Source organism: Chamaea fasciata, unplaced genomic scaffold (genome assembly GCF_029207755.1).
Source record: "Chamaea fasciata isolate MVZ Bird 193981 ecotype frontalis unplaced genomic scaffold, bChaFas1.0.hap1 SCAF_61, whole genome shotgun sequence".
In the NCBI taxonomy this organism is placed as follows: domain Eukaryota; kingdom Metazoa; phylum Chordata; class Aves; order Passeriformes; family Sylviidae; genus Chamaea; species Chamaea fasciata.
In genome coordinates this window covers 187,174-257,868 of record NW_027094146.1, presented here as the reverse complement: position 1 = coordinate 257,868, position 70,695 = coordinate 187,174, and the positions used below count along the sequence as shown (strand labels likewise).

Genomic DNA, 70,695 nt, shown 5'->3' with positions numbered 1-70,695 from the left:
CCTTGCCGGGGCTGTGCCAGGAGGCCCCAGGGCCTCAGGACAAGGTGACTCCTCACGGCCCTTGGTGGCACAGAGGCTGCTGTGGCCCAGGGCACCAAGACTTGGCTTCTCTTTGTCCCCACGTGTCATCACTGCCTGCAGTTCTCTGCTCTGGCTGGGGCCTGGGGACACTTTCTCTGTCGTGTCCCTCAGCGGCACCCAGTAAAACTTCAAGAAACTTTGGAGCTGGATTCTGACTTTGAATTCTTGAGAGGTTTCTCCAGCTCCCTCTCAGGGACTGATGTTCAGGGCCCCAGCACAAGCCTGGAGAGGGTCACTCAAGCCCTTGTGCTGTGTCTGTGCTGCTGAGCTGGGCCGGGCTCCTGGCACAGAGGCAGCTCCTGGCAAGGGCAGCGCTGCAGAGAGACAGCTCTGCCCAGGAGCAGCTCCTGTGCCCAGCCCAGCAGGGCTGGGGCACTGCCTGCAGCCACCCCGGGCACAGCACACAGGCACAGAGGGCTTCAACTCAGCCTGGGCTGGCAGCACAGAGCAGAGCTCACTGAGGGCTCACTGGGGGACAAATCCTCGCAGCGTTAGGAAGAGTCACTCCCAGGCTGGGGGAAGAGAAGCTGCAGCTCCTGCAGGGATCTCCTGAAGCTGGCACATCCCACAGCTTTAAGGCCCTTCCAGGAGGACTCTCAGCGTGGCTGCAGAGCAGGCATGTGGCCCCAGGGCAGGGCTGGGTGTCCCTGCTGCAGCACCCGAGGCACAGCACAGGGCAGCTCCCTGTTGCCGGGCTCTGCTGCAGGGCTGAGCAGCCGGGGCTGCAGCCAGGGGTGCCCAGGGCTGTCGTGCAGAGCAGGGTCCTGCAGCCCAGGGCGCTGCGCTGGGCCAGGGACTCTGCTGCCTGCCAGGGACAGCTCTCAGCTGGCCCGGGGAGCTGCTGCCAGCGCTGGGGAGAAGCTGTGGGGGGAAGGAGCCGCCCTGAGCAGGGCAGGTGCTGCTGCTGAGAGGGGCTGTGTGGGGCAGGGCTGCTCCCAGCTCCAGACCAGCCTGGGCACAGCTCCGGAGGACACTTGCCAAAGGAAGGTAAGCCTGGTATTGCTGCAAAGACCAGGAGCTTTCCTGAGAGTGTTTTCAATTTCCTGCTTGGAGAAGGATGGGAAAGTTGGGGTGATGACAAAAACATTATTGCTTTTTATGCATTTTTCATTTATTCGTAGCTCTGTTAACTACTATTATGTAGTTATAAAACTATTATCTTTAATCAACTCTATTCAACTACTATGACTCTATTCAACTACTTTTATATACTTGTATTACTATAATCTTTAATTAACTCTACAACATTTCCTACCCTTTATCTTAGATTTTAGAACAAGAAGCTTCAAAATATATTCCTGAAATACTGCGCAGTCTTATTGTCAGGAAGTGGACCTACAAGATGAACATTTTGTTTTTAAACCAGAGTGTGAGCAGTCAGAAAAAAAAGTGGCACAAAGAAGCCCTTGGACCTACTCCAATGGGTTGACCCAGGGGTTTGTAGCTGTGGATACTGAATTTCCTATTCGATGTTTCTGTTAAATATCCTAATTAATCAACCTCTAATCAATTGTTGAAATCAGGGGCTGGGTGTTCCTCATTCCCACTGAGACACCTGGAAGTTTCCAATAAAGGTCTGGTTTTTACTTCACTGTTGTAACGCTGTTGCAAGGGGTTTTTTTCTCTTCTGATTATAGGCAAAAGAGGATGAGTGAAGCAGAACAGGAATTGTAATCACAGAACCACAGAACATTCTGAGTTGAAAGGGACACCTAGGATCATCAGAGTCATGTTTAATCATTTACAGAGACTCCTGATTTGTAACTTTGGGTGGTCAGTCTCTCTGCTGGGAGCCTCCTAAAGGGCCTTCAGCCACTCCTCAGCCCTCAGCAGCAGCAGCAGCATCCCCTTTGCAGGGCCCAGCAGGGCTCTCCTGAGCTGCCCTTGCCCAGCGCAGACAGACCCTGCCCCAGGCCGGGCCCTGCAGACAGGCAGGTTTCTGTAGGGCTGGGCCCAGGGCGCAGAGGGTGGCATGGGCTCTGTGAGCACTGGCAGGGACAAGGCTCCTCTCAGGAGGGAAATGTCCAGGCCCAGGGAGAGGCTCAGGGAAGGAGAGGGGGCTGAACAGAGCAGTGCTGGGGGCAGGAGGGCACTGTGGGTGTGTGGGAGGTGCTGTGCACAGCTGGGCACGGGAACACTGTCCTGAGTGCCTGGCTGTGTCTGCCCTGCCCTCCCAGGCACAGCCCCACAACATCTTCTCTTGGTTCTGCCCTCCCCTGATACTGTCACTGTCATCTGGTGCTCTCAGGGAGGCTCTGGCATTTGCAGCAGCTGAGCCAGGCACTGCCCTTGGGATTCTTGCCAGGCAGCTGTGTCCATGGGAATGGGGTGTCCGAGCTTCCCTGTGACCTGTGTGGCTGTGGGCAAAGCAGTCCATGGGAAAGGGGAATGAGCTGAGCCCCCTCCCTGAGATCCCATCATGGGCACACCCGGGGATCTCCTTGCTGCGTCCTTCCAAGCTCTGAGCTGCCCTCCTGCCTGCAGATCTGTGCCAGAGCCTCTGGCAGTTCCCTGAATGTGCCACGGGGAAGTGCAGAGATGCCACAGCTGAGGAAATGCTGTTGGATTTGCCAAGGGAGCTGTGAGTGTCCTTGGCAGAAGGGGGTGCTGAGGACCTTGCCCAGAGACCTTTGGAGAGGGTGAGACATTCAGGGACCCCTCTGCTCTGGGCAAGGTCTGGTGCAGCAGAAATGCTGGGGATTTCTGACCTCAGAGAACCAGGAATGATGTGTGGGCAGGAAAATAATGCCTATAATTCCTTCCTGTTCTCCATGCCCTTTAGAAGTGGGAGTGAAGATGGCAACAAGCCTTTCTGCATTAGGAGTGATTCCACTGACAAATCCTGAATATCCAGGCTTGTCCCTCTGCCACATGGCCAAAAACCCAGGGCAGCGGGGCAGGGACGGCTCCTGGAGAGCCCCCATGCACAGGCCTGGCTGCTCCTGGCACACTCAGACAGCACAACTGGAGCTCAGGCAGGGACCTGGGTGAAGGTTTTCCCAGAGCAGGAACAAGGGTGGGTGAATCACAGTGGGACAGTCCACAGGGAATGACCCATGTTTGGCTCAAAGCAGCCTGTCCTGACTTGTCACTGTCCTTTATCCGTGAACACGTCCCCATGTGCAGCCACAGCAAATGTCCAACAGCAGCTCCATCAGCCGCTTCCCTCCTGCTGGCATTGGCAGACACGCGGCAGCTGCAGCTCCTGCACTTCTGCCTCTTCCTGGGCATCTCCCTGGCTGCCCTCCTGGGCAACGGCCTCGTCATCAGCGCCATAGCTTGCGACCACCACCTGCACAGCCCCATGTTCTTCTTCCTGCTCAACCTGGCCCTCAGCGGCCTGCACCACTGTCCCCAAAGCCATGCACAATTCCCTCTGGGACACCAGGACCATCTCCTACAAGGGAGGTGCTGCACAGCTCTTTTTCTTTCTGTTCTTCATGTCAGCAGAGTATTTGCTCCTGACCATCATGTGCTATGACCGCTCTGTGTCCATCTGCACACCCCTGCACTACGGGACCCTCCTGGGCAGCAGAGCTTGTGCCCACATGGCAGCAGCTGCCGGGGCCAGTGCCTTTCTCAATGCTCTCATGCACACGGCCAATGCATTTTCCCTGCCCCTGTGCCATGGCAATGCGCTGGGCCAGTTCTTCCACAAGGTTCACCAGATCCTCAAGCTCTCCTAGTCCAACTACTGCTTCAGGGAGTTTGGGTTCATTGGTTTTCCCATCTCTTTAGGATTACGTTGTTTTGTGTTCATTGTTTTCTCCTCTGTGCAGATCATCAGGGCTGTGCTGAGGATCCCCTCTGAGCAGGGACGGCACAAAGCCTTCTCCACCTGCCGCCATCACCTGGCCGTGGTCTCCCTGTTCCTCAGCACTGTCATGTTTGCTCACCTGAAGCCCCCCCCAATCTCCTCCCCATCCCCGGATCTGGCCCTGTCAGTTCTGTTCTCGCTGGTGCCTCCAGCCGTGAACCCCCTCCTCTGCAGCCTGAGGAAGCAGGAGCTCGAGGCTGCAGTGTGGAAGACTGATGGCTGGATGGTTTCACAAACATTAAACTGCTGGCCAGTTTCTCAAAATCACTTGTCATAAAAGTCATTTTTGATACCTCTTGTTGCTTTACTTTGGAGGTTCTTTTCCTTTGTTTTACTTTTGTAATATTGTCCACAAAGCAGTGTCACTGTTTGTGCCATTTCTCATTTTGTTTGTCTCCACCTTCCCTGTGGCCACAGACTGTGTCAATGAGGGGCTGCACTCCTGGTGGCTTTAAAGGAACCCAAGGATCTGGCAGGCAAGTTTTCTGCAGAGATCCCCCTTTGGTTCTCTTCTCTGGATGAGAGCTGGGGGCAGATCAGTGCTGGCACAGCAGCTGTGCCCAGGAGCAGCAGCCCTTGGTGTTGGCAGCGCTGCTCCCGTGGCCCTGCCCCGCTGCCCTCCTGGCCCTGGTGTTGCTGTAGGGCCGGAGTGCTCTCGGCGCCGGGCACAGGGCTGGGGCTGGCAGTGCCGGGGCTGCAGCAGGGACAGGCCATGGGCTCCGCTGGGGCAGCGCTGACGCCTCAGGGCAGGGCCTCGCTGCTCCAGGCTCCTTGCCCAGGCTCTCTCCAGAACACGCCCAGGCCCAATGCTGTGCACGGAAAAGCCCCGTGAGCAGCCCCAGGGTGGCCGTGGGCAGGCTGGGGGCAAACAGCCCGGCTGGGGCTCTGCAGGGTCCCTGGGGGAGACGGGAAGGAGCAGCAGAGCAGGGGCTGATCCATCCCCACTGTGCTGGACACCCCCGGGCAGCGTCCCAGAGCGTCCTCATGCACCTGCCAACAACATCCCCCCTCTGCAGCCCTGGCCTCTCTCCCAGCTCACACGGGGGCCGCATCCTTGCAGGCACAGACACGGCATCTCTGGCTCAGGAGCCCCTGTTTGCAGTGCCCAGAGCAGGCCTGAGCACCCCCATGGTGTTGGTGTGGGGAGATGAACCTGAGGGAGCACAAATGCCATCAGCCCCTGGGGCCAGGAAGGGTTGGGGGACAGGAGGGAAACCACTCAGTTCTGTCGTGGCCTCTGAAGTCAGCCAGAAAGTTTGTTCCCATCAGCTGGGAGTTTCCTGTGCCACTGCAGATGTTGTTGCTCAGAGCCAAGCGCTGCCTGGCAGCCATCCCCAAATTGCCCCGAGCATTTCCTTTGCTTCACCCTGGCTTTCTTTTCCTGGTACAAATTTCTCCCTATTGCCCATCCCTGCTCTCTCCCCAGCAAACAGCCCATCCCTGGTTGCCCTTTCCTCTCTGGGCCCACTCCCCATTTCACTTCCTGAGTTGGCATCATGGGAACATCCCTTGGGGTGCAGGATCATCCTCCAAGTGCTTCAGGAATTGTCTGCAGGCTCCTGCAGTGCCTTGTGCTGCTCCCTTGCCAGAGGCACCACAGGCCAGGGGGGCACGTGTGGGCTGGTGTGTCTGGCTGTGGGGCTCCCTGTTCTGGGCCATGAGGAGGAGCTGCAGAGGCTCTGCAGGACTGACAGGATGGGCTTTGGGGCTGTGAGGAGAAGCTGAGGGACCTGGGCTGCTGCACCTTCTGGAGAGGAGGCCCAGGCCTCATCCTGCAACTGCTGCAAGGCTGGTTTCAGAGAATCACGGAATCAGCAAGGTTGGAAAAGACCTTGGACATCATCAAGTCCAACCTGTGCCCTGACACCACCTTGTCTCCCCTGAGCCTCGTCTTCTCCAGGATGAACAGCCCCAGATCCCTCAGCTGCTCCTCACAGGACTTGTGCTCCAGACCCCTCAGCACCCTTGTTGCCCTTCTCTGGACACGCTCCAGCCCCTCCATGTCCTTCCTAAATTGGGGGGCCCAGAACTGGGCGCAGCACTCGAGGTGCTGCCCAACCAGTGCCGAGCACAGGGGAAGAATCACTGCCCTGCTCCTGCTGGCCACACCATTCCTGATCCGTAGGAGTGCCAGGGGCTGGGTGAGGGAAATGGTGGGGAGGGGGTGGGACAAAGTCGGATTGATTGTGAGCCATGAAGGGTCTTGATTTTTCATATCTATTCAGACTGCATTAGAATGTGTTGGGGGTCAATATCATTTGGCCATTGCTGATATCAGTCTACAAACAGGATCATGAAACAGGTCAAAACAGTTCTCTCTGCCTTGTTTTCTATACATTATATTCACTTTGAATACACTTCTGAAATCTCTATAATTGACCACAGAAGAATTGAAAGCTTAAAATATTTCCAGGGGCTTTTCTTGTTTGAGCGTTTTGAACAAATATTGATGAGCCTTTCTCACTGAATTCCTGAACTGAAGAGCTCACGAAAGAAGAGGCCCCTGCAGTAGTAAAATTCATCATCAGCCTGCAAGGGGCTGAAGATCCATCCTCATCAGAGCAGGAATGAACAGAAATGGGCACAGCTTTCTGGCTGCCCCAGCTTGGGGATGGGCCCTGGGCCTGGAGCAGGAGCAGCTCTGCAGGGCCCCAAGGCTGGCGCTGTTGTGCTGGCCTGGGCAGATGGGATGGCAGCAGGGGCTGCAGAGCTCTCAGGACCTCAGGGACAGGGGAGCAGGGCACACAGGAAGCCTCTTCTGCCTTGGCCCAGCACCTTCCCCATGGCTGGGGCTGAGTCCTCTCTGAGCTGCAGCTGCTGCTGTGCCCTTGCGAGGGGCTGAGGCCGTGGGGCCCTGCCCAGAGCCGCCTGCCCTGAGCAGAGCTGTGGGGCCAGAGGTGGCTGGGCTGTGCTGGGGAGAGACCCCTGGTGCTGCAGAGAGCTCAGGGCAGCTGGCAGAGCTTGCAGGGAGCTGGGCTGGGCTGAGAGAGCCTGACCCAGAAACCATCAGTGTCCATCTCAGCCTGTGTGAGCGTGCAGGGGCAGGACTCAGGCCAGCCCTTGTGGGGCAGGGCCAGCGCCTGTGGAAGGCATTGAAAACAGGCAAGTGCCCCACAGAGGAGGCTGCTCTGTGCCCTTGGTGGCACGGACAGAGCAGGGAGGGGGCCAGGACATTTGTCACCCATGCCAGCCTCTGTCCCCAGGCATTGCCAGCCCCGGCTGCTCAGCCCAGGTTTGCGGGGCAGTTTGGCTCTGGCCCAGCTCCATCCTCCCGTGGGGCTCAGGGCCTGTTCCTGGCCACGGCCAGCCCTGCCCGGCCTCTCTGCTGGCCCAGAGCCCGGCAGAGCCTGGGGCAGGGCTGTCTGTGCGGGCCCACAGGGGCCACGGGCTGTGCAGGAGCTGGCAGAGGCTGCCCAGCAGGGAGGCCATGGGGCACAGAGCCCCAAGGCTGCTGTGGGCACCACGGCACAGGGGCCGTTCCCCCCCGCAGTGCTCCTGTCCCGCGCGGGGGCTGTGGCACCGTGGCTGGCCCAGGGCGGCACAAAGGGGCCACGCGGCCGCTGCCGGGGCTGACAGCAAGGCCAGGCACACGCGAGGAATTGCTGGGCATCGCCTGCGCTGGGCAGGGCTGACTGTGCCAAAGGCACAGCTCAGCTGCCCTTGGTGGCTGCAGGAAAAGTCCAGAGCCCAAAGAGCCTCCATGGCTGTGCTGGAGACCAGGGCTTGGGGAGGGAAAGGCAGGGCTGCTGCGGGATGGGCAGGGGATTGAATTCCAGCACTCATCCTGTTCTCTGATGATCCTGGCACCATGCTGGTCCCTGTTTCAGCCTGGAGCAGAGCAGATGTTTATGGGACAGGAGCCCTCTGGGGCTCTCCGGGACATGCACCTTGCAAGGTGCGCTGCTCCTCCTACAGCTGTTCTCTGAGAGATGCCAATCCCAGCTCGGCACCTCGGGGCACAAGTGGCACCGCCTGTTCATGCACACACAGCTGATGTCTGCCTGGAAAGGGGCACAGGTTTTCGTACTTGTGCATTTCATAATATACAAGCATATTTTTATTATCTGGGTCGTTTGAGTAGTTGAGGAAATGGCAAAGTTTTCCCACCAGAAATTTCCTGGATCTACTATATTCTTCTACTGATGGCATAACAAGAAATACTGCTCTTCTCTAGTTGTGTCCAAAAGATTCCGTTTATTATTTTCTTCACCTATTCCTTCTGGTGTTTCTAGCTGTCCTGTTTAAATTGCCATGACTAAGGACATTTCTTTACTAGACCAGCTGGATCTATGTCCTTCCCGAGTCTCCCTGATTTCCTCCTCCAGACACTCTCTGGTCATTCAAGTGCCTCTCAACTGACTGGTTTCATGCTTTGATCTTCAGGGAGTTGCCCAATCTCTCTGAAGTTCACAGAAGTATCGTATCAGTCAACATCTTAAGTGTGTTTGTATCTATCACAGAATTTCCTTTTCGTATGTCTTTGTCGAAAACTCTTCCTGCATGGAAAGCCCTTGGGGATGGTGGACATGTCAGATGCTGCTGGGACATCACAGAGAGCTGAGGGAAGAGCTGGGATGCTTATTAAACTGTATGGTGTTCAACTTCTGTTTGTTGGCAAGAAACCTTTCTGTGCCTCTGAGTCTCACCAGTCCCGGAGCCCCAAAGGACACAAACCTGGTGAGTTGTGGTTCCCACTCCGGTGGCACTTGCACCTTGGCTCTGCACAGGAGAGCTCTTCATCCACTTGTTCTCTTTTCCTTCCTCTAGGCATGGAGGGAGCTCCTGTCTTCAGCGTGTGCAAAAAACAAATCTGGCCAGAATCGGGGCAGGGAGGCTTTGGGGAGACCTTGGGATCTGTGCTGGGCACAGGAGGTCTTTTCCATTGGTCTGAGAGTGTCTGCTGTGGAAAGTGGATGTTAATACCCAGCAGAGAAATGACTTTTGCATTTTACGCAGCTGTGCCTTCCCCTGGGTTTGTGTGCTGACAAGAAATGAACATCCCTCTGTGTCTCAGGCAGCTCCTCCAAGGAAAGCAGGTGGGAATTGGAGCCAAGGAGCTGAAAGCTGCAGGTGCAGCCTGGGGTGGAAGGAGCTCAGATTTGCACAAGGCTGCTCTGAGTCCCAGGGCTTGGATGGGGGAAATGGTGGGGTGGGGGTAGGGACAGAGTCTGATTGATTGTCAGTCAGGAAGGGCCTTGATTTTCATAGCTATTCAACGTGAATTAGAAGGTACTTGTGATTTATTAAAAAAATATGAATATCGAGCTAATACTGACATCCAAGTGAGGGGGACAAAAACTTTCTAACAGTTTAAAGTTAGAAAGTGTATGTCTGTTGCAGCACCGGGCGGCATGCGGGGTGGCTCCCAAACACACACCGCAATTTACAGACAATCGTAGAGTCCTTTTATTTACAAAGATGTTGAATACCCAAAACACAAATGCGTACTCAGAGCCCCCCCCCCCCCCCATCCCATTCTCCGCTTAGTATGGTAACTAGCCAAAAAACAATTAAGCATGCTAGTTTGGCCTTTGAAATGGGTCGGTGCTCCTTTTCAAGGGGAGGGGGGCTTAAAATAAGAAAGTAAGATGAGTCGTCCTTGCTCTGGTCTTTCTACCTTTTCAATGCAAATGTGACAAATGAGCTCTGGTAGGACTCCCATTTCTCCAGGTGCATGACTTTCAATGGGTTTCTGAATAGGGAGTTTCTGTAATCATCTTGTGCTCCTAAATCAGGTTCTCTGTTCTTCATTACAAACCCAGCTAAGCAAAACATAAAGTTGACAAGCAATCAGTTATTGAGGCCTGGGAAAGTTAATTCAAATCTGGTTTCCCTTAACTAACCACAAACTTTTAATTTTTAGCAAACTTTAATTAATTCCTACAAAGCTTATCTCTAACTAAAATCTTAACCTCTCTAAAATCCTTAATTCTTTAAAGTCTATGTCTCACTTGGATTCAATGCCAATTGGAGATTGCACATATCAGTGTATTAATAGGGAATAAAACCTCTAAACAGGACCATAAAAATCTTTTCTCAGTGTCCTTTAAAATATTATACATTCACTTGGAGGACAGTTCTAAAATCTGTCCAATTAACCAGAAAAATTTGAAAACTTAAATCAAATTATTCCCCGAGGCTTGGCCTGTTAACGTGTTCTGAATGTTGATGGAGCCCTGGGCCACTGAATTCCTGAACTGAAGAGCTGAAGGCTGAACAAGCCTCTGGAGAAGTCCAACCCAGCAGCAGCCTCCAAGTGTCTGAGGGAGGGTGTCACAGCTCCCACTGAGGCCACCCCTGCCCAGAGACCGTGGGGGAATGGGCAGACAAGGAGAGCGTCCCTGGGGCTGGGCAAGCAGAACTCAGAGGCACCAGCGGGTCCAGGTGGGAAACGGAGTGTGGGATGTGGCTGTGAAAGCCCTGCCTGGGCTGTGCCAAGCAGGACAGAGAAGCCCTGAGCCCCAACCCCCAAACAACTCTCTCCGTGAGACATTGCAAAGGAATTACAATTGTTTGTGTACTCTGAGTTGGAAACAATGGAGAAGTACCGACAAGAGATTCTCAGAAGCTTAAAACAACAAAACAGCCTTTACTGGCAACTTTAGAAAATCAGAGAAACTTGAGCAAAAGCTTTACTATGACATTCAGTCAACAAAAAAACACTGCTCAAAGCGTTAACTTGGCCCATTCAGCTTCACAAACTGGAAGCCTGCTCAATTTTAAGTTAAGCAAAATTTGCAAGAAGAGGGAATTAGAAGAGGAAGACACAGAAAGAGAGAAAGACAAACTATAGAGAGATAGAGAGAGAGATAGAGAGAAGAACACACCCTGCTACCAGCTCCTGGATTCCAGCAGTGTTCAGACAGAAATTCCAAGAGGAGCTAGGGTCAACGTGTGTGCTTGCCTTGTGGTCAGCCTAAAATACCCCTTGGTCTTCCTGGGCCCCTCCCCCAGATGGGACTTTGGGTCATCTGGTCACTCAGGAGCTGGGCTGGGGGCTGCAGAGGTGGGTGTGGAGCATTGCCTTTGGTGTGCCAGGGATTGGCAGACGCTGCTGGGCTGGGATAGAGGCTCTGGGGGATTTGGGTTACAGGGTCAAGTCAATGCTTTGAGAAGTGCTGGGGTTCAGGGCAGGGTAAGGCTGCCTCTGCCCCTTCCTCCCCCTCGCACGAAATGTTTCCAGCCAACAATCTCCTCCAGTCTCTCACAAGAGGCAATGTTGGAGGTGGAATCCCAATTCTGGCCATGGGCACCTGGACAAGAAGGACAGTTCTTTTCCGTAGGAAGGAAAGTACAGAGCCCCAGGGTTTGGAAGGCAGGTGAGAGACTCACCAGGCCAAGGTCACCCAGACTTGTCATTAATGGCAGATTTTGTCTGGGAGCAGGCTTTGGATAGAGGGAATTTTTGGAGGTGGAATCCCAATCTCAGCCATGGGCACCTGGAGAAGCAGGACAGGGGTTTTTTCCCATTGGAAGGAAAGCACAAAGCCTTCCCTAGAGTTTTGGGGACAGATGGGAAGTGACCCTTGTGAAACCACTGCCAGCCAGACTTGTCCTGACAATATTCCCATGGGAACTATCCCTGGATATAAGGAAGTTTAGCAGTGAAATCTGAATTCTGGCCGTGGCTGGTGCATTTGCCAGCATTGCCATGGGTTAGCACAGGAGGGGGAGATTTCCCCTTCGAGAGAAGCTCGTATTTCAGTTTTTGCATTCAGGCAGCTCCAGATCCCTCAGCTTTGGTTGCACGGCAGCTGGAAATGCAAGCGCAGGAGCTCTCTTTGGGGCCAGCCACAGCAGGTGACAGCAAGGACAGGGCCCTGGCAGTGTGACATGTGCAGAGAGCGCCTTCAGCAAACGCTGGGGGCTGGAACTCTGTGCAGAAAAGGCCCTGGGGGGTCTCTGCACCCAGGCTAAAGGAACAAAGTTCCATTTCTGGCCTGGCTGGGGAGCACCACAATGGTGCCTTTTCAGGGCAAGCTTCCATTGCCGGCTGTTCTCTGAGCCCCAGAGGGGATTCCGGGGGGCCAAGGGACTGAGAGAGGGACTGTGCAGGAGCCGGGAACAGTGAGAGAGCCCAGGCTCTGGATTTGTGTTTATTTTAGAACTTCCCGTGTGTCTAAAACATTCCTTGCGTGGTTCTGCCTTGGGAAAGGGGAACTTCCTTGGTGGCACCTTGGGCTTGGCACACACCTGAGGATGTTATAAATGATCAGAGCCAATTTCCAAAATCAAAGATTTATTTAACAAATTTGAAAAGCAATTTCGGGAAACGCCACGATAAATCAGGACAACATCGATCGAATGTTGGGTGGACAACCCGGGAGCAGCAAAGGGTGCTTCTCCGGAGTACTGCCCACAAATTCGGGGTCTCAGGGGAGGTGTTTTAGACCATTTTTCTACCCTGAGGCGAAAACAAGACGGTAACAAAGAACCCGAAGAACATGACATCATGTACATAACATAATCATTGAAATGTCTGGTGTCCGCAAGGGATATCTGAAAGAGTTTCCTGAGAAATTGAGAAGACGTCTGAATGAAAAGTCTCCGAATCTTCTATCAGAAGGTTTCTGCCCAGATTGGTATCGGATCTCCTGATGAGCTGTGAAGATGTGGCCAGCCCATGCTTAATGGGCCGTTTCCCGGTTACCTCTCTGGCAGATGTCGAGGTAACACCTTTGGACTGTGAAAAGACTGTGGTATGCGAAGAGATGCCCTGGAACTCTTTCCAGGAATTCAGGGGTTTTTTACATTCCACTGCAAAGTTTTAATACACACAATTTTAATCCACGAATTTAATACTATGTATCTATTACAAGGAGATTGTCTGTTTTCCATGGGGAAGCTCAGGGGTTTTGGATTGCTAAAATAAAAGAAAGGAAACCCCTCGTTGCCTGAGTGCACCCAGTTCTCCGAGCAAAGCAGGTCCCAGGTGAGCGAGGAGAGGCAGGATGGAGTTGGGGAATGTGGAGCAAGGTTGTCCACTGGGTCAGAGCTCAAGGCACAGCTTCTCTGAGCAGGCCAGACCTGCCTGCTTAGGAGAGTCCCTGGGTCAATATGAGTCACTGAATGCTGCAATCACCTCTGCTCTCAAGAGAAAAATACACCCTTGAAAACAGGAATGTGCGTTTATTAGAAGCCCTTTGAAATATTTCTCCGTAACTCTAGGAAAAAAGATCTCCCAATGAATTGCAACAGACCACGGGGAAATCAAGGGAGAGCTGAGAGATGAATTTCAAAGGAGGTAAGGATTTGAGAAAAGTTAGTGTTTTAGCTAAAGATAAGCTTTGCCAGAATTAGTTAAAGTAGGTAGATAGATAAGCTGTGCTGGAAAGAATTAGAAGTTAATGGTTAGATGAAAGGATTGCGATCAAGGATAACGATCCTGGATCTAAATAACTAATTGCTTGTCATTTTTGTGTTTGTTTAGCTGTGTTTATAATGAGAAGCAGAAGAAACTGATAAATAGATTTAGGAACACAGACAATTGTAAATCCTCGAGCATCCTAAAACCCATTCAACAGTCACGGAGAAAGGAAACAGGAGTGTGACCAGTTATCATTTATCTTGATATCCATTGAAAAGGTTGAAAGTTTACAATGAGGAAGACTCCACTTACTTCCTTTTTTTACGCCCGCTCCCCATATAAAGGACCACTGACCCAATTCAAAGAACAAACTACACATGCTTAATAGCTTTTTAGCTAATTATAATATGAAGCAGAGAATGGGAGGTTTTAGTGCTATAAATATGTATTAGTATTTTGGATATTCAACACTTTTGAAAAGAAAGAGATTTTGTAACTTGGCAGTGCATTTTAGGGAGTGATCGCACACAACTGCCTGGCGTTGCATTAAACATATACTTTCTAACTCTAAACTGTTAGAGAGTCTTCTGTCTGTCACAGTTGGGTATCGATAGTAGATCAATATCCATATTTTAATAAGTCAGCAGTGGCACAGGAAACTCCCAGCTGATGGGAACAAACTTTCTGGCTGACTTCAGAGGCCTCAACAAAGTTGAGTGGTTTTCTCTCCTGTCCCCCAGCCCTTCCTGGCCCCAGGGGCTGATGGCATTTGTGCTCCCTCAGGTTCATCTCCCCACACCAACACCATGGGGGTGCTCAGGCCTGCTCTGGGCGCTGCAAACAGGGGCTCCTGAGCCAGAGCTGCCGTGTCTGTGCCTGCAAGGATGCGGCCCCCGTGTGAGCTGGGAGAGAGGCCAGGGCTGCAGAGGGGGGATGCTGTTGGCAGGTGCATGAGGACGCTCTGGGACGCTGCCCGGGGGTGTCCAGCACAGTGGGGATGGATCAGCCCCTGCTCTGCTGCTCCTTCCCGTCTCCCCCAGGGACCCTGCAGAGCCCCAGCCGGGCTGTTTGCCCCCAGCCTGCCCACGGCCACCCTGGGGCTGCTCACGGGGCTTTTCCGTGCACAGCATTGGGCCTGGGCGTGTTCTGGAGAGAGCCTGGGCAAGGAGCCTGGAGCAGCGAGGCCCTGCCCTGAGGCGTCAGCGCTGCCCCAGCGGAGCCCATGGCCTGTCCCTGCTGCAGCCCCGGCACTGCCAGCCCCAGCCCTGTGCCCGGCGCCGAGAGCACTCCGGCCCTACAGCAACACCAGGGCCAGGAGGGCAGCGGGGCAGGGCCACGGGAGCAGCGCTGCCAACACCAAGGGCTGCTGCTCCTGGGCACAGCTGCTGTGCCAGCACTGATCTGCCCCCAGCTCTCATCCAGAGAAGAGAACCAAAGGGGGATCTCTGCAGAAAACTTGCCTGCCAGATCCTTGGGTTCCTTTAAAGCCACCAGGAGTGCAGCCCCTCATTGACACAGTCTGTGGCCACAGGGAAGGTGGAGAGAAACAAAATGAGAAATGGCACAAACAGTGACACTGCTTTGTGGACAATATTATAAAAGTAAAACAAAGGAAAAGAACCTCCAAAGTAAAGCAACAAGAGGTATCAAAAATGACTTTTATGACAAGTGATTTTGAGAAACTGGCCAGCAGTTTAATGTTTGTGAAAGCATCCAGCCATCAGTCTTCCACACTGCAGCCTCGAGCTCCTGCTTCCTCAGGCTGTAGATGAGGGGGTTCACGGCTGGAGGCACCAGCGAGAACAGAACTGACAGGGCCAGATCCAGGGATGGGGAGGAGATGGAGGGGGGCTTCAGGTGAGCAAACATGAAGGTGCTGAGGAACAGGGAGACCACGGCCAGGTGATGGCGGCAGGTGGAAAAGGCTTTGTGACGTCATCCCTGTTTAGACGGGATCCTCAGCACGGCCCTGAAGATCTGCACAGAGGAGAAAACAATGAAAACAAAACAACCAAATACTAAAGAGGCACTAACAGCCAAAAGTTCTTTTCTTACCTGGCGGGTTGGAGGCTGGGGGCTGCTGCTCCCTGGGGAGCTGCTGGAAGCTGCAGGGCTGGATCCTGAGCACCTCCCGGTCGAGCGGGGGCAGCTGCCCCCCGTAGAGCTCCAGGAAGCGGCTGGGGGCCCCCTCCTGTCCGAGCAGCCACAGCCGCTCCCCGTGGAAGCCGAGGAAGTGGCAGGGCGGGATCCGCAGCACCTCCCGCGGGGCGGGCAGTGGCCGCTGCCCATAGAGCTCCTGGAAGCGGCTCGGCCCCTCCCGCCGGGCCGGCCCCGGCCGCTCCCTGGGCAGCAGGTGGAAGCCGCAGGGCGGGCGCCAGGCGAGCGGCGGCCGTTCCCTGGGCGGCTGCTGGAAGCGGCCGGGCCGGGGACAGCGCAGCTCCCGGCCGTCCGGCAGCACCCGCTCCCTGTGCAGCAGGTGGAAGCCGCGGGGCGGGCGCCCGGGCGGCAGCGGCGGCCGCTCCCTGGGCAGCGGCTTGAAGCCGCAGGGCGGGCGCCTGCGCCCCTCCCGCCCCGCCGCCGGCCGCTGCCTGTTGGCCGCGCTCCGGCGCCTGATGCGGAGCAGGAGGTCGGGGCGGTCGCGGCGAAACCAGGGGTTCCTGTAGTGGAGCCAGGCGCCGGCATCGCCCGGCGCGGCTGCGCCAACCCAGCCCGGCCCCTTGCGGAAGCCGTAGCGGTTCAGCTGGTGCAGGAAGCTGCGAAACTGCGTGGCCCGGAAGGTGTGCGGGGCCGGCCCCTGGGAGCCGCCCGGGCCGAGCAGCTCCCGCTCCAAGAGGGAGCGGTCGATGAGCAGCCCCCGCGCCTGGCTGTCCCAGCGCACGGAGCGGGCGCGGGGGCTGTTTGCCAGGCGCCACAGCTTGGCGGGGAAGGTGCCGGCGCTGAGCCCGGCGGGCAGCGGCAGCTCCGGCATGGCGTCCATCGCTGACTGTGGCCACAACGACCGGAGACCAACGGCCGCGGCTCGGCTCGGCTCGGCTCGGCTCGGCTCGGCTCGGCTCGGCTCGGCTCGGCTCGGCTCGGCTCGGCTCGGTTTGTCTCGGCTCGGTTTGTCTCGGCTCGGCTCGGCTCGGCTCGGCTCGGCTCGGCTCGGCTCGGCTCGGTTCGGCTCGGCTCGGTTCGGCTCGGCTTGGCTCGGCTCGGCTCGGCTCGGCTCGGCTCGGCTCGGCTCGGTTTGTCTCGGCTCGGTTCGGCTCGGCTCGGTTCGGCTCGGCTCGGCTCGGCTCGGCTCGGCTCGGCTCGGCTCGGCTCGGTTTGTCTCGGCTCGGTTCGGCTCGGCTTGGCTCGGCTCGGCTCGGTTCGGCTCGGTTCGGCTCGGTTCGGCTCGGTTCGGCTCGGCACGGGAAGCCCCTGGGCAGGGTGGGCTCTGGGAGCTGTGGTGGACTCTGTCCCCACGCTGCATCCTGTGCCTGGGTCACCGTCGGTGACGGAGGAAAAGGCCATTGCTTTGTCTTGGCTGGGGAAAGGATGAAAAGGGGACATTAGAAAGCATTCTTTTGGTCACCTTTTCAGCAGACTAACTGTTTTTTTCTCGCCATCTCTGCCTGTTTTTTGCAGAGTTGGAACATTTCTCATGATTCGCTGTCAGCAACAGCAGCAGGAAGGGGCAGTGATTTTGTTAGCATTGTCATCAAAACGCTAGTGCTGCCCCATGGATGGATGTTGCTTTATGCCAGGGATGAAAGGCCTTCACTTGTAGGGAGCTCATGCCGGTGTTTTCCCAAATGACGTTGCCATTTTCTTTCCTCAGGAATCGCTTCTTCTGTTTTTCCCCCCATCTGGGGAGATTTCCAATGCAAACGCCTCCTGCAGCCAGCTCTTGCCAATGCAGACTGACCAAGGAGATCTTGCAATGGACAGAGACTCCCTAGAGCTGGTGTGGAGAGGTGAGGGGGGAAGGTTTGTCCTTTAGTCTTGAAGTCTTGTTGGGGAGCTGATTGTGCTTGGGGGCACTGACAAAAATGATGTGTCCTGAAAAACCACAGAGACTTTGGGGTTGTCATGTTGGGGCAGAAATTTCTGTCTGAGAACTTTTTGAAAAGTTTCAATTAACCTTTTTTTTTTTTTTTTTTTTTTTTTCTTTTTTTTTTCCCTGCAGAGATCCTTTTCCATACCTTTTGGGGAACTTCCCTCTGCTGGTCTCCCAGGTCAGGCCATTTCCCAAGGTTCCTTCCCAAAGTGAGGAGTAGCCCATGGCCTCCACTCTCCACTGGAACCAAAGGAAGCACAGAGCTTGCTGTTGTGGGAGAAGAGCTTCTCTTTCCTTTCCCTTTGGGGCAGGTTGGTATGTTCTCATTTGATAAAGGGAGGTTTAAACTCTGGAGGTGTTGCATTTCAAACTGCTCCAGCCTCGAGCTCTGGTGTGGGTATCCTTGGACAAAAGGCCTCCCTGTGTGAGCTCCCAGTGGGCTGGTTCAGTAAGGAAGTTGATATTTCAGGCTTGTGACTGCTGAAAGCAGTTGGTGTCTGGAGGTGTCCGGAGCTGGGAGCGACTACTTTTCTCACCTGGCTGCAGAAAAGGTAGTGGGAAAGTGGGGATTGCACTTGCAGAGATGGCAATCAGGGGTGTTTTCCGAGAAATGGGCTGGCAGAGAGGCAGGTCTTGTGCTCAACTGGCTGTGTGTTTGTTTTGGTGGTGGGGAGATATTGTAATGAATCAGCCGAGACTCCATAGCCTTCATGCAGGAAAAGCCAATTCTTTATTCACATCGCTTCTTTTGTCCAGTTTTCAGGGACCTCATGCACCACACCCATTGGCGGGTAGTTTTCTTACTGCCTCATTTATTGGTCAGAAGGTCATTTGTGTGTATATGCTAAGTTTCAGGTTGTTTCCATTTTTCCTTGGTGGGTTCTGATGGAACAGAGCTAATATTTATGCAGATGCACTTGTTTTTCTCCCTAGGAACGGGCTGTTTTGTGAACAAACTTCTCTTTCTCTAAACAGTTTTCAACTGGGAACTTGCAAGCTATTGCTGGCTGCTTAGCTAAAGTAGCATGGCCTCATCCATATTCCATAAGACCTTTCTTTAATAACATTTTTTACCTGTCTGCAGCAGGGAGAGTCACAGACACAGACACAGACACCAGCTGAAGCAACAGTGTCATTTACTATCATGCAGAAGTGCAAAGACAAATCAGAAAAGAAGAAGGTAAGCAATGCACCTTATCACTGGTACAAAAGGTTGCCTCTAGTGATTAAGAAAGATACATCACCAGACACCCTTCTGCTTTATCCTTCATCCAGATCCACTCATCAGCTGGGGAAATCTGTCCCAGCAAAGCTCTGGAAAGTCCCTGCCAGGAACCAGGAAATCCTACACTGCCTGCCCCTTTCTTGGCCACCAGGCTTCTGACTGCACTGTGAGAGTAGCCCAGCTTTGACAGTGGTGAACGAGCAATCTGACAGACCTTCTGGGGCAGGAGATCTGATTTCCTTCTCCTCTTGGTTTTCTCCCTGAGCCTGTCCAGGGCTCAAAGAGGAACCAAGGCCAGATGTGGCCTTGTCTGGTTTCTTCATGCTGAAAGGTAAAGATGTGTTTCACCAAGTAGTGAATGCATAGATCCTATTGATAGTAACACTTGGTTAAGGAGCAGATCCATCGAACGTTTGGTTGGAAGGGTCATCCAGAGGGCAGATTTAGCTCAGGACCTGTTGTTCAGGCCTTAGTCCTTCAGTATTTTGTGGTGCAAATCAATGCCCTGGAAAGCTGGAAACAAACAAATCCCGCCTGAGCACGTTTCAGAGCGGGAGCAGGATTAGCCCTGCAAGGCTGGGCTAGGGCCAAGAGCAGAGGGCCAGCAGGCTGCATTTGCCCAGAGGCAGCCGTCCAGACCAAGAAGGCCACTGGTGCCCAGGGCCTGAGGTGCCCGAGGCTGCCTCCCCGCTGTGCAGCTCTGCAGAGCCCGTGGAGCGCAGGGTCCCGGGCAGCCAGGGCGGCCTGGCTGCCTTGGAGCACGAGGAGTGTCCCAGAATGCTGCGGCCCTTTGCTTTTTAACTGTTGCTCAGAGTCTTGTCATTAGTCCACAGTGTCTGACATGTTTTCCTTTCCTCTGGCATATTGAAGAGAGCTTTTTGAGAAAAGTGGCTGATGTAGCTTCTGCTGGTGCTTTTGTCTGCAGGTCAGGGCAGGTGGTTTGAACCAAGGACGGAGTCCACAGTTAACACTGCAGTTTTGCTAAGCCACGAAAACCATTCACAACTGGGTGACCGATGCTGAGCAGCTTTGCTAGGTTTTGGAAAGTTATGACCTTAAAAAACCCAACAAATGTTCCTCCATGAGGGTACCAGCAGTGTCCCAAAGATCCCAACTTTTTCCACCTCTTTTCTGTGTCTTTGGTGTTTCTAAGTTCCCCATTCCCCAGCAGGAATGAAAGCATGTATGATAATGTGAGTGATTTGAGAGCTCTGTGTTGTGCCCTGCCACATCAGCGTTGATGACAGGCTGGACATGGACAGGTGTGTCGAGTTCAGTTCATCCCAGTTCTGTGCCAACAGCAGCCCCAAGATGCCGAGAAGAACAAGGACGGTGGGTGGGTGTGCACGCACAGCCCTGTGGGCTGGCTGCTGTGTGGGCAGAAGGTTCTCAACAGCAGTACATCTTCACTCCCCCAAGTGGGAAGAATATATCAAATCTATATGAAATGAAAATATTTATGAAATTGCACTCAACGGTACATATTTATATGTATCATACATGTAATTTATAACATATAATGCTGCATATTATATATTTTTATATGCTATAATCAATAGAATATATCAAATATAGAGTTGATCTTTTCCTAAGCTATTGCCTGTGGGTCCTAGAGGCCATCTCCTAGTGTTACTACATTTGTGCCTTCTGGTACTAGTTCTTATAGCAGCAACTCCCCTGGGAGTTCCTCCAGGGAACTTCACACCGAGGGCTTCCATCACTGTCGTGGCTGTGGGAACTTGTTGCTTGCCAGTTCTCCCCCAGAATCCTTGTGGATTCTGGGTCATGTCAGCACAAGTGTCCATGTGCTGGATTCTTGGAATCACTTGGTCCCTGTAGTGAGGGAACTCTGCTTGGAGCTGTTGGGCCAAAAGGAAAAGCATCACTAAAGCAAGGACTTGCTGACTGTTCGGGGGGAAAGGGAGGGGTAATGACTGAGGCAGGTTTGTCTTGGATGCTACCCAAGTTTTCTGCTTCTTGTACTGCCGGTTTTTTCACAGCTCCTTCAGTTATTGAGAAGATGTTACAATAATGTTCAATCTGAGCATGCCACTTTCTTACTGAGGCCATCTGGGCCACTCCGTCAGGTGGGGGAGTCCCAGTAGTGACTGACTTAAAAACTTGGAAATGCTCTCTCCAAACAACTGGTTGTTGTTGTACAATCTTCTCTACTTGTATGAGAGCTAGGCTAACCACAAACAAGCCTTTTTCCCAGGCAATATACCTCTTTTCAGCATCTCTGAAACCACGGGAATAAAAACCAACAGGCCATGTTGGACCACCAGGACCCCACTGCCATATGTGTACGGACAACCCTGAGGAAGCAAATCCCCATTCCCCCTGGAAAGGATCTATAGGATGAATAGGGCCAAGGGCTTGGTGAGCAGTTGCTTCAAAAATCAGTAATTGCATTGCTTCTTCTTGAGAAGCAGTCCGTTCCCATTTTACCCCTTTTCTCAGGAAGTTATTAAGAGGTCTGGCAATTATAGAAAAATCTGGAATGGGTTTTCTCCAAAACACTAATAATCCCAAGGCATGCTGTAAATCTTTCCTGGACTCAGGCACTTTAATTTGATCTAAGGAGGTTAGGGTGCCAGGTGGGCTGCATGTCATACCTCCTTTCCACCAGATACCCAAACATTTTACTTCTTGAGAAGGTTTTTGTCTTTTCTCTGAGGGGATCTGCAAACCAAGGCTTTCTAAGTGGGAAATTATTTTCTGTTGAACGCCCCCCACTTGCTGTGTCTTATTGTTTAAAACTTTTGCTAGGGAGTGCTGTGGCTTGTTGCCCAAGGTTTGTGGAAGAGGAGGTGCACTGGGTTATCGCTTGGATGATTCCAACACAATAGGTTTGGGACAGGGCCAATTAGAAATTATTTTAGCCAATTTATCATAAGGCAAGTTATCCATTGCTTCTGGTGGCACTCCCCTTTTCAGCCCTAGCAACCACAGTTGCTGCTGGTTGGAAATTTGTTTTCCCTTTTCTGGTTTTTCATTAGGAGAGGCAATGTGCCTGACTCCTCTGGGTTTTTCTGGTTTGTCCTCTGGGTACTTCACTGGTCCATATTTTCTACTGTAATTTACTAACTCCTCTGCTACCTCACTCCATGTCCAAAGTTTATAACTGCTGTTAGATTGTGTGCTAGGAGTTGTAAAAGGTGAGGAGTCAGTGGAGTCAGTGGAACCAGTTTGATCTCTTGTGTGTCCGAGAAATCTTTCAAGTCTATCTACTGAAGCGATAGATGCTATTGTTTTTGGAAGAAAAATTGCTGTTGGTTTAAGAGACTCGGGCAAACCTCGAATGAGGGGGGTCATAATCTCAGGTTTGACAGGCTGTTGCATTGGTGACTCACAGCCAGAGATTCATTTTCTTTCCTGTATCATTTGCAAGCATGCAGCTTTGTGTATGTTTTCTAGGAGTTGGTCTGAGGTGCCGACTATTGCCAGAGGGTCGCCCGTCTCTAGGGGGTTTAACCCCCCTGCCCAGTGAGCTGCACACTGTGTCAGGGAGCATGGAGCATGTGTTCCTTTAAAGCCACCAGGAGTGCAGCCCCTCATTGACACAGTCTGTGGCCACAGGGAAGGTGGAGACAAACAAAATGAGAAATGGCACAAACAGTGACACTGCTTTGTGGACAATATTATAAAAGTAAAACAAAGGAAAAGAACCTCCAAAGTAAAGCAACAAGAGGTATCAAAAATGACTTTTATGACAAGTGATTTTGAGAAACTGGCCAGTAGTTTAATGTTTGTGAAACCATCCAGCCATCAGTCTTCCACATTGCAGCCTCGAGCTCCTGCTTCCTCAGGCTGCAGATGAGGGGGTTCACGGCTGGAGGCACCAGCGAGAACAGAACTGACAGGGCCAGATCCAGGGATGGGGAGGAGATTGGGGGGGCTTCAGATAGGCAAACATGGCAGTGCTGAGGAATAGGGAGACCACGGCCAGGTGATGGTGGCAGGTGGAGAAGGCTTTGTGCCGTCCCTGCTCAGAGGGGATCCTCAGCACAGCCCTGATGATCTGCACATAGGAGAAAACAATTAACACAAAACAACGTAATCCTAAAGAGATGGGAAAACCAATGAACCCAAACTCCCTGAAGCAGTAGTTGGACTAGGAGAGCTTGAGGATCTGGTGAACCTCGTGGAAGAACTGGCCCAGCGCATTGCCATGGCACAGGGGCAGGGAAAATGTATTGGCCGTGTGCATGAGAGCATTGAGAAAGGCACTGGCCCCGGCAGCTGCTGCCATGTGGGCACAAGCTCTGCTGCCCAGGAGGGTCCCGTAGTGCAGGGGTCTGCAGATGGACACAGAGCGGTCATAGCACATGATGGTCAGGAGCAAATACTCTGCTGACATGAAGAACAGAAAGAAAAAGAGCCGTGCAGCACCTCCCGTATAGGAGATGGTCCTGGTGTCCCAGAGGGAATTGTGCATGGCTTTGGGGACAGTGGTGCAGGCCGCTGAGGGCCAGGTTGAGCAGGAAGAAGAACATGGGGCTGTGCAGGTGGTGGCCGCAAGCTATGGCACTGATGACGAGGCCATTGCCCAGGAGGGCAGCCAGGGAGATGCCCAGGAAGAGGCAGAAGTGCAGGAGCTGCAGCTGCCGCGTGTCTGCCAACGCCAGCGGGAGGAAGTGGCTGATGGAGCTGCTGTTGGACATTTGCTGTGGCTGCACATGGGGACATGTTCACGGGTAAAGGACAGTGACAAGTCAGGACAGGCTGCTTTGAGCCAAACATGGGTCATTCCCTGTGGACTGTCCCACTGTGATTCACCCACCCTTGTTCCTGCTCTGGGAAAACCTTCACCCAGGTCCCTGCCTGAGATCTAGTTGTGCTGCCTGAGTGTGCCAGGAGTAGCCAGGCCTGTGTATGGGGGCTCTCCAGGAGCCGTCCCTGCCCCGCTGCCCTGGGTTTTTGGCCATGTGGCAGAGGGACAAGCCTGGATATTCAGGATTTGTCAGTGGAATCACTCCTAATGCAGAAAGGCTTGTTGCCATCTTCACTCCCACTTCTAAAGGGCATGGAGAACAGGAAGGAATTATAGGCATTATTTTCCTGCCCACACATCATTCCTGGTATACTGAGGTCAGAAATCCCCAGCATTTCTGCTGCACCAGACCTTGCCCAGAGCAGAGGGATCCCTGAATGTCTCACCCTCTCCAAAGGTCTCTGGGCAAGGTCCTCAGCACCCCCTTCTGCCAAGGACACTCACAGCTCCCTTGGCAAACCCAACAGCATTTCCTCAGCTGCGGCATCTCTGCACTTCCCCGTGGCACATTCAGGGAACTGCCAGAGGCTCTGGCACAGATCTGCAGGCAGGAGGGCAGCTCAGAGCTTGGAAGGACGCAGCAAGGAGATCCCCGGGTGTGCCCATGATGGGATCTCAGGGAGGGGGCTCAGCTCATTCCCCTTTCCCATGGACTGCTTTGCCCACAGCCACACAGGTCACAGGGAAGCTCGGACACCCCATTCCCATGGACACAGCTGCCTGGCAAGAATCCCAAGGGCAGTGCCTGGCTCAGCTGCTGCAAATGCCAGAGCCTCCCTGAGAGCACCAGATGACAGTGACAGTATCAGGGGAGGGCAGAACCAAGAGAAGATGTTGTGGGGCTGTGCCTGGGAGGGCAGGGCAGACACAGCCAGGCACTCAGGACAGTGTTCCCGTGCCCAGCTGTGCACAGCACCTCCCACACACCCACAGTGCCCTCCTGCCCCCAGCACTGCTCTGTTCAGCCCCCTCTCCTTCCCTGAGCCTCTCCCTGGGCCTGGACATTTCCCTCCTGAGAGGAGCCTTGTCCCTGCCAGTGCTCACAGAGCCCATGCCACCCTCTGCGCCCTGGGCCCAGCCCTACAGAAACCTGCCTGTCTGCAGGGCCCGGCCTGGGGCAGGGTCTGTCTGCAGCTGGGCAAGGGCAGCTCAGGAGAGCCCTGCTGGGCCCTGCAAAGGGGATGCTGCTGCTGCTGCTGCTGAGGGCTGAGGAGTGGCTGAAGGCCCTTTAGGAGGCTCCCAGCAGAGAGACTGACCACCCAAAGTTACAAACCAGGAGTCTCTGTAAATGATTAAACATGACTCTGATGATCCTAGGTGTCCCTTTCAACTCAGAATGTTCTGTGGTTCTGTGATTACAATTCCTGTTCTGCTTCACTCATCCTCTTTTGCCTATAATCAGAAGAGAAAAAAACCCCTTGCAACAGCGTTACAACAGTAAAGTAAAAACCAGACCTTTCTTGGAAACTTCCAGGTGTCTCAGTGGGAATGAGGAACACCCAGCCCCTGATTTCAACAATTGATTAGAGGTTGATTAATTAGGATATTTAACAGAAACATCGAATAGGAAATTCAGTATCCACAGCTACAAACCCCTGGGTCAACCCATTGGAGTAGGTCCAAGGGCTTCTTTGTGCCACTTTTTTTTCTGACTGCTCACACTCTGGTTTAAAAACAAAATGTTCATCTTGTAGGTCCACTTCCTGACAATAAGACTGGGCAGTATTTCAGGAATATATTTTGAAGCTTATTGTTCTAAAATCTAAGATAAAGGGTAGGAAATGTTGTAGAGTTAATTAAAATTATAGTAATACAAGTATATAAAGTAGTTGAATAGAGTCATAGTAGTTGAATAGAGTTGATTAAAGATAATAGTTTTATAACTACATAATAGTAGTTAACAGAGCTACGAATAAATGAAAAATGCATAAAAAGCAATAATGTTTTTGTCATCACCCCAACTTTCCTATCCTTCTCCAAGCAGGAAATTGAAAGCACTCTCAGGAAAGCTCCTGGTCTTTGCAGCAATACCAGGCTTAGCTTCCTTTGGCAAGTGTCCTCCGGAGCTGTGCCCAGGCTGGTCTGGAGCTGGGAGCAGCCCTGCCCCACACAGCCCCTCTCAGCAGCAGCACCTGCCCTGCTCAGGGTGGCTCCTTCCCCCCACAGCTTCTCCCCAGCGCTGGCAGCAGCTCCCCGGGCCAGCTGAGAGCTGTCCCTGGCAGGCAGCAGAGTCCCTGGCCCAGCGCAGCGCCCTGGGCTGCAGGACCCTGCTCTGCACGACAGCCCTGGGCACCCCTGGCTGCAGCCCCGGCTGCTCAGCCCTGCAGCAGAGCCCGGCAACAGGGAGCTGCCCTGTGCTGTGCCTCGGGGGCTGCAGCAGGGACACCCAGCCCTGCCCTGGGGCCACATGCCTGCTCTGCAGCCACGCTGAGAGTCCTCCTGGAAGGGCCTTAAAGCTGTGGGATGTGCCAGCTTCAGGAGATCCCTGCAGGAGCTGCAGCTTCTCTTCCCCCAGCCTGGGAGTGACTCTTCCTAACGCTGCGAGGATTTCTCCCCCAGTGAGCCCTCAGTGAGCTCTGCTCCGTGCTGCCAGCCCAGGCTGAGTTGAAGCCCTCTGTGCCTGTGTGCTGTGCCCGGGGTGGCTGCAGGCAGTGCCCCAGCCCTGCTGGGCTGGGCACAGGAGCTGCTCCTGGGCAGAGCTGTCTCTCTGCAGCGCTGCCCTTGCCAGGAGCTGCCTCTGTGCCAGGAGCCCGGCCCAGCTCAGCAGCACAGACACGGCACAAGGGCTTGAGTGACCCTCTCCAGGCTTGTGCTGAGGCCCTGAACATCAGTCCCTGAGAGGGAGCTGGAGAAACCTCTCAAGAATTCAAAGTCAGAATCCAGCTCCAAAGTTTCTTGAAGTTTTACTGGGTCCCGCTGAGGGACACGACAGAGAAAGTGTCCCCAGGCCCCAGCCAGAGCAGAGAAGTGCAGGCAGTGATGACACGTGGGGACAAAGAGAAGCCAAGTCTTGGTGCCCTGGGCCACAGCAGCCTCTGTGCCACCAAGGGCCGTGAGGAGTCACCTTGTCCTGAGGCCCTGGGGCCTCCTGGCACAGCCCCGGCAAGGCTGGGCACTGTCAGCCCCTTGTCCTGCCCTCGGCATCCCCCTCCCATCCCAGTGGCCTCAAGGATGTGCTGGAAGGAGTCCCTGGGGAGCCTTGGGCAGGAATGGCCCTGGGGGCTCCTTAATGCTCCCAGGGACTGCAGGCTTTTCAAAGGACTTAGGGCTTTGCTTTTGCCTTGGAGTCTCAGAGAGGTTTGTGCAATCACGGCCTCCAGTTATTTGCTTTAATTAGTCCCTTGAGAGGCTTTGTCAGTAATGACACTCAGTGCACTCATTAATGCTTCAAAGCACTTCAGGTTTTTAAAGGTACTTGATGCTTCCCTTTTAAAACTGACTTTGTGAAAGGTTTGTGCCATTGTTGCCCAAATTATCTACTTTAACAAGTCCTTTGAGATTCTCAGTCAGTAAAAGCACTCAGTGGGGCTCATCAGTAATTCCGGCTACTCGAGGTTTATTCAAGGACTTTTTTTTGGCACTGAGTCTGAGAGGTTTGTGCACTCGTGGCCTCCAATTATTTGCTCTAATCAGTCCCTTGAGATTTTTACTCAGTAACAACACTCGGTGGAGCTCATTCATGCTTCAAGGTAATCGGGGTCATTTAAGCACTTCTTTTTGCCACTGAGTCTCTGAGAGGTTTGTGCAATCATGGCCCCAATTATCTGCTTTAAGGAGTCCCTTGAGAGCTGTGCATTGACACTCAGTGGGGCTCATTCATGCTTTGAGATACTCAGGGGGTTTAAGGTACTTTGGGTTTTTCCTTCCCACACTGAGTCTCTGAGAGGTTTTGGTGCAATCCTGGCCTCCAATTCTCTCCTCCAAGGACTCCATGAGGAACCTGTGTTGGGGATGGACCTCAGGGTGACCCTTTAATGCTTCCAGACACTTTGGGTTTTTCCTCTGACTTTGACTCCTGGAAAGGTTTGTGGAATCTCTTCTCAGGCCCTGAGGTTCCAGGGCTCAGCACCAAATGCATCACTGGGCTCATTAGGAGAAAGCAAGTCCTGACAAACCACGGCTGTGCCTTGATTTCCTTCTGGCCTGGTGCAGTTCCTTAGGAAGTCTTTTTTCCTAGAGTTATGGAGAAATAGTTCAAAGAGCGTCGAAGGAATCAACACTCTTCTTTTCAAAGGGGGTATTTTTCTCTTGAGAGCAGAGGTCATTGCAGCATTCAAGTGACTGATACTGATCCAGGGTCTCTCCTAAGGAAGTCTGGCCTGGTCAGAGGAGCTGTGCCTTGAGCTCTGATCCACTTTGGACAACCATGCTCCACATTCCCTAACCCCATCCTGCCTCTCCTCACTCACCTGGGACCTGCTTTGCTCAGAGAACTGGGTTCACTCAGACAAAGAGAGGTTTTCTTCCTTTCTCAGCAATCAAAACCTCCTAAGTTCCAAACAATCTCCTCAATTTGTGGCAAGCCCAAGGTGTCACCAAGGAGGTTCCCCTTCCCCAAGGCAGAACCATGAAAGGAATGTTTTAGACACCAACGAAGATGTACAATAAACAAAAATTTAGAGTTGGCTGGAGGCAGAATTAGACCAACTCCTCAAGGACAGACAAGCTTTGAACTCCTTGCAAGTCAAAGCTCCAGGTGGGTTGTTGGGAGGTGTGTGAGTGAGGCAAGAGTGAGGGCAAGGGAAATGCAGAGAGCCCTGGAAGTGCTTCTGTGCACACAGGCTGTGGGGAAGGGCGCTGCAGCCCAGGCCTGGGCCAGGAGGGAGGCTGGATCATCATCCCAAGCTGCCCGGGGCCATGGCAAGGGGCTGTGGCCATGGACACTGGCCTGAGCCCAGTGCCTGGGCCCCTTGCCCAGGGCTGGTGTCAGTGGCCAGAGCCAGAGGGGATCCCTTGCTGGGGGCTGTGCCACGGCCACCTGCCCTGTGCCGCGCTGGCTGCTCAGGCGCCGCGGAACCAGCAGCAAACGCCGCTGCCAGGGCCAAAGGCAGCTCAGCCAGGCAGAAAGGGGCAGTGCTGGGCACTGGTTCCATGGCAACCCTCACTGGGACAGCACACCTGGGTCACCTGTCCCGGCAATTGCCACGGAAACCCGGCTCATTGGGAATGCAATGGTGGACAAAGGTTTTAGGACGGCCTGTCCCAATAGGACAAAGGGTGCTGGTTTTAAACTGAAGGAAGGGAGGTTCAGATGCGGAGAGATAAGGAAGAAATTTTTGAGCATGAGGCTGGTGATCCACCAGGACAGGCTTTCCCAGAGAGCTGGTCAATGCCCCCTCCCTGGAAACATTCAAGTCCAGCTGGGACAGGGCTCTGAACAACCTGATCTGGTGAAAGATGTCCCTGCTCATCGCAGGCGTTTGGATGAGATGAGCACTGCAGAGCTCTTCCCATCCCAACCATTCCAGGATTGCATGGGGAGAAGGGGCTGCTGGCTGGACTCCATCCACTCCCTTGAGTCCTCCTTGTCTCTGCTGGAGCCCACATCCAGCAGCCAAAGCCAGCCCCTTCTCTGGCCTTTCCCCCCCTGCCCCAGGGGCTGCCAGAGCCAGGGAGGCACAGGTGACCTTGAGGCTTTGCAGGGCTCAGGCACAGCGGCTGTGCCAGAGTCAGGGCTGAGGTGTCACTCTGCGGGCTGGGGCAGAGCCCAGGCAGAAATGAGCCCTGAAGCAGCAGCTGTGCAGTGGGGGCCAGCAGGCCGGGCTGCCAAGGGAGGCTTCTGGCCATGGCCTGGAAGCAGCTGCTGCTGCCAAGGTGCCTTTGGTGCCTCGGGCTCTCCCTGGCACAGCTCCCAGCACGGCACTCTGCACTTGTGCCCGAGCCCTTCGTTGTGTTGGCTTGGCCTGGGGCTTTTCCTGCAGCGGGACCTGCCCTGGTCATGGCACACGAAAGGCAGTTCCTCATGGAGCAGGAGGCTCTGCCTGGAATGGGCTCAAACAAGTCCAACAAGGCCCTGTTTACTTCAAAATTGCTTCCTAGAGCACTATATTCTATATAATTTTTACAGCTCCTATACTGTGGAGTAAATAACTCTCTTTTTTCTATTTGCTCTGTTGTGTAAATAAATCTTTCTGTCTAATCCTGATCAGAATCAGTCATAGCTGCATTTATGGAAATATATCTGGTATTGAATCGGTAATCCTGGGGGACAAATTGCATTGCAGTTCAATTCCACCTGTCCAGTCTTTTACACGTAAACCTTTGACAAAATCTGGGACTAGGATTGGATCCAGCCACTCCCAGTCTCCTCTCTTAGATGGAATTTGAAAAGTCAGGCATCCTGGAGGGGTTTGAGGATCCATGGTGTCTGTTGGGTGTCATTTCTCCACCTCATGACTCAGCAGGAGTTTCTCCAGTGAAGAAATGAAGCTTTTGCCTGAAGCTCCCACTCTGCCCATGACAGGAAGCTGTCAGAGTCTGTCCAAGGATGTGATATGCCTCACGACTGTCTCCAATGATTGAGGACTGAGACCCCAGACTCTGAAAGGAGCCCCTGGCCTGGCTGAGGTGGAACGCTTGCCAAGTCTCGGAGGACTGGTATGCATCTCCATGAGAGCGGAGTGCAAGAACAATGGAACTGGTCACAGTGGACTGAGCCAAGGCTGCCTGTCCAAACTGGGCTGTCCGTACTGGAGGTACGGTTTGCAGCTTGTTCCTGAGCACTCAGCCTTTACACAGCTGGTTCCTGCTTTGGCTCTGTGCCCCTTGCTTTGCTTCCTGCCTTGACCAACCTATAAAACCTCTGGAGACCCCCGCTCACTTTTGTGATCACCCCACTGGAGAAGATCGCGTCTATAGGCATCGTTGGGCGTCGAAGACTCGACCCTCCACGTTTGTAGTTATAATCCCCTTCCCCTCTTTCTCTCTCTTTCTTACTATTTTTTATTTCTCTCCCCACTATGGCATTTGTTGGCACTAAATAAAGGTGCATTTTTGATGGAGTAAACTGAGTTGTTCCCTGCTGTGTCTTTTGCGCTCTGAGATCCCTAAAACAAACCATCAGGTTCCCTGCGTATATTTGTGGACCATGACATGAAATTGGCGTCACGGTCAGGATCTTGATGGACAGAGGGGTTGCGGGTTCTGTATAGCTTGTAACAGGGGAAGGACCCTCGTCTCAGCCGCACCTAGCACGCCACTTGGGTGAGCGCTGTTAGAAAGCAAGGGGGGCGAGGGAAAATTCCCGCACACTGTACACACCCAGGCGTATAGCACTCCCTGTCATCAGGATTTCACAAAAGGATCTCATTGTGCAAAAGATGGGACTGTAGTTAGTTTTTGTATGTTTTGGGCTGCTTGGTGTCGTTGAGGAGACAACTCTTTGGAACTAAGGTGAACCTCCCAGGCAGTTTTGGTCTCCTCGCCCATTCCAGGGAAGCGAAGGGAAACACAGTTTTAGCTGTGCCTTTGGTGTAACTTGAAGCATACCTCCCTGAGAGTGGTTTTGGTCCCTGCACAAAATGAGTGAAAAAGATAAGAATGCATTTTATGCTTTGCTAGCGAAACATGGTGCTAGACCTTCTCCAGACGGAGAAAGGTGGGCACAGAATAATTGGTTTAACTTTGAAAAGATTGTAGATAGAATATATTCTTTGCAACATGATGCTAGATACAAACTGGGCAGAAATAAAACCATTCTTTGCTCAGTTTTGGGGGCCTGTCTTTCGGCAGCCATAGAAACCCGTTTTGAACGGGTGAGTGAAGAAAAAGCAGTCATAGAATCCCTGCAGAATTTGGTAGAAGCTTTGCAAAACCAATTAGAACAGGAAAGAAATCAGAATTATTTGCTGCAGATTTCCCTTGCAGAAGGGCGAAGTAAAAACTTAAAATCTGCAGATTCACCCATAGAAGGAAAAATAGAAGGAAAGGAGACATACAACATGAAACAAATATACCCTCAGAAAGAATTAGTACACATGCAAAATTGTGGGGAACACTGTTGCTCCAACTTGAGACCTCTCATCAAAACAGAATATAATTATATAAATGAAGAAGATGGTGATCCCCACATAACCACCAAAGAAATACCATACACAGCCACTGAATTAGCTAAATTAAAGACAGAATACTCCCGCCTCCCTAGTGAATCAGAGACAGAGTATGTCTTCAGAGTTTCCCTCACAGGGGGCGACCAAATTAAGTGAACAAGAAGCAAGTGGCTACTGGGGACATGGAGTTTTCTTAACAACAGGAAACACACATGCTCCATGCTCCCTGACACAGCGTGCAGCTCACTGGGCAGGGGGGTTAAACCCCCTAGAGACGGGCGACCCTCTGGCAATAGTCGGCACCTCAGACCAACTCCTAGAAAACACACACAAAGCTGCATGCTTGCAAATGATACAGGAAAGAAAATTAATCTCTGGCTATGAGTCACCAATGCAACAGCCTGTCAAACCTGAGATTATGACCCCCCTCATTTGAGGTTTGCCAGAGTCTCTTAAACCAACAGCAATTTTTCTTCCAAAAACAATAGCATCTATCACTTCAGTAGATAGACTTGAAAGATTTCTCGGACACACAAGAGATCAAACTGGTTCCACTGACTCCACTGACTCCTCACCTTTTACAACTCCTAGCACACAATCTAACAGCAGTTATAAACTTTGGACATGGAGTGAGGTAGCAGAGGAGTTAGTAAATTACAGTAGAAAATATGGACCAGTGAAGTACTCAGAGGACAAACCAGAAAAACCCAGAGGAGTCAGGCACATTGCTTCTCCTAATGAAAAACCAGAAAAGGGAAAACAAATTTCTAACCGGCAGCAGCTGTGGTTGCTAGGGCTGAAAAGGGGAGTTCCACGAGAAGTAATGGATAAATTGCCGTATGATAAATTGGATAAAATAATTTCCAATTGGCCCTGTCCCAAACCTATTGTGTGGGAATCATCCAACCAACAACCCAGTGCACCTCCTCTTCCACAAGCCTTGGGCAACCAGCCACAACATTCCCCAACACAGGTTTTAAGCAATGAGACACAGCATGCTCTCTCCCCGCTTCAGGGAAGTGAAACACACCAACCTCCTTTAAACTAGAAACTCCGTTTCTTGATAGTGAGCGAAGAAACGGAGACTGGATGTTTTTGAGGAAGCTCACAAAGGACCCAAGAACAGGGGACATATTGATTACAGCAATAATTGGCCCCAAACAAATATTAATAACTTTTGTTGTGGACACAGGGGCCCAAATCAGTGCATTGAAAATCACACACGCCCAAAAGTGTGGGCTTGTTCCCAGCAAAAAACGATGTTGTGTTTTAAATGCCCTAGGAACTACAGAGTCTATGAGTATGGCTCTAGTAAAACTCACACTGCCCGGAGAAGACAACCCAATAGCTGTCCAAATGGTCATTGGAAACATTCCTGACAGTTTGTTAGGGATGGATATACTTGCTGGGAGACAATGGGAAGACTCAGAAGGCTTTCTCTGGTCTTTCGGAGCTCCCAGCCTTAACATCAGGCTGCTACAAACAGCTCCTTCCCTACCGTTCAGCAAAATCCCTTCTGTGAAACAATATCCTTTACCCTCTGGTGCTAAAGATGGCATCAAGCCAGTCATTCAGGAATTGAAAGATCAAGGAGTAATTGTTAACACTCACAGCCCTTTTAACTCACCAATCTGGCCAGTTAAAAAACCCAATGGAAAGTGGAGACTGACAGTTGATTACAGACGGCTTAATGCCAACACAGACCCTCTTACAGCAGCGGTCCCAAATACAGCTGAATTAATAATATCAATTCAGGAAAAAGCTCACTCTATTACAGCAACAATAGATGTTAAAGACATGTTTTTCATGATACCCATACAACAAGAAGATATGGACCGTTTTGCCTTTACATGGGAGGGACAGCAATATACCTTCACACGTCTACCCCAAGGGTAGCGACACTCCCCCACTTTAGCCCACCATGCTTTAGCCCAAGAATTAGAAGAACTATCTGAACCTGACACTGTAGCTGTTTACCAATCCATAGATGATATTTTAGTGGGAGGGGAAGAAAAAGAAGTAGTGGAGGATGTTCAACAGAAAATAATTTCCCACTTAGAAAGCCTTGGTTTGCAGATCCCCTCAGAAAAATACAAAAACCTTCTCAAGAAGTGAAATTTTGAGGCATCTGGTGGAAAGGAGGTATGACATGCATCCCACCAGACACCCTAACTTCTTTAGATCAAATCAAGATGCCTGAATCTAGAAAAGAACTCCAACAAGCTCTAGGACTATTGGTATTTTGGAGAAAACACATTCCAGATTTTTCAATTATTGCCAGACCTCTTGATGATTTGTTGAGAAAGGGAGTAAAATGGGACTGGAGCCCTTCTCAGGAAGAAGCATTACAATTGTTGATTTTTGAAGCCACAGCTCATCAGGCCCTAGGCCCTATCCACCCAGCAGATCCTTTTCAGGTAGAATGGGGATTTGCTACCTCAGGATTGTCAGTACATATATGGCAGAGGGGTCCTGAAGGCCCAATCAGACCTGTTAGCTTCTACTCCCGTGGCTTGAAAGATGCTGAAAGAAGATATACAACTTGGGAGAAAGGCTTATTTGTTGTTACCCAAGCTCTCATAGAAGTAAAAAAATCACAAGAAAACAACCAATTGTGTTGAGAGGTCCCTTTAAAGTCATTAAAATAGTGATCACAGGGACTCCACCTCCTGAAGGGGTAGCACAACGAGCCTCAGTAAGGAAATGGTATGCACAAATAGAGCATTCTAATAACATCTTTTCAATTACTGAAGGCGCTGTGAAAAATTTACCAATACAAGACACAGAGAATCTGAATAGCAGCCAAGACAAACCTGCCTCAGTTCTTAAAATAGCCCCTCCCTTCTCCCCTGAGCAAACAGCACATTCATGGTTTACTGAGGCCTCAGCTAAGCGTGAAGGAAAAGTGTGGAAATACAGAGCTGTAGCTTTGCACACTTCTTCTGGAGAGCGGATCATTACAGAAGGGGAAGGCAGTGCCCAAACTGGGGAACTTAGAGCTGTTTGGAGTGTTTTCCAGAGGGAGGCACAAAACACCTCTCTTGTCTGTATTTACACTGACTCCTATGCTGTATATAAGGGCTGCACTGAATGGCTGTCTTTCTGGCAACAGAATGATTGGGAAGTTAACAGAATTCCAGTGTGGCAGAAAGAAAAGTGGCAAGAAATTTTACAAATTGCAAGTCAAGGGAATTTTGCTGTAGGGTGGGTAGCCTCTCACCAGACAGATGATAATCCAGCAGGAGAATGGAATAACAGAGCTGATGAATTAGCAAAATTAAGTCCTCTGAAAAAGGATGAAATCACTGAAGATTGGGAGCACTTATTAGAATGGCTGCATGTAAAACGACAACACACAGGTACAAAAGATTTATCCAAGGAAGCTCATGCCCGGGCTTGGCCCGTTACCAGAGAAATGTGTAACACCTGCATTTCAGCCTGTGAGCAGCGTCGCAAACGGCTAGAAAGACATCCTTTAGAGGATGACCCACTACACTTGAGGACAGGTAAAGGCTTATGGGATGCATGGCAGGTAGATTACATGGGTCCCTTTAAGCAATCAGGAGGTAAACATTTTGTGTTAGTGGGGGTTGAGATTACATCTGGATTAGTTCAAGCTGAGGCATTTAAAAGGGCTACAGGGGAAAACACTGTTAAAGCATTGCAGATATGGTTCGGGACTTTCCCAAAACCACAGGAAATTCAATCTGATAATGGGTCACACTTTACTGCTAAAGTAGTACAGGAATGGGCAAAAGGTGAAGGGATAAAATGGTCTTTTCACACTCCCTATTACCCTCAAGCTAACGGAATTGTAGAAAGGACTAACGGTCTTTTAAAACGACTTCTGAAACCACAAGAGGGAGGCTGGGATGGCCGGTTGCATAAAGCTGTGCAAAGTGAAAATGAAAGATGGGGGGTAAATGGGTGCCCCAAAATTACTGCTTTTTGCCCAAATCCTCTGAGCTTAATCTCCTCACAAAGAGGACCAAATGATCCCGAAAATCCAGTTCATTACCCGGGACACCCTGTTTTGGTAGACCTCCCTACGGTGGGAGAAGTACCACTTGTGTTGAAAACTTCTCTGAATAAAGTTGCATGGATAGCATCTGATGCCTTAGGAAAAGAGCATCGGATAAATACTCGCTGGATAATTCCATCATTTTAATGTTCTGCCCTTAGGTGGCAGATTTTTCTGGTTTTGCTATTGCAGGAGAACTCCGAGGGGACACTTCAAGTGACATGAAAACAAAATAACCATGTTAACATTATTAATACTTCTCTGTATCCTGCCACACTCCCATGGCCAGGAGCCAGCTGAGTGGCCGTGGTCTGAAGACACTGTTAGATATACCAGTACTCAAGAATCACATCCCAGAAGTCGTCACCTGAACCTGGCAACCTCAGGGTATCATGGTGGTCCACGTGAGTGGGGATGGGATAAGAATGAACGGGTTACAACTCTAAATGGAACAGTTGGTTTGGGGATATTTTTGTGGGTGGATGTTGGGATCGGGACTGTGTGGGGCTGGGTGGGTGGGATGTGGTTTGATAGTAAATCAGACTTGGAGAGTTCTTGATCACATGGACTGGGATCACATGGACTGGGATTTCACAGGCTGGACCATCTGGATCAGAACCATAGAGACTGGGATCATCTGGACCGGGGTGGCCGCCTCGGAACGATGCGAACCGAGGCGGTCCCGCCCGGCCCAGGGCAACCTCCCCGTCCCTCCCAGTCCCGCCCGGGGGCGCGGCCAAAACTCCCCGGAGCGAACGCGGCGGTCCCGGAGCGATCCTGGAGCCGATCCCGGAGCGATTCCGGGTCCGATCCCGGTCCCTGTTTCAGCCTCGGTCTCAGTCTCGGTCCCGGAGCGCTCCCGGTGCTGATTCCGGTCGCGGTGCCGATCTCGATCCCGGAGCGGTGCCAGTCTCGGTGCTAGTGCCGGTTCCAGTTTCAGTCCTGGTCTCAGTCTCGGTGTCGGAGCGGTGCCGGTGCCGTTTTTGGTCCCGGAGTGCTCCCAGTGCCAATCCCAGTCTTGGGCCCGGAGCGGTGCCAGTCTCGGTGCTGGTTCCGGTGCCGGTCTCGGTCTCGGTCCCGGAGCGCTGCCGGTCTGGGTTCTGGCCGCAGTCCTGGAGCAGTCCTGGTGCCGGTGCCGGTTCCGAAGCACTCCCGGCGCCGGTCCCAGTGTCGGTGTCGGTGTCAGTCTTGGTTCCGGTACCAGTTCTGGTGCCGGTTTCGGTGTCGGTCCCACAGTGCCGGTCCCGGAGCGGTGCCGGTCTCGGTTCCGGATTCGGTCTCGGTCTTGGTGCTGGTGCCGTTTCTGGTGCTGGTCTCGGTCTCGGTGCCGGAGATTTTAGGGTCTTGCGGGTGATTTTAAGCCAAACCGGGCCCTTTTAGGACCGCGCGTTCCCTTGACCCCGCCCATTCCCCCTCAGAATTCCCGCCGTTTCCTGGACCCCGCCCCTTTCCCCTCCCAGTTCCCGCCCTTTCTCTGACCCCGCCTCGTTGCATTCGTTCCCCGCCCTTTCATTGGCCACGCCCCTTTGTGCCTTGGGCCCCGCCTATCTGCTGGCGCGTTCCGTCCAGCGCATGCGCAGACGACCCAGAGGTGGCTCTCCCGGGCGCCGCCATCTTTGTTCCCGGTCCCCCGAGCCGGCTCCGGCGTGTCCGAGACCTGCGGTGGGGCAATGGGGGATCTATAGGGGATCTATAGGGGATCCATAGGGGATCTATAGGGGTCTGAGAGGACCTGGAAGTCTCCTTAGAGGATTTGGTGGGGGATCTGCAGGAGATTTGGGGCGGTCTGTAGGGGCTTTGGGGCGGTCTGGGGATCCCTAAAGGGGGCTGGGCGGGTCTCGGGGCTCTATCGGGGTCTGGGGCTCTGTAGAGGGTCCAGCGGGGTCCGTAAAGGGGCTCCGGGCGTCCCTAAATGGTGTCTGGGTGTCTGTGGGGGATTTGGGGGGTTTCTGTGGCGTTTTGGGTGGTTGGGGGTTCTGTAGGGGATCTCTAGGGGTCAGCGGGAGCCTGTAGCGGGTCCGGAGAGGTCTGGGGGTGTCTGTGGGTCCCTGTGGGGGATTTGGGGGGTCTGGGGGGGTCTGGAGGTCCCCAGGGGGGTCTGAGGGGATATGTAGGGGCTCGATAGAGGGTCCGGGGGCGCCTGGGGGACCCTATAGGGGATCTGGGGTTCTCTGCATGGGATGTGAGGGGGTCTGGGGGAGTCTTGGCATCTCCATAGTGGAGTTTTGGGGCCCATAAAGGAAATTTTTTTGAATTTTTGGCTCTGTACAGCTAATTCTTGGAAATTTGGGGTCCAAATTGGGCAATTTTGGGCGCTCTGTTGGGATTTTTATTTTGAATTTTGGGGCCTCTGTTAGGAATTTTGGAGGAATTTTGGAGGAATTTTGGGTCCAAATGCAGGAACTTGTGGAATTTCGGGTCAAAGGGTGGGAATTTTGGGTAATTTTGGGTCCTAACTTGGGAATTTGGGGAATTCTTTTTCCTAGATATCCTCTTCAAGTTCTCGGTGAGTGGCAGCACGGCACGGGCAAGTCCTGCCTGCTGCACAACTTCATTGAGAGCAAGTGTAGGAATTTCTGTGAATTTTCAAGGATTTGGGCAGTTCTGGGGGGTCGTGGGATTTTTGGGAATTTTGGAGGGATTTTTTTTTCATTTTGGGGGACGTCTTGTGTATTTTGAGGGGATTTTTGAGGTATTTTTAGGACTTTTGGGGTGGTGTTTTTGCATTTTTAGAGTGTTTCCTGTTGCTGTTTGCGGGCTTTGGGGAATATGTTGGGAATTTTGAGAAATCTGAGGAGTTGGGGGATTTTTAGATAATTTTGGAGAATTTTTGGGGAGTTTGGGGGGTTTTTAAAATATTTCTGGACATTTTTAGGATTTGGATTTTTTTGTTTTTTTTCTTTTATCTTCTGGGTGATTTTTGTTGGTGTTTAGGGAAATTTTTGGACTTTTTTTGGAATTTGGGAAATTCTGGGTAGTCTGGGAAATTTTGGGAATATTACTGGAATTTTGCAGGCATTTTCTGGGTTTTTTTCTTTTTTGAGCTATTTTGAGGCTTTTTTCAGTTTGTTTTTTTCTATAGTTTTCTTTTTGTATGCAATTTTGGGGGGATTTTTTTTTTTTAATTTTTTGGGAATTCTGTGTCTCCGGGCGCTCCCCCATCCTGCGGCATTTTGGGCAATTTTCTGTCACTCTTGGGTCATTTTTGGTCACGCTTTGGGTCATTTTCAGCCATATTTTGTAATTTCAGTGGCATTTCTAGTCAGTTTGGGGTCATTTGGGGGCCATTTTGTGGCCATTTTCTGTCACTTTTCGGGCATTTTTGGTCTCTTCAGGGGCGTTTTTGGTGCGGTTCGAGCCATTTTTTGCCGGTCTCAGTCCCGGTCTCCGGGCGGTGCCGGTCCCGGTGCCGGTCCCGGTGCCGCTCTTGGTCCCGGAGCGCTCCCGGCGCCAATCTCGTTCTCAGTCCCCGTCCCTGGGCGGTGCCAGTCTCGGGGCTGGTTCCGCTGCCGCTCTCGGTCCCGCTCTCGGTCCCAGTCCCGGAGATTTTAGGCGGGTTTGGGTAATTTTAGGCCAAACTGGGCAGGTTTAGGGTGGATTTTCGGCCCCTTTGGATGATTTTAGGCCAAATCTGGTGGGTTTTAGGGTGGGCTTTAGGTACATTTCATTGATTTTAAGCCAAACCAGGTCTTTTCAGGGTTGATTTGACGCCCTTTTTAGGAGTTTTAAGGGGATTTTTTGCCATTTTGTGTGGATTTAAACCAGTCTGGGCAATTTTAGACGACATTGGTTGGTTTTAGACCCCTTTAGATGATTTTATCCCCAACGGGCTGATTTTAGACCGAACCCTGTGGCTATAGGGTGGCTTTTAGTGCCCTTTGGGTGATTTTAGGCCACTTTGTGGGGATTGCAGGCCTCTTAGGGTGATTTGAGGCCAAACCTGATCCGTGTTAGGGTGGATTTTAGGCCCTTTTGGAGAAATTTAGGCGCATTTTGGTGATTTTAAGCGAACCCGGGCGGTTTTAGGACCGCGCGTCGCCTTCGCCCCGACTCTTTCCCCTCACGATTCCCGCCCTGTCCCTGACCCCGCCCCTTTCCCGTCCCAGTTCCCGCCCTTTCCTTGGCCCCGCCCTCCCAGGCCGGGCCCGGGCCCGGGGGAGGAGGAGGAGGGAGGGAGGAAGAGGCGCAGCGGCGGCAGGAGCGGGAGGAGAAGACGAGCGGAGGGAGCGGCGGCTCCAGCGCTCCCTGAACTGGCGGCACCGCCGGGATCATCGCCCCCATCCCGCAGGGGGCGGGGAGGGGGAGCTCGCCCCAAATATCCCGGGGGGTCCCTGGGTTTGGGGTTTGTTGGGGGGATGTTTGGAGCTCGCGGGGCTCCAAAGCCGAGCAGCAGATGCCCCTCGGGGGGACATCGGGGGCTCCCCGGGAGGTGTTTTTGGGGGGGTCCCGGTGCCGGCAGTGGCTGCTCCCAGTATGAGCCCGGTCAGTCCCAGTATGAGCCCAGTCTGTGAAAAACAATGTTCACTTTCTATGTAAATTTTCAGAAACAGGTTTAATAGAAAATGAGTCAGTTAGGAGATAAAAAAAAAGCTAAGTACGTTTGGCCGGTTGGCTTGGCATTTAGCCAAGTCCACACTCTGCTGTATCAGAGTCATTCTTTAAATACCATTTCCATTGTATCAACCTGTTGAATGTTCATATTTTTCCATAAACTAGTTTCCATATTCCGGGAACTGTTTTGCATGGTCCCTCCTTGGGTCCACTGTTTTAGGGCATGCGTGTTTCTTGGCTGTGTCTTCATTATCACCTCCAGCTTGGGCCTTGGTCCATACTTTCTGCAGATGGTAGATGCTGATAGTTGGTATCTCAATAGCAGAGTCTCCTTTACATGTTCACTAGATGTTATCCCGACCAAACAGACAGTTTAAGCATACTATATCATCTAGTACCTCTATGCCTAATTTTCTTTACTAATAGCAGAACTAAAAAAACTTATATCATTACACAATATTCTTAACCATATAGAACACATCTTGCAAAAAGCCAAGTTTATAATATGCATTTATAACACCGGTCAGTCCCAGTATGAGCCCAGTGACTCCCAGTACCCGTAAGTGGGGAGACAGAAGAGGGGGGAGCTTTTTGGGTTCCTGGGACTCCCAGCAGCCCGGGGAGGGTGGGGACTGAATAGATGAGAGACCCCAATAAAAGTGTGACGCCCCAACAGCTGGGACAGGGGGGAACCAGTTTGGGCCTTGGAGCTGCAGGTGGACACAGGCAGCTGCTTCTGCTCCCTCTGTGTGTCCCCGTGTTCAGCAGTGCTGCTCCATCAGTCTGTGCCCAGCAACGGGGAAAAGCCTCAGCCCTGCAGGGCCAGCGGGAAGGGAGCTGCTCCATACAGGAACAGGAAACAAAGGAAACACATTCTTTAGGATGTGTTTTCTGTTAAAAAAAAAAAAAGGATGAAAAAAAAAGAGAAAAGAGAAAACCGGAAAAAATACAAAAGATTAAAACTGCCCAAAAATCGTGTAGTTAAAAGTCTTCCATAACTGTGGATTAAAAAGATGTAAGTGATGTTTTGAAATGAGAACTCAGTTGCTTTGTAAATGTGCTCGTGGCGAGGATTCATCAGCTGCATTCTTTTGCAGATGTTGGAATTATTTCCTAATATGAAGTAAATTTAAACTTAAAGCAATAGGAAATTGAAAGATGGATTGTGCACGACTGCATCTTGAGTGTAAAACTTTGGCAGTTTGAAACTTGGAGCAGAAGTGTTGCAAATGAAAGTTTTAAATCCCAATGGATTGTGTGACAGCAGTTTTTCCTATACTGTGTGTAGCAGCCCAAGGATTTCATCAGTGGGGTAGTGGGTGCTTTTATCTTTGTCCTGTGCCACTCTGGGATGTCATGAAACAGGACTTCACCTGCCACCAGCCCGCGTTTCCCTCTGCCACCCCAGCTCCGTGGACCTTGTGTCCCCCAAAGCAGACACAAAGTTTTCCTGCTGCTCTCCCTTTGCACAAATCCACAGAGAGCTGGGATTGTTCCAAGTCTTGTCTCTCCATTGTGCCATATTCCTAAAGAACCAGCAGCCCATCCCAATGAATACAGCGAGTTACACTGATGGTTGTCAGCTCCATTTCCTGCCTAGAAATCCTGAAACTGCTTCTAAATGCTGCTCTCCTCAGCTCTTAGACACCTACTCACACAAAGCTGGGAAAAAATCCCCTGGCTTCCGGCTTACAAGTGAGCCAAAGTTAGAGCTCTGTGGAAAATCTCTATCCATCCCTATCCTTTTAATACATCTGTATGTGAGGTGTGCATGGATGTGTCTTGTATAGAAAGGAAGGAGTGCACAAGCACCGTGCCTGACACTTTCCCTCTCTGTGTTCATTCCATACCCATGGGTACAAAGACATTATGGAAACCCTGGCGCAGACAGAGCCTTCTGTGCATGGATACAGAGACATCCAAGAGCCCCTTGGTCATCCTGCTGGAAGGACGACAAAAAGGGTGTGGGAACTCAGCAGTGAGGAGAGCTGAGGGCTGGAGAGCAGCTCTGAATGACACTAAAATGTCTCTGGGCCACTGAGACATTGCTACTCTTCAGCCAGTGCCAGTCCCTAAGCCTGGGACTCCGTCTTCCTCATGCTGAGGGGCACCAAGAAAGGCAACAGTGTGATGGAGACTGGCATGGGCTGGGAACTCACTGGGGAAAAATAGAGAGCATTGTGAAGGAAAAGGCAGGTGGAGGACAGAACTGTTCAGAGAAGAGCTGAGCTACAGCTTGAGCAAGCTTAAAAATGTCATTTGGGGCCATCCCAGATTGATTTCATTTCAGAAGGTATTGAAGAAGTTTATTTTTTGGGCGGTATCATGTTTTCTCTTGGAGATGTACACTCTGCAAACTTGAGCCGCATTGCCAAAATGCTCAAGGCAAGTCTCTGCTGCAGGGCACACCGTTTCTTCTTTGGCTGATTCCGGCCCGGTGCTGAGCCCAGCAGAGCCCTGGCAGAGCCCAGAGCAGCCTCAGCACCCGCAGAGCCCGGCTGCAAGGACAGAAACCAGAAACCGCCCGTCAGCTGAAGGCTCCTGTGCCCTTGTCCCAGCCGCCCGCGGTGCCCAGGCCACGCTGGCCGTGCTCAGGGCTGGGCCCAAAGCTGCCCATCACTGCTGGCAGGACGTGTGCCCAGCCTGCAGCCAGCCACGGCGCATCCAGCCCTCAGCAGCTGCCCAGAGCAAGATGCTCCTGTGCTGGCTGCCATCTCCCAAAAGCTCTTACCCCACCCGTGCCAAGAAGACGGGGACCCACCTCACGCCATCCGCCGCTGGAAGAAAAGCTGCTCCCAAACCACGTCCTCAGCCTTCTCCAAGGGCGCGGCCCATCCATGCCACAGATGGTCCCAAGCACTTCCCAATCCAAACTGGACACCACCTAGAACACTTCCTTTAGAAAAACAAGCAACAAATTAACAGACAAAAAGGGGAAACAAGGGAAAAGGTAAAAGATGTGATCTCTGTCAGGGGCTTGAGGAAGGGCCAATTCCGACATGCTTGGGAAAAACCCACCCACCAGTGAGGGAAGCCCGTGCTTTCACTCTTCCCCCCTGCACTGCCCCCAAAATAATGGTGATCCCAAAGCAAACAAGGGCAGTGGAGCAGCCCAAGCCCTTCCTTGCCTGCAAGGCAAAGCAGCCCATGGACAGGCTCTGGAGTCCCACCTCTGCTCCCACCTTGGGGGTTTGTTTGTGTCGGGCTGGCTGCCCCACCCCCAGCCCAGGGCACGGTGGGTGGTGGGGGCTGTTGGCAGGGCCAGGAGCCAACTCCCATTTCGTAACCACCCCAGCCTGTGCCCCCAGCCCTGCCAAAAAGCAGCTTGGCAGCCCACTGAACAATCAGTTGGACCTGCCCCAGCAAAGGGAGGAACCTGTGGTTCCTGGACAGGCCGTGCAATGCCCAAATCTGGGAGCATCCCCCTGTGCGTGGACTCATCTGCAAATTGGCTAGGGAGCCTGGCTTTGAAGAAGGTGCCAGAATCGAAGTCAGTCATCTTCACCTTTGTGGTGGCCAGGTCCCAGAAGAGGTTTTCATCCTTGATGTTGTCCTCGCTGTCTCCAGCAGCAGCAGCCCCACCTTGTCCAGCTTCTCCAGGGGCTCCTTCTCGTTCCCTGGGGGTGAGACCAGGCTCTCAGGGCTCTGCCCAGGGCCCCAGCTGTCAGTGAACCAGGACAAGCAAAACCAGCCTGGATGGCAGCCACCAGTGCTGGGCAGAGCAGCTCGGCTCCAGCACGAGGGCTGCCTGTGCCCATCCCATGAGCCCTGCGCAGTGACACAGGCAGGACAAAAAGTCTGGGTTGCTCTGCTTCTGATCGCCAAGGCATGTGTGCAGCTGGAACTTACCAGGGCCCTGCATCGAAGTGTGCCTGTGGCTCTCTCCCTTCTTCTATGGCAGATGAGTATCCTGCATCCAAGGATCACAGAACAGGTCTTCTAATGAGGGCCTGTCCAAGGAGTGCACTGATAAACACCACCTGATCAGATCTTGGCAATCTGGGGAGAGAAACCAGAAGCCACCAGTCAGTTGGAGAAAGCTCCTGTCCCACTATTCCCATGCCCAGGCCATGCTGCATGTGCTCAGAGCTGGGCCCAAACCTTCCCACCAATTCCCTGTTTTGGAGGAGATCAGGAGAGCAGGACATGTGCCACCTCCTCAGCAGCTGCCAGAGCAGGATGCTCACAAGCCAACTGCTGTCTCCCAGCACTGGTATTCCCCCCGTGCCCAGAGATGAGCATCCACCTTGAGAGAGCCGTTGTGGCAGGGAGAGCTGATGGCCCCAGCTGATCTTCTGACCCCTCCTGAAAGGGTGTCTTCCACAGACCATCTGGTGCAGCAGGATGCCCAGGGACCAGATGGTAGCTGGCTCGCCATAGTACCAGCCACAGTGGGTCCATTCCGGGGGGCTGTAGGATGGTGTTCCTATGGAATACAGATGGAGTTCATCAGGGGGATGCTGCTGCTCCCAGAGCCTGGCCCCAGCATCCCTGGGCATGCGGGGGCTGCACCAGTGGCACGTGGGGTGACCTGCTGCTCTCTCACCAGCACCAGTGACTTGTTTACAAACTCAGGGTTGGAAAAAAAGCTACTAGTGTCGGAAGGGGGCAGCGGAAGCCGTGGCAAGGCCTGGCCATGACATCCAAAGGAAAAACCCACCCAGCGCCGGGGAAAAACCATGCCCTCATCCTCCCTGCCTGCATTGCCCCAAAAAACATTATGAAGCCAGGGCAAATAAGGCAGGCAGAGCAGCCCAAGCCCATTCTTGCCTGCACACCAAACTGGCTGCTGCACTGCTTCTAGCCCCCGCTTCTCTGCTACTCTCACCCACAGGTGTTTTTGCCGAGCTGCCTGCCCCAACCCCAGCGCCAGTCCTGGGCAGAGTGGCTGGCAAAGGCTGCCAGCAGGGCTGGAAGCTGGCCCCCCACACACCCCTGCTCAAAAGCCACTTGGCTGAAGACTCAGTGCCGTGTCTGGCAGCAAAAGGGAGAGTCCCTGCTGCCACACCCAGGTTGAGCCATGAGATGCTGGGACCAGGAGCACACCCCTGCGTGGGCTCACCTGCAAATTGAGTGTATGCTCTCTCTTGCAGGTAGGTGCCACAGCCAAAGTCAATCAATTTGGCCTGCCCGGTAGCCAGGTCAACCAAGATGTTCTGGGGTTTGATGTCCCTGTGCAGGACCCCGCAGCTGGTGCAGTGCCGCACGGCTTCCAGGACCTGGCGGAACAGCTCCCGCGCCACCTCCTCGGACAGGAACCTCCGTGCCCGAATGAAATGCTGGAGGTCCTGACACCGCTCCGGGCGCTCCAGCACCATCACGATGTTGTTGGAGAGCTCCACCCACTCCAGCAGCTGGACCACACCAGGGAAGCCAGTGGAGACCCTGTCCAGCAGCACGATCTCCAGCGGTGCGCTGGTGCCGTTGGGCTGTGGGAGGACCACGATGCCGTCAGTGGGGCTGAGGCCCTGCCAGGGGTGGGGAAGCGCTCACCCTGCCCGGGATGTTCTGCACCCTCCAGTGGCCGCACGCCCGCTCTCCCTCGAGGCGTCCTGGCGGATTCCACCCTGCCGGGCCTCGGCTCGTCCCCGCCCGGCACGCCCCGGCTTCTCCCGCTGGCCCCCGCTCACTCACCAGCTCTCCCCAGTGCTGGACGCGGTTCCGTGGCACCCTTTTGATGGCCACCTGCAAGGCAATGGGAGCAGCGGGCTGAGCTCACCGCCCGCCCTGCCCAGCCCCATCCTCTTCCTCCTCCTCCGCCCTTCTCCTCCTCCTCCTGCGCCCGCCGCTCACCGGGGCGCCATCCGAAAGCCGCGTCGCCGCGAAGACAGTTCCGAAGCCGCCGCGCCCCAGCAGCGAACCCAGCCGGTACTGCTCCTGGAGGCCCCGCTGCGCCTTCCCTGCCGGAGAGACGCGGCTGTCAGCGCTCGGCCTGGGGCCAGGAACGGCCCCTGAGCGCCCCTCAACCACCCCAGGCCGGGCATCCCCAGGCGTTCGCTCCTGGGAAGGCGACACTGGCGGCTCGGGGCCGGCGGCCGCGCTGGCCAGCGGCGGAGCTCGGGCCGGGGAAGGCGCAGCGCAGGCGGCGGGAGCGGCCGCGCCGCGTGTGTCCGCGGGGCCCGGGAGGGGCCGGGGCCGGGCTCGGAACAGGCGGAGGCAAAGCGCGGCGATACTGTCCCTGGCCCAGGCACCGATCCCCGCCCAGCACCGCCATCGCCAGGACAGCCAGAGGCGGGCGGAGGCGAGAGCGCGGTGGGAGGCCCGGGGGCGGGGACGGGGCAGCCCCGCCCGGGGCCGGGGGCGGGCCGGGGGCATGGCCCGGCCCTGCAGGGGAGAGGGACACTGGGAGAGGAGCGGGACACCGGGACAGGGAGACTGGGAGCGGGTGTGGGACTGCAGGAGAGGGAGAGGAGAAGCAGGAGGGAGTCGCAAGAGTAGCTTTTTTTTTTTGCTGCTGCTGCTGCTGCTGCCGCTGCTGCCGCTGCTGCCGCTGCTGCCGCTGCAACTGAAGCCCCGGGGCCGTTTCTCCCCGGGGCCGTTTGTCCGTCGCCCGCTCAGCCCCACGCCGAGCCCCGTGCGCCCCGGGGGCAGCCCCTGAGCCTTCCAAACACGGGAACTTTGCCCCGTTGAGCCAAGACCCAGAGCCTTGACTCCTGCACTGTGGCAGAGCAATCCCCTTGGCTGCTGCTGTGCATTGTCCCTGCTGAGGGTCACACCGTGTCAGAGAACATTCCTTGAATGCAGAATTCGTACCTGGCCCAAGCACTGCACTTGCGTCTCCAGCATTGCTTTCCAAGAAAAACGGGGGTAGGCAAATTGTGTGTAGCTCATGGTATTTTACAGCGTCTAAAACTTGCCAAGTCATGGATCTTAGAGGTGAGATCCGTTTGTAGTTAATGGGATGGAGAAGTAGTGCAAAATGGAAAAGGGGAGCATAGAAATAAATAGAGAAAACCATCTTGGATTGGTTCTTTCCATTTTTGTTTCATTTTTTAAAAGCTGTTTCAGCTTTCCCAGAATCTTCTCCACAGTCCTGTCTGCTCTTTCCAAGAACCCTTCCTGGAGAACGAGCTGCAGCTTCTGTCACTAAATGTCCTACCAACGGCAGCAAGTTTGTGAAGGAAAATAAAAAATGGTTTTACAAATATATTAACGGCAAAAGGAAGGCTAAAAACCGACCTTTGTTCTCTGCTGGATGTGGGAGGGAACTTAGGAACTGCAGATGAGGAGATGGCAGAAGTGCTTAACGCCTTCTTTGCCTCAGTCTTTAGTGGAAATATGGCTTGTCCTCAGGACAGCTGCCCTCCTGGGCTGGTAGATGGTGTCAGGGAATAGAATGGTGCCCCTGTTATCCAGGAGGAGGCAGCCAGAGAACTGCTGAGCCAAATGGATGTTCACAGATCTGTGGGCCCAAGTGGGATCCACCACAGGGTGATGAGGGAGCTGGCAGATGAGCTTGTGAAGCCGCTGTCCATCATTTACCAACAGTCCTGGCTCACTGGTGAGGTTCCGGAGGACCGGAAACTGGCCAATGTGACAGCCATTCACACAAAGGGTGGGAAGGAGGAACTGGTAATTAGAGGCCAGTTAGCCTGACCTCAGTACCCGGTAAGGTCACGGAGCAGTTTATATTGAGTGTCATCATGCAGCACCTACAGGACGGCCCGGGGATCAGAGCCAGCCAGCACGGGTTTAGGAGGGGCAGGTGTTGTTTGACCAACCTGCCTCTTCTATGAACAGGTGACCTGCGTGGTGGATGTGGGAGAGGCTTTGGATGTTGTCTGTTTGGACTTCAGCAAGGCCTTTGACACTGTCTCCCACAGCACACTCCTGGAAAAGCCGGCGGCCCACGGCTTGGACAGGAGCACTCTTTGCTGGGGAGGCAAAGGCAGAGGGTGGTGGGGAATGGCGCCGCATCCAGCTGGCAGCCGGTCACCAGTGGTGTTCCTCAGGGGTCTGTTCCTCGGGGCTCCTGGACTCAGCCCCAAATCCACCTGATAAAAAACCACCGAAATCCCTGCGGAGCTCTTTGTCTTCCTTCAGTTGTCTTCAAGTCTCCATGGCTTGTGCAGCTGCTTGGAATCAGTTCGGAATTCTCTTAAGGAGGAAGATATCAAAGTGCACCTCGTGATTTTTGGTTTTTTAATTGCAGGAGTATTTTTTTTATTTTTCATTTCATTGAAGAGTTGACTGAAGCGTTCTTTAGGTGATCTTGGTGCTGAATGTCTCCTTAGGAGTTCTGAGCACAGCGAAGAATGAGCCCCTTGCAGGCTGACCCTGTTTGGACAACCTGCTTCTCACCCAACCTCACCACGTGTGACATCACCCACCTTGGACTGCGCTCCCAAAACATAAAAGAAAATTCAGCATTTTTTAATAAAAACAAACTTATGTAAATAATAAAATTAGAAATTTATTTTTCAGTTTTATAATAACATTTTTCTATATTTTATTACCTAATTTTTATATTGACATTATAAAATCACTATATTTTTAGCAACGAAAAAAGTTACTGGTCATTGGTTCTAAGTAACACACTTCCCTTCATGAATTGCTTGACCACTACTGGCTATTGATTTCTTCTTCTTCATGCTGATTTGCTCTATTTTTAGTCCTTTTGTCATCTTCTTTAGCATTTTCTCAGACAGGGTAAAAGGGGCAACTTTGGGGTTCATGGAGACATTTCTGGGGCACATTTGGGGCAGGGAATTTGGAGAGAACTTGAGGGTCTGGAGGACACATTTGGGAAGCGGGTGGACACTTGGAGGGGCACTTAGGGATTCTGTCGGACAATTCGGGGTCCAGGGGGGCACTTGGAGGTCAGGGAGGGGAATCCGGGGCCCTTCGGGGTCCGGGCGGGCACCTGGGGGGCTCTGAGGGGACTCTCTGGGGCGCGGGGGATGATGGGAGTTGTAGGCGCGGGTAGAACAGGGTTGAACGGCGCCGCGGAGCATCACGGGAGATCGAGGCGCAGCTCCAATGGCTGTCGGCGGGGCATGATGGGAGATGGAGTCACGGCTGGAGTAGCGCTCCAAGTGCGCCGCGGAGCATGCTGGGAGCTGTAGTCCCGGAAGTGGCTCGAACGGGGCATCTGGGGCTCCGGGAAGGCGCTTTGGGGACACTTTTGTGTCCGAGCCGCGGTTTGAGGTCCTCGGGGGGAACGTGTACGGCTCGGGAGCACTTGCGGGGAGCTTGGGGAGCTGTCACCGAGCTCTCTAGGGCGCGGGGCGGGGCAGGAGTTTTTAGGCGCAGAACCGTGTTCCGAGGGGCTCCGAGGCCAGGGGGGATGATTGGAGATGAATTCCCTGAAGTCGCTCTAAGGGGAATCTGTGGGGTCGGAGCGTTCAAGGGATCCGGGGACGCTTTGGGGGCGGGCGAATGGGCACTGAGGGAACAGTTAGGGATCCTGGAGGGGCTGGGGGACACTTGTTCACTTCAACGTGTTTATTTACTTATGAAACATACGTATTGTATTTAAAACTTAATATTCCATAGGTATGGGTTCTATAGGCATAGATATCACTTAGCCTAAGTGCAAAACCTAATATTCCATGTAAGAATGATGTTCTCTACTGTTAAAAGCAAAATTAACCAAAGCAAACAAAAAGGAGAGGGTTAACAATTAATGAGAAAGGAACAGAAAAGGTTGTTATGCCACTGTAAACTTTCACTCTGAGTCTACATTTCAAATAATACAGGTGACCCATCTGAAGGAGGATTTCTCCTCAGGGGAAATGTCTTTCTAAAAGTTTCCTTTGTTGCCAGGAGCTGCCTCTGTGCCAGGAGCCCGGCCCAGCTCAGCAGCACAGAAACAGCACAAGGACTTGAATGACCCTCCCGTGGATTTGGTGTTTCCATTCAACTCTGTCCCTGAAAGAGTGTTCCAAAAACTTCTCAAGAGCTCAAAGGTAAATTAAAACACTGAAGTTTTTTGCAGTTTTAATGAGAAACACAGAGAGACCCAATGGAGAAAGTGTCCCCAGGTTCCATCACTGCAGGCACTGATGACAGGTGGGGACAGACAAGGCAAAGGTGTCTCTGGTGCTGAGCAAACCTGGATGTGTTCCATGAATCCAAAAGGCCAAGGCCTGAGCCCCGGCCCCTGGCAGGGCAGGGATCTGTGGGGCAGGGATCTGTGGGGCAGAGATCTGTGGGTCTGGTATCTGTGGGGCAGGGATCTGTGGGTCAGGGCTCAGCCGTGGGTCAGGGCTCTGTGGGTCCGGGCTCTGTGGGTCAGGGCTCAGCCGTGGGTCAGGGCTCAGCCGTGGGTCACAGATCCGTGGGTCAGGGCTCTGTGGGTCAGGGCTCTGTGGGTCAGGGCTCAGCCGTGGGTCACAGATCCGTGGGTCAGGGCTCAGCCGTGGGGCTCACCGTGGCAGGGGTTGCTCAGGAGGTCACTCGGGGGGGCGCCGGATCCTGTGGGGCGGCTCCAGCGGCTCCTGTGGGGCAGAGACGGGGGCGGGACAATCTGTGGGGCAGGAGCCATCTGGGGGGGCGGGGATGGGATCTGTGGGGCGGGGTTTGGGATTCGGGATCTATGGGGCAGCAGGGGCATCCCTCAAAATTCCCACAAAAATCCCCAAATTTCCCAAAACCTCCAAATTTCCCCCCCCCAAAAAAATTCCAATTTTTTTCCTCGAAAAAATTCCCAAAATTTTCCCCCAGAATCCCCAAAATTTCCCAATTTTTCCCCATTTTTCCCAATTTTTTTCCCAAGTTTTCCCCATTTTTCCCATTTTTTCCCAATTTCCCCCTATTTTTCTCAATTTTTCCCAATTTTTTTTAATATTCCAAAAGTTTCCCACAGAATCCTCAAAAAATTCCCCCAAAATTCCCCAAATTTTCCACAAAAATTCCCAAATCTTTCAAATCCCCCCAAATGTTCTCAATTTTTTTCCCAATTTTCCCAAATTTTGGGGGTTTTCCCCCAAATTTTCCCCAAAAATCCCCCTAAAAACGACCCCAAACCATCAAAAAATCCCAAAATTTTCCCGCAAAATCCCCTAAAAATTCCCCCCAAAATCCCCAAATTCCCAATTTTCACCCCAAATCTCCCAAAATTTCCCCAAAATTCTCCCAGATTTCCCAAATCCTCTATTTCCCCCCAGAATTCCCCCCAAAACGACCCCAAAAATCCCAAATTTCCCCCAAATTCTCAAATTTTCACCCCAAATTTCCACAAATTTCGGGGTTTTCCCCCCCAAAACTTTCCGACCTCGAGGGCCACCAGTGGGCGCTCTGTGGAGAGAGAATTTGGCGGATTTTGGGAAAATTTGGGGGAATTTTGGGGAGTTTTGAAGGAATTTTGGGAGAATTTTGAGGATTTGGGGTCATTATGGGGCAAATTTGGGGGAATTTTTTGGGAAATTTGGGAGAATTTGGGGGAAATTTCGGGTAATTTGGAAAAAATTGGGGGAATTTTGCGGATTTTGGGAAAATTCAGGGGATTTGGGGGAAATTTTGGGGGATTTTGGGAGGAATTAGGGAAAAAAATTGGGACTTTTTTGAGGAAATTTGGGGTTTTTTTCCGGAAATTTCGGGGTTATTTGGGGAATTTTGGGAAAATTTGGGAATTTTAGGGGGAAATTCGGGGGATTTGGAGGAATTGAAAGAAGGAATGGTGAAATCCTGGGAATTTTTGGACCGTTTTGGGTCATATCGGGGGAAATTTTGGGTGATTTGGGAGGGAAATTTTGGGAATTTTGGGGGATTTTTGTGATTTTTGAAGACATTTTGGGATTTTTTTTAGGTTTTGGTGAAATTTGGGAGAATTTGGAGGATTTTTGAAAAAATTTTGATAATTTTGGGGAATTTGGGGGGATTTTTGACAAAATTTTGGGAAATTTTTCTTGATTTTGGTAAAATTTGGGGAATTTTTGAGGAAATTTTGGGAATTTTTGTGGGCTGTTTTTGGGGGGAATTTCGGGAGAATTTTGGTCGATTTTGGGGGGATTTGGGGACAATTTTGGGGGAGATATTTGTGGAATTTTGAAGAATTTTGGGGGATTTTTGAAGAAATTTTGGGAATTTTGGGGGGGATTTTGGTAAAATTTGGGGATTATTTGGGACTTTTGAGGAAATTTTGGGAATTTTTTTAGATTTTTTGGGAAATTTGAGGGGAATTTTGGGGATTTTTGGGGAAATTTGGGGCGGATTTTTTGGGGGGGAAATTCGGGACAATTTTGGGGTCATTTGGGGCCTCGGTGTATCCCATCGTGCCCCGCGCCGTATTACGCCTCGGTGTATCCCGTCATGCCCTGCGGCGCTTTGCGCCTCAGTGTATCCCGTCATGCCCTGCGCCGCTCTGTGCCTCGGTTTATCCCATCATTCCCCCGGCGCCGCTTTGCGCCTCGGTGTACAATTGATGTCACCCGCATTTATTTCGCCTCTCATTTGCATAAATTTACATAAGGCTGGTGTGTCAGTGAGGTGGGCGGGGTCAGAGCCACGCCCAGGCCCCTCCCAGTACAAGCCAGTAACTCCCAGTCCCCGTGGTCAGTGACGTCATTCGCGTTTATTTGTGCTCTCATGTACATAAATTTGCATATCGGCGCGGTGGGCAGGGTCAGAGCCGCGTTGGCCCCTCCCACTCCCTCCCAGTACAACCCAGTAACCCCCAGGCCCCGCCCAGTTTGTCCCACCCTTGTCGCTCCATATAAGGGAAGGGGGCGTGGCCTGACAAAGGGCGTGGTCGGTTCACCTGTGGGGGGAGGGGCAAAAGTTACACCACGCCCAGAAACCCCAAAACCAGTTTAAACCAGTATAAACCAGTAACCCCCAAACCCACTCCCAGTCCATCCCAGTATAAACCAGTGACCCCAAACCCACTCCCAGTCCATCCCAGTATAAACCAGTGACCCCAAACCCACTCCCAGTTCATCCTAGTATAAACCAGTGACCCCCAAACCCACTCCCAGTCCATTCCAGTATAAACCAGTGACCCCAAACCCACTCCCAGTCCATCCCAGTATAAACCAGTGATCCCAAACCCACTCCCAGTCCATCCCAGTATAAACCAGTGACCCCAAACCCACTCCCAATCCATCCCAGTATAAACCAGTGACCCCCAGTCCCCGTCCCAGTGCCCTCACCTGTCCGTACTGGTTTGAACTGGGATCTCTCGACGCTCGGCGGCCTCCAGGGAGTGGCTCAGGGCCAGGGCCCGGCGCTGGGGGATACTGGGAGTTACTGGTTTATACTGGTTTTTACTGGTTTGTACTGGGATATACTGGTTTGTACTGGTTTGGGGGTTTTCCTTACTGGTTTGTACTGGGACAGGGTTTAGGGGTCACTGGGATGAAGTGGGATGAACTGGGAAGGGATTTGAGGTGACTGGTTTGTACTGGTTTATACTGGTTTGGGGTTTTTCTTTACTGGTTTGTACTGGTTTGTACTGGGAGGGGGTTTGGAGGTTTTTTGGGATTTTTGGGGAGAATTTTGGGGATTTTGGGGCATCAAAAATCCCAATTTTCTGTCGGAATTTTGGGTGAATTTGGGGGATTTTGGGGCTTTAAAAATCCAAATTTTTAGTGGGAATTTTGGGGTGAATTTTGGGGGTTTTGGGACTTCAAAAATTCCAATTTTTGGGTGAATTTTGGGGATTTTTGGGCTCCTAAAAATTCCAATTTTTAGTGGGAATTTTGGGGTCATTTTTGGGGATTTGGGGGCTCCAAAAATCTCAATTTTAGTGAGAATTTTGGGGGATTTTGGGTGGGAATTTTGGGATGAATTTAGGTAATTTTGGGACTTCAAAGATCCCATTTTTCAATCAGAACTTTGGGGTAATTTTTTTGAATTTTGGGGCTCTGAAATCCTGATTTTTGGGGCGAATTTTTGGGCCAGTTTTTGAGATTTTGGGGCTCTGAAATCCCCATTTTTAATGGGAATTTTTGGGATCATTTTTGGGGCATTTTAGGTGAATTTTGGGGGATTTTGGGGCTCTAAAAGTTCCAATTTTTAGTGGGAATTTTGGGGTGAATTTAGGGGATTTTGGGTGGAAATTTTGGGGTGAATTTAGGGGATTTTGGGACTTTAAAAATTCCAATTTTTGGGTGAATTTTTGGGATTTTTGGGGCTCTAAAAATCCCAATTTTTAGTGGGAATTTTGGGGTTTTTTGAGGGATTTTAGGTGGGAATTTTGGGGGGAATTTTGGGGATTTTGGGGCTTTAAAAATTCCCACTTTCAGCAGGAAATTTTGGGGTGAATTTTGGGGATTTTTGGGCTCTAAAAAATCTCAATTTTAGTGGGAATTTTGGGTGGGAATTTTGGGGTGATTTTGAGGGATTTTGGGGCTTAAAAAATCTCAGTTTTCAGTCGAGATTTTGGGGTCATTTTTGGGGATTTTGGGGCTCTGAAATCTCGATTTTTAGTGGGATTTTTTTGGGGTCATTTTTGGGGCATTTTGGGTGAATTTTGGGGGATTTTGGGGCTCTAAAAGTTTCTATTTTCTATTCCTATTCCTATTCCTCTTGGGTCTCACACTGCCGTCTTCGGCTCGTCTGCCGTGCCCTCAGCGCTACAACAACGCTGCTACCTAGAGCCGCCGCTTTGCCTGACTTAACGTCTGTGCTGCGGCAGTCCCTTGGGGTGTTGGATTAACATTTTCGGCTGCAGCAGTCTCATTGCAGTTTGGGTCTTTTCTGGACGGTAGCAACAGACTCCCTTGCACTCCTGTGCAGGGCTCGTTGCTGTACCTTCTAGACAGATCTGTAATGCATACATGTTGAAGAAACACACTGTCTTCCGTATGAAGTGCCAGGAGTTAAAATGAGTCCGTGAGAGATGGAAACCTTTAGAATTCACTAACTCAGTTTCTCAAAGCATTTGTGACCGTGTTGGGCTTTGCGTGGTGACCACGAGCACATGAAAGTGTATAGCAGTTTCAGAACATCATGTATACTTGCCTAATTTTTGTTCTACAGACTGAACCATCCCAATGTGGTGGCTGCCCGCGATGTCCCTGAAGGGATGCAGAAGCTCGCACCAAATGACTTGCCATTGTTGGCCATGGAGTACTGCCAAGGTGGAGACCTCCGCAAGGTGGGGTCCCTAGGATGGTAACCTAGGAATGGATCACCTTCTGATCTGGTCCTAGGTTTTCTACTGAAGTTTTCCCTTCAAACCTTTGCATTCATACCCTGATGTTTCCTATTTCTAGTCATGGCATCAACAAGTGTTGGTGGCTTGGTCCTTGGTATTACGTTCAGCTTTTGAAGACTTAAGTGCTTTGTATTTTTTTAGGTGCAAGTGACACTGTGGGAGTTTGCACACAGAGAATGAGGGCAAGTGTAGGGGACGTGCGACAGTATTTGAGTATGGCCAAGACCATTGTGGGGTAGGTGCATCTGTAGGCTGTACCCTTCCTGAAAGTGATGAACTCTTGTCTGTCATAGGAAGAGATAACACATGGTAGTTCTAATCCTAAGGCTTTTCTGACCTTTGCTATAATCTGCCCATAGCTGAAACACAGACCTTAGGCCTCAGATTGGAGTTGATAGTGTCAGGCAAAGAGGGATGGAACAAATAGGAGGATGAAAACGGGATGACAGTGACTTCTTTCATCTTCTTTCCCATGCAATTAAACCAAGGCACAAAGCTGTAATTGCTGCTACCGCAGGTCACAGTCCATAGAGTTTTGTGCTTCTGGAGAATTTAATTGCTGTTGCTGAAACTTCTTGCATCCCTGAGAATTTGTGGAACTCTGGAGTTCACTCGGGATAGAGAAGAGAAAGACTACATTCTGTGTTCCCTACTTGCAGTACCTGGACCAGCTGGAGAATTGCTGTGGCTTGCGGGAAGAAACTATTCTTATCTTGTTATCTGACATTGGTAAGTGGTGGCAGTACCTTCAGTTGTGTGAACTATGGAAACCCTTTTAGTCCTGAGTCCACTCTCCAAATATACAGTAGTGACCTTAGTGACTCCATTTCAGATTGACCTTTTATGGTCTTGATCATCTCCCAAAAGTGTTGGGAGTCTGGGGAGGTTCTTGCCTACTGGAAGCTAGCCAGCATTACTACAGTTTACATGAAGGATGTGAGGGAACATCCGGAGAGAGAACTCAATTTGTGTCCAGAGTTCTATGGTGCTGACTTTACCCCTGACACTCAGCGTTTCGTTGTATGTTTGATTGTACAAGGTCTGATGTGAAAGCCATGCTTATTACTAGATAGAATAGATGAATCCTTACTGAGCTCATGCTGGGTACTGTTACTTAGCTCTAACAACTGGCTTTTTCTGTCTCAGCTTCTGCTCTCAGATACCTTCATGAGAACAGGATCATCCATAGAGACTTGAAGCCAGAGAACATTGTGCTGCAGCAAGGAGAGCAAAGGGTAAGCAGGAAGCCGTCGTCTCTACCTGCACAGACAAGTAAACTTACAAGGAACCTGCATGTGCTTCATGCAGTTACATGGTCCCTCTGCAAGAGCACTCAGCCCAGGATAACACCTGTCTCAGGTCACTGTCACATAGTATTCTGTGTGCAGCTGAGGTGAGACATTGTATTAGATGTCTGTTAACACCTGACATTTTGACTTTCAACTATTAAGGAAAGAAGCAGACTGTCCTGATTGACCAAAGATCGGAAGGAGCTAGAGGCGTAACTGCTAAGTGTGCTCCAACACCTTCAAATTCATTGTGGTTTTAGAAATCTACAGTAGCCTCCCATTTCTGCTTCTATCTCTTCACTGGCACCTTTCCTGCATAGCTTTGAAGAGCCAAACCTTTTCTTTCTGCTGTATGATGTGCTTTTAACAGGACTTCAGTCTGGCATTCTTATTCTCTGTTGTGTGTTTCAGTTAATACACAAAATCATTGACCTTGGTTATGCTAAGGAGTTGGATCAGGGGAGCCTGTGCACATCCTTTGTTGGGACTCTGCAGTACTTGGTAAGAAAGGAATTCAGCTAGAAGAGCAGCTACTGCTTTCTAGTGGGATAGAATTAACTGTTACCAAGCTTTGGGCTGGGATTAGGTACTTGCACGGTATGGGGTGCGTTTGTGGTGCTGAAGCTAGCAAAGGTGACTGCTTTTTTGCTGACACTGGGTTTTGCTGAGACTGGGGTTTGTGCTACCTGCATCTGTTATAAATAAGCAGGAGTGCCAGTAACCTATGCTACTCACTCCAGGAGGGTCTTAAAGCACGTGAGAGGCAGTGTTCAGTAATGTCTTTAATTATTTGTACAAATGTTAATGAGATGTTAAGGGACGGAGAAAGCTAAGAGCTTTCTGGCCAAAGCCATCTGGCTTTGTCTCATGCGTGTAAACTGTATCAGGCCCCAGAGCTGCTGGAACAGCAGAAGTATAGGGTGACAGTGGATTCCTGGAGCTTTGGCACGCTTGCCTTTGAGTGCATTACAGGCTTCCGACCATTCCTACCCAACTGGCAGCCAGTGCAATGGTGAGTGAACCGTGGCTGGGTGGTAAGTGGGCATGATGTGACTTTCCTGTTTACAGGAAGCAGAAGTGTGGTCCCTTGATTCTGAGGATAATATCCCTATGTTTCTTGCCCTTTTGGAAAGTGACCCCTTTCACAGGGGCTTGACTCACCTGAGCAAGTTCAGCATTCCTGATCCTTGCTCTATGGGATAAGGGCTGACTCCCGCAGGGCAGGTAACAGAAACCAAAGTGGCATCTGTATTATATGTCAAGAGTAGCTTTTAAGAGCCTACTAGCATGCAGGCTGGGAAAGGCGGGCAATTTTTTCACCATTGTACTCGCTCACATTAGGCATACAAAAGTGCGTCAGAAGAGTGAGCTGGATATTGTTGTTTCAGAAGACTTATCCGGAGAAGTCAAGTTTTCTAGCAGTTTGCCCTGCCCCAACAATCTAAACAGGTGAGTACTAGAAATTGCTGTGCTGAGATAAACTGATTCTTCTGCAAAAGGACCAAGTTTGTGTTGTATGCCTTACTGTGTTAATCTGTGAATACACTGAGTGCGTGACACAGGCAGTACTACTGTCGCTTGTCAGACTTGTGTAGTCTTGGTTTCTGCCTTCTAAACGCTGCGTTTGTGATGGGGAGAGGTGGAGTGCTGGAGGGAGAAGGAGGGGGGCAGTTCTGTCAGTCCTCCCACACAGAACAGGCCGTATCGTTACTGCAAATGCACTTTTACCTTTTCTGATCTCCTGGTTTTTGTTGCTCAGTGTTTTGTCTGGGAGGCTGGAGAAATGGCCGCAACTCATGTTAATGTGGCACCCACGTCAGAGAGGTACAGATCCTACCTATGGACCCAATGGGTGTTTCAAAGCATTGGATGGCATTTTGAACTTGAAGGTAAGCAATATGTCTGTATTAGCCTAAAAAGTTTTCCAGAGAGCAGTTTCCTGAGCCTCTGAATCCTAGACTTAGGAGGAAGAGTGAGGCAGAAACTCATAGAACTGTCTCCTGACCGTTAGTGGCAGGTGCTTTCCTCTTGCTTCTTTGAGGACAAATACTCCCTGAGCTTGTTGGGAGTAGTGAATAGCTTCTGTGCATGCTTGGTTCCATATTCTGATAGAGGATTCTACAGGTATTTAACTGCCATGTGGCCTCTCTTCCACTTGATGGAGGACAAGAACTTTGCCATAATGTTAGGAAGTAGCTGTAAAGTGACTTCTTGATTCTGCCAAGTGCTTTGAAGAGTTTCTTGGTGGTCATTTTTTCGGTCCCTCAATCTCTGCTCTAAGATGACCAATGTATCTTCAGCCTTTCTCATGCCATGCTACTCTTCTGGTAGGTGCTTCACGTTTTGAACATGGTTACGGGAACTGTGCACACCTACCCTGTGACAGAGGAAGAGACTCTGCAGAGTGTGAAGGCCAGGATTCAGTCAGATACAGGAATTCCAGAATAGGACCAGGAACTACTGCAGGAAGCAGGACTTGAATTGTTTTCTCAGAAGTTGGTCACTAAACATACAGCTGATGGCAAGGTGAGTCTCGGTATTCCCTTTCTTGAGTTTGAGTGAATCAGAAGTCACTGCACTCGCTTTGGGATCAGAGCACTCCCTGCTGTTGTGGCATGCTTTTGTCATGGTAACCTCACAGACCTAACAGCCACTGTAGCGTAGGCAGCCTGTTGCCTTTGGTGCTCTGTGTTTGGTTGAGGAGGACTCTTCTGTTTGTGGTGTTGCCAAGGCTTGCTCTTCCCAAGAAAACCTGGTTGGGTCTTTTGTCTTCTGCAGGGGAATGATACTGCAGCAGCAGACACAGACCTTCTCTTCCTCTTTGATAACAAGAAAGTTTCCTGAGGCTCAGGTGGCCTTGCGTCCTCATCCAGAAAGTGTTGGCTGCATCCGTAAGGACTCCTCTGGCATGAATATGAAGGGCGGGGCGGGGTCAGTGTTGAGAGGGGCGTCTGTGTTTTGTGGTCTGTATCGTGCACAAAGAGTAGAGGGAGCTTTTGCGTATTGGGACTGAAGAAGCAGTAAAATGGACTGTCATTCATTCAGTTTATCAGAATAACTAAAAAAGGGAGGGGTTTGATTTTGACATGCTAGGGGAGCTGCACAGGGGTTATCCAGCTCTAGGCTTTGCAGGCAGTAACATGCCCCTCAAAGGAGCAGTGTTTTGGTCTGTTTTGTGATAACACAGTATTCCTGCTTCACGCTGATATGTCCATTTCCCTTTCTCCCACCTCCTTTGTTTTCAGTTCAGGATCCAAAGAAGAATCTCCACTTTTTCCAGTTGCGCAAAGTGTGGGGTCAGATCTGGCAGACGATGCGGATGCTGAAAGAGGACTGTAATCAGCTTCAGCAGGGGCAGCGAGCAGCCATGTACGGTGGCCGTTTCTCCACAATACTTATCTCTGTCTTTGTGCGCTGGTGGAAGGGAAGACAGAAATGGGACCCTGTTGGAATGGGGAGGCCCGTGGTTGGAGCTGTATGCAATTCATGAAAAGTGGAGAGTTAGCCCTTTGGCACAACTGCATTTGTCCTCAGCGCTATCTCAAGTATCTGTTTTGGATGTAAATGAAAGCCTGGTGGATTTCTACTTTCAGAGGCTAATAGGACCTTCTTGTCCTTGCAGGATGAATCTGTTGCGTTACAATAGTACCCTCTGGAAGATGAAGAATTCTATGGCCTCCCTTTCTCAGCAGCTGGAAGCAAAGCTGGACTTCTTTAAAACAAGCATCCAAATTGACCTGGAAAAGTATAAAGAGCAGATTGAGTTTGGAATTAGTGAGTATAGCATCTGGCAAACGGGTCTTTTCATGACTCTTCTCCTCACAAAAACACCTGCCTCCTTCTCTGTGAACCTGAGAAAGCCAGTCACTCTTCTTTGATTCCTCTAGCTTCTGAGAAGCTGCTGTTTGCCTGGAAAGAGATGGAGCAAGCTGTGGAACTTTGTGGGCGGGTATGTTTTTAAATCTAACTGCTAATCATAAAGAGGTTTGTTTTTGTTATCTCTCCCCTCCTCCCCCTTTAGCTTCATTGTCCCTGCCTTAAATAGAAGCCCCTTGTATCTGCACTGATGTCAGATTTCACATTGCCTTGGTTTGTGTGGCACAATTTTTGTCCATTATTAGTACTACATGAAGCTCATTCTGTTGTAAGGCTTAGGGGGAAACGGGAGATCTTGGCGAAGCCCCAGAAACATCTTGGAATTTCCTTGAATTGAAACGACTTGTTTGTCTTTGGCCAAGGCTGCTGTTTGCATCTTGTTGGTTTGTTTAGAATTAAGAATGAGAAAGGAAGAACCAGTGTGAGTGTGAGTGGTAGTGTCTCTAGGTATGAGACTGTTGTGTTGCTTATGTTCTACCCTGCTTTCAGGAAGATGATGTGGAGCAGGTAGTGAAGAGGATGATGGCCCTGCAGACAGACATCGTGGACCTGCAGAGAAGCCCGCTAGGTCGTAAACAAGGAGGAACACTGGAGGATTTGTGAGTGGAACTACCCTGAGCTTCAGATGCAGGAGTGTTTCTGGCTAAGCTTACTCACTAAAGGACAGTGAAAGGGCTGTTTCTTCCACCCAAATTGTGGGGGACTGGGAGCACTTTAACACTAAAGATGTTTTTTGACTCATCTGTCATTGTTCTGAAATGGCAGACAGGTATAGAAAAGATTTGAGTTCTCAAACTATTTGTTCCATGTTTTGGTTCTTTGGAAATCCTTTTCTTTCCTGCTTTTTTCTTCTAGAGAAGAACAAGCCAGAGAGCTGTACTGAAGACTCAGAGAGAAGCCAAGAGGTAAAAGACGCTTTAGCTCAAGGTCAGCTTGCTTTGTGTGTAACTTTGGAGGTGTAGTAACGATCATTGAGAAAACTATCTGACTTCTAGGCCTGCCCAGACACTAGCAGCACATGGGCTGTCCTGGATTGCCTTTTCTCGAGAGGGAAGTCAGGGAGTCAGTTTCACACTAGGCCAGCCTTCCTTTCTTGGTGCTTTGTGAGCTGTTCTCGAAACTCCTCTGGAGCTCTTCTCAGAGCAGGCTGTTGCCACAAGCAACAACCAACCTTTCTGGGTAGAAAGGATGAAAGACACAACTGTTCCTTTGATACAGTCCCAACTCTCCTTTTCAAGTTCTTTAAATTTTGAAGAAGGTGGCTAAAATTCAGTGTAATTCATCCCACTCAAACTTGCATATCCTGAACTTTGGCTGTTTCAGGATTAAAGCAGTAGTGGAAATGAGCCGCTAAGAATCTTCTCACTCTGTCCTATAAACCGACCTTTCTGTGTAATATTGGCTCTCATTCCATATCAGAGGAGAGGCGGTGACAGCCAGGAAATAGTACGACTGCTTCTACAGGCAATCCAGACCTTTGAAAAAGAAGTTTGAGTCATTTATGCTCAGCTCAGGTGAGCTTTGCACATTTTATTCATAGTTGAGAGAAGGTATTTTCTCTTCCAGCAAGAGAAGGTTTAAAACTCATTGCATATGGCTCTTGAGATCTTGCAGTGTTAACAGAAAATAATTAACTTCAGAACTGTTCTCCTACTGCAGTGGCCCATGTGTGATCTGATTAGTTTTTATTTTTTTAATAGTAAAACTGTAGTTTGCAAACAGAAGGCATTGGAATTGTTCCCCAGAGTGGAGAAAGTGATGAATCTGATGAGTGAAGATGAGGAAACAGTTGTTAGGCTTCAGGAGAAACGACAGAAAGAACTGTGGAACTTGCTGAAAATTGCTTGTGTAAGTAAAATAAGAACTCCCCTTTAACCTGAGAATATGGTTTGTAGCACAGGCTACTGAAACATTAGTAAATTGAGTGTATCCTATGGTTCTTTTCTTTATTTTGAATCAGTATGAAAGCCAAGTTCCAGGTTGTCTCATATTCCCGGCTGCTAAAAAATAGTGGGAACAATTGCACTCTGAATATTCTGTGTTTTCTTCAGAGTAAAGTGCGTGGTCCTGTTACTGGCAGTCCAGAGAGCGTGAACACATCCCGTCTTGGTAGCTCAGGTCAACTGCTGCTGCAAGTCCCTTCTGGAACATTCAATTTATCAGAATCTGTAAGAAAAAGGTGAGGCAAAGTCTGGAGTTCTTCGGCTGCTAATGCCACCACTACAAAGCTAGGCTTCCTGCTTTGTGAAATAATGGCCCACAGGGTTTCTCATATTTTACCCTTTGTGTTCAGCTTGCATTGTCAGCAGCCTTAGTTTACTTGGTAGTTAAGACTTCCTGGGGCTTTCAGATCTTCCATATGAAAATTGGGTATCATGTATGGCTTCACTTCCCCCAGCCTCAGTAACAAAAGTGGTTTTTTGGTTTTCTTCCTTTAATCTGAGATGGTTGGGCTCACTTGGAAGTACACCGCCAGCTGTACTGGTCAATGCTGTGATGCATTTTGGTTTTTGAGAGAGAGGGGCTTGCCAATGTTTCTGGCACTATTTTCATCAGATGTCTCTAACAATCATGTTAAATTGCAGAAGTAACAGCTAAAGATATTCCTTCTGTTTTCCCAGTGCAAATGCTTTTCCTAACTATTGTGCAAACACATTGGTGATGATTTCTCCTTTGTAGGGACCTTGACCTGAGCAGCAGCTGGAGCAGGTCTGCTGTGATTCCTTAGAGTCGGGAGTGCAGCCAGTCCTGGAAAATACACTGAAACTGAGCAGAACTGCCCCAAAACCTCCTCAATGCAGAAACACACCTTGAAATACACCAGGCCTGCCAGAAACCTGGGACCTTCCCAACTCAGGCCTTAGGCTGGAATCACTGCTCAGGGTAACAGCCCTGCTGATGTTTTAAATATTGACTTATCAAAGAGAAGATCAAGGAGGCACAACCAGCCTTATCCTGCAGAATCTTAAAGCTCATCCAGTGCCACCCCCCTGCCATGGGCAGGGACGCCTTCCACTATGCCAGGTTGCTCCAAGCCTTGTCCAACCTGGCCTTGGACACTTCCAGGGGTGGGACAGCCACAGCTTCCCTGGGCACCCTGTGCCAGCGTCTCTCTCAATCTCCCCTCCCAATGTTCATCACATCCCTCACCAAGCTGCAGCCTGGAAAGCCAGCTCATGAATGCTATTTATTAAAATAAGTGCTGCTGCTGTCCTCCCCCACTGAGCCCCCTCTGACGAGCTGCAGATCACTCCTGTGAGCAAAGAGAGAAAAAAGGAGCCAGGGAATGGACTTGCTGCGGGGTGCCACGGCCCCTGAAATGCACCGGCTCTAATCAGCTCCCCGAGAAGCAGATGAGCTGGATGACCTTTCTGCTTGAAAAGCCCTTTGGTGGCTCCCTCAGAGGTAACTTCCCAGCCTAACATGCCTGCTGGTATTCAGGAGTGCTCCTGCTAAGTGGGCTGATGGATGCTCTGCGGCTCTGTGTGCCGCACAGACACGGCACTAATGAGACGCTGCTCAAATGGGCCCTTCTCGGCTATAAAAGTTGTCCTCAGATACTCTCAAAGGCTTTGATATGGCAGAGAGGGTTGAAGAAAGGCAAGGCAGGTGGCTTTTCGTCAAACTTCATTTTTTAAAGTGTTTGTGAGCTGGAGGCAGCGTTTGCAGGCTAATTGGGAGCACTGGCAGCCGCCGGCGATCAAAGGTCAGCAGGAGGATGCCGAAGCTCTCATCTCCCTGAACTCTCCAGCTCTGGCTAATCAGCCTCGAGAGGGAGGATCACACAGCACTGGCATGTGGCATTCCCTAGGGGATGCAGGGGTCAGGGCAGATAGAGGAGGAGGAGGAGGAGGAGGAGGAGGAGGAGGAGGAGGAGGAGGAAGGTTTATGCCAGAACCACTTCACTCGGGGGTGTTCAAAGCCTGTGTCTCTCTCTAAGCGGTGAAGCGCAGCTCCATTGAATGGAATGAACTTCCCACTTGTAAAGAATTACCAGGAAAAAGTGGACTGTACTTGCTGTTGAGACTAATTACTCTGCTCAATCTGCAGCATCTTGTAAGAAATGATGCTCCAGCTCATCTTCTGGGTGAGGTGGGTGCAGGAGGATGTGGACAGTGAAAATGAGCGTCAAAACTCAGGGGAGGTCTCCAGGGAGGTTCTGCATTTGGAGAGGGGCACTTCATTTAACAGCACTGAAGAATTAAGACAGGGAAATGGCATAAAAATCAGAAAGGATCTTAGGATTATAGTCAGGGGAAACAGAGTAAAGAAAAACATGTGAAGTTGGGCGTTGCTTCTGTGAAAAGACAAGTTGTACATCCATGTACATGTAGCTGCATTAAGGAAAAGCATTAGTATTCAAGCCGAATGATGTCATGGAAAAACCGGTTTGTTTTTTTTAAGCATGCAAAACTTCTGTCAGTTGAAAGGGGATAAGAACAGCATATTAATCAATTTACCTCCTTACCTGTTGTTTTGTGAAGTAGTTAGGATTGCTGGCATTTTCCATCTGGAATTTTATGCCAGTGGCAGATCCCTGACTGTGATGGTAGAAGGGTAAGGACCTCATCCAAATGCATCAACAGGAATAGTGTTTCACTGTGAAACTGCCAAGTATTTCAGACCGGTGCCTAATAATGCAAAACCTTGTTGTAAATATGTGTGAAGTGTAATTTATCTAATGTAATTCTGAGATGTTTAGAGCCAGTCATTTGAAATAGACTCCACTCCTCTGTTAGCTTTTGACATTGGAAAGACTGTAATCATGTTGCAGACCATCAGCCCTTGGATTAGAATTTCAACCTACAGTGAGCTTCAAACTGCTTTGCATTTACCCTTAGAAGAAAAGGGAGGTTGAATAATTTTTGTCATGTTGATTTATCTTAGGAAAATGGGTGTCAAGGTTCTGAATTACAGTAATTATTGTAAGCATGTAAAATATTATCAACTACAAGATCCACATGATGTGGTGTGGATGGATTAGTGCACATGCTCAGACCAATTTGAGAACATTTCAAGTTTTGCTACGTTTGCTAGGGCTAGTTACATCCACTTAAAATACAGATTGGCTCTAAAATGGCAGTGGTTTGCAGGTCCTAAGTGTTAGGACTTTGGTTAAAGCAAAAGGAAGAAAATAATTCTTTTTCTTTTAGCTTGTCATGCAGTTTGTGCTAAGGCTTTCACTAGTACTTTATTGTGACAGCTCATTTTCCTTTTCATTTGATGCCCTCATATACACCTTGTTGCTCTACTAAACTAGAAAGATTTAGTTTCTTAAAGAGCCTTCAATGAAGCTGTTATAAAGCCTTTTCTCAAAACAACAAATATGAAGCCTGAACACATGAGATTACATTGTTTTAGTTTATGTTGCTTTTTTGAGGAAATAAAAACAGGAGAGAGCAAGAGTTTATTGCTTAAGAAGTATCAGCTATTATCATCAAAAGGGTTCATAATTTTGAGTTTCATTTTTATTTTGACCAGAACACTTTTAGATAATAAATGTTGCAATTGAATCTTGGTTGTTTTAGGAAGTTGTTAAAACAAGCTAAATGCTTTCCATTTATGGATAACAAACTGATGCTCTAAGTTTAGGAATTACTGTGCCAAAATTTGAATATTTCTTTGATTTCCTTGTAACCTGTAAAACTGACTGTTTCTGGTTATTCTGGGACCTTTGAACTAGGGGTCTTACCTCAGGCGGGATGTCAAAAGAATATATAGATTGTGATGCTGTTTTCTCTCCATTACTAGGAGCAGTTTTTGATCCGGGCAAGTTGTGATTCAGACAATGCTGCTAGATTTCTACTTGAGAATCTACCTTTTGTGGCCTGTTTTATGGGTATTTTCACTTTTTTCATTGCAAGTTTTTAGGATTTTCTAAGTGTGTGTTTCTAAAAAAGCAGCACCCAAATTAATTGCATCTTATCAGTACGTAAAAACTACTTTATGGCATTTTAACCTGCAAATGCTATGATAGCGTGTGTGGAAATGGAATTTAACTCACTTGGCGGACTTGAAATATATCCCTAAGCAGTAATTGCAACATCTTATCAAATTCTCGAGCAGGAAACCAACCTTTTTCTAAATGGAATTTTTATGAACTGTTTTAAGGACTGTTTACTGGAAAGCTGCCTAATCACTGCATTCCGTGGGTAATGGCTGAGATATGTGTCCTGAATTGGTAGCAGGAAGATGCTCAGCTACTCTGGCAGGGAAGAGTTGATACTGCTTTTGCTAATGCATGTAAACCACAGAGAAAATTCTGAATATGGAGAAAATTTTTATCAAAAGCCCCATTTAATTGTATCCTTCATTTGAACGGTGCCTTGTTTCAGCGATTTTTAAGGAAATTATTGAGACTATTTTTTTAAGTGGTAGAAGTAATAATTAAAACCCGTCCATGAAAAGATTTGGGAATACATTTAATTGATAGAAAGATTAGGGATATCCGGAGAAAAATCCACGTTGCTGGCATTCTTCTGGTTTTGGGTCTTGGCGAAGGAACTAAAATGGGTTAAGAGGAAATTGCTTGTTCCACAGTGTGCTGTGTGTGGCTTCCTGGGGATTTTACCTTTACGGTGAGTGTTCCTCTGAACACAATGAAGCTGCAGGCGTGTGCTAAATCCAGTTAAGGAGATTTCCAGTCTAGTCTTTTGGCTCTGGAAGAGTCCCTAACTGTGCACCTGGGACATAGGATTGTCCAAAAGTGTCCCCATTGCACATTGCGAGGAATCCTGGTCTTCATTCTGCTGGTTTAGTTTGATGCTTCCATATTCTTCTAAAAAAGAATCATTGCTTTCTGTCCAGTGCCTGCATTCACAGCTGTCTGGTTTTTACCTTTTCTTCAGCTGCCTCTTCTCCACACAAGTGCCCTTGTCTACTTAACTCTTTCTTTTATGGCAGCTGTTCAATAGCTGGAGTTAAGCTTCTTGCCCTACTCTGAATTTCCAATTTCCCGTTTGAGGATGAGGCAATCACCGCTGACTTCCCAGAGGGCACTCCTTCGCTTAGTTATCCAGCTCTTAGCAGCTTTGAAAGGGACAGAGAAATGGAAGGGAATAGCTTTGGTTCATAAATATTTTTTCATTAATAATAATTAAAGTTAAGGTCAATGATTGTAGTACAGATGACTACCAATAGTGCTTTATAGCCCCTTTGGAAACTGAAATTATGTGAAATAATTCCAAATAGCCTCCCTCGAATGGTTATTCTGTGAGCAGCAGTAGCTCTGTTTTAAGGCTGGCGTGGTGTCAGGAGGTCTCTGGGCATGCCAGGAGTTTCAGGTTGCTCACTTTTCTATTATTTTTGCCCATCTCCAAGTGTTTCCATTCTACATTCGGTCTTCCTGAAAATATTTGTGTGTCTTCCTTCATTTGGACATTGCAAAGCATGACTGCTTTTGTGGAGGACTTTTCACCCTTTCCCAGTCTTGTGCCTTTTGTTTCTTTTGGATGTAAATCCAAGCAAGCTGCAAATCTTTTATTTCTTCTTGGGGTTTAGCAGTGGTATCAGCGAGTACAAAAAAGAGTTCAACATGTTTTATTGTTACCAAAAGCATTTCCAGGAGTGGGAATGAGGGATAGGAATCCAGGGCACAGGGATGGTGGATCCCTGCTTATCTCTGTAGTATTTTAGAGTGTGATTCAGTGTATCCCTGAACCTCTTTTGCAAATATTGTTAAAAAGGCAGTGCTTCCCAAAGCAAGAAATGAACCCAGGAAAAAAAAAATCTCACAGTCTTATCACAGCATGCTTTTTCTTTCTTATAAAACCAACATAATCAAAACAAAAACCAACTAAACCAAAACCAAACCAAACAAAAAACCTCAGAAACTAACCAAGCAAAAAAAAACCCCAAAGCCCCCAAAAAACTAAAACAAAAACAAAAATGTGTTGTATGAACTTTCTGATCACTCCATGTCAATTCATACCCAAATAGCTAAGTTGCAAGAACTCACTAGTGATTTGCAGCAAGACACAGGCTTGGCTTTAACAGATTGGCTAAGATCTTTCGGGCTAGGGCCTTGGATAACCTCCCTACTGCAACATGTAATCAATATTGTGATTGTTATTTTACTGCTTGTCCTTTTTGTACCTTGCTTTTTTTGCTGCTTGCAACAGATGATGTATCGCGTAGCAGAAACAGTAACTACTCGACACACTGCGTTTGCTGCACAAAATAAAAAAGAGGGAATTGTTGAAGAATGGTTAGCAGAGCAAGGCCACGGATCATTAGAGGCCTCATGGCCCGATACCAAGTGCTAGCAGCCTACGCGCTGCTGAGACAAGCTGTCCTTGGGACAGCAGTAAGCACGGACACAGGCCAAAGATAAAAGAACTTGTGGTGAATAGAGCATAGCAGTAAGCACGTATACAAAGTTTTCAGCATGCCAAGAGGAGGAACCTTCTCACGCTTGATATAGCCAATCAAGTATAGATGAGTAGTGTATGCTAACCAACTATAATTTGACAAGTATGCTGAACACTTCGGGCAAAAGTATAAGAACGGATGTTATGAGCAATAAAGTTGAACAATGCTTTACCAATCATATTGATTGATTGCATTCTTCCCTCGCCGAAATCCTCCGCAGTGCAGCACATCCTGCGTAGGAGACGGTCCTGGTGTCCCAGAGGGAATTGTGCATGGCTTTGCGGACAGTGGTGCAGATGGAGCCCAGGTCGCTGAGGGCCAGGTTGAGCAGGAGGAAGAACATGGGGCTGTGCAGGTGGTGGCCGCAGGCTACGGCGCTGGTGACCAGGCCGTGGCCCAGGAGGGCAGCCAGGGAGGTGCCCGGGAAGAGGCAGAAGTGCAGGAGCTGCAGCTGCCGCGTGTCTGCCAGTGCCAGCGGGAGGAAGTGGCTGATGGAGCTGCTGTTGGACATTTGCTGTGGCTGCATATGGGGACGTGTTCATGGATAAAGGACAGTGACAAGTCAGGACTGGCTGCTTTGAGCCAAACCCGTGCCATTCCCTGTAGCCTGTCCTGCTGGTGTTGGTGTCTTTGGGGCGGACCCTGACTGCCGACACAACAGCAACACATTCGCTTAAGAGCTGGACTAGGTCAGTGCAAAAGATGGCGGCCAGGGCTGAGGGAGCCACACACAAGATGGCGGCCAGGGCTGGAGAACCACACACAAGATGGCGGCTGGGGCCGGGCTGCCAGGGCGGCTGATCTCACTAGGAGGCGCAGCCTCAGCCCTCTGGCTGCCATCCTGCGTGGGGCAGGCTGAGCCCCCCTGCAGTGTCTGTTGGAATGGACATTAACGGACACCCGGGAAAAGGACACGGTCTGGCACCTTTGCTCTGTGCACACAAACACAGACCAGCCAGTTTGGAACGCCAACTGGCAGTACTTTGATGTCAAGGCAATTCAAATAGGTGAAAATACGAAACTCCAGGCATTGAACGTTTTAAAATAAAAACTTTTTTTTTTTTTTTTTTTTTTTTGAAAGAGGGCTAAAAGCACTCCTTGTGCACATGGACTCCAATTAGCATCAAGCAGCATCACAAGTGGTTTCGTCCAGGCAGGAGTCACAGTGAGTGTGAGGTGATGAAAACGGAGATGGGATCTGCTTGAGGCGGATGGTGCAGCGGCTGCTCACCTGCGACGTGTATCCCACAGGGTACCCATTTCTTTAGAACACTATGAAGACTAGAGGGAATTGAAAGTCCACTGCAGTTTAGGTTGTTCTTCACGAGATTGTTCAAGTCGAGCACAGCCATTCTGTTCAGCAGACACACGGGCAGGGGCTTCTTGGAGCGCTGCTCTGGCACCCATTCTTTGGAGGAGGGGATTGCAGGAAAGAAGAAAAGAAGCTCATCAACTACTGAAGAGGAAGAGTCACTGACAGGACTCAGTGGGTTAAGAAATGTGAGGGGAAAAAAGGCAGAAAACATGAGGTGACAAGTGTGAGAAATGGGAGTGGAAAAAGGAGGGAAGTGTGAGGGAAGAAAAGGGAAGGAAACCTGTGTGGGAAAGGCTGAGAAAACTGAGGGGAAAATGGTGAAGACGTGAGTGAAAATAGGAGAGGAAGGTGAGAGGAGGAAAAGGCAGGACATATGACGGGAAAATTCTAAGAAACATGATCAAGGAAGGCTGAAAAACATAGAGGAAAAAATGGAGGGAAATGTGAGGGGAAAAGAGTGAGGAAATTACTGGCAGAGAGAGAGAAACAGGCAGCAAATGTGAGGGGAACATTGTGAGAATCCTGAGGGGAAAAGAGGGAGAAACCAGAGGGCAGAAAAAGGCAGAAAACATGAGGGGGAAAAAAAGCGTGGGAAGTTGGATGGGAAAAGTGACAGAAAACAGGAGTGAAAAAAGGGCACAAAATGCTAGAGGAAAAGTATTAGGAACATGAGGGGGAAAGAATGATAAACATGAGGGGAAAAGTGGGAGAAATGGGAGTGGGAAAGCCTGGGAAACACGAGGGCAAAAGTGAGAAACATGAGGAGACAACTTGGAGAAAAATGACTGAGGAAAGGAGAAAAGCATGAGGGGAGAAAAGGGCAGGATAAGTGACGGGGAAATTGTGAGAATCGTGAGAGAACAAAAAAGCAGGAAAAAGCGGGAAGCTGGGGAAGTG

At 50.6% G+C, this 70,695-nt stretch overlaps 1 pseudogene; it reads left to right on the top strand.

Moving 5' to 3' along the window:
• Positions 1-49,226: 49,226 nt before the first annotated feature.
• On the top strand, positions 49,227-64,059 carry LOC136304238 (inhibitor of nuclear factor kappa-B kinase subunit beta-like; annotated as a pseudogene).
• Positions 64,060-70,695: the final 6,636 nt, after the last annotated feature.